General features: G+C 35.2%; 1 long non-coding RNA gene across 2 annotated transcripts; it reads left to right on the top strand.

Moving 5' to 3' along the window:
- The first annotated feature begins 13204 nt into the window (after nucleotides 1-13204).
- LOC134139882 (uncharacterized) lies at nucleotides 13205-57430 on the top strand. 2 transcript variants are annotated; one of them, XR_009958276.1, is made up of 3 exons: nucleotides 13205-13374; nucleotides 18237-18314; nucleotides 56421-57430. It is a non-coding gene; the product is annotated as an uncharacterized LOC134139882 (long non-coding RNA). The 2 variants fall into 2 exon arrangements; XR_009958277.1 differs by lacking the exon at nucleotides 56421-57430 and adding an exon at nucleotides 18634-19194.
- Nucleotides 57431-72089: the final 14659 nt, after the last annotated feature.

Genomic DNA, 72089 nt, shown 5'->3' on the forward strand with positions numbered 1-72089 from the left:
GGATCAGTTCTATTGATTCACCTACAGCATGACTTGAATAAAAGGTAATGCACATCTGTAAGCTTAATAAAACGAAAGTTCATTTACTTTGAATAGCACACAAATTACAATGAGACAGAAAAACATTCGTATGTATGACTTCTAGCAGAAACGGCTAAAACTGCTATTTAATCTCCTTGTCCGGAGTAAGTTTATTAAGCCTTAAGAAACTGTTACTAGCATTAATACTGGACATTACCTACAAAGGAGTGTCCCTCCGAGGAAGATATATAATCAGGAACTGAAATCTTGGATCCTGAGCACTCCAAAAGATCAGCTGTGCCCCTCATGCTGTTCTGAAGGCTGCTTTACATCTTTCTCAATTATCTTGTGCTGTGCTATACAAACTTAGGAAACCTTACAAATGTATTTTTATATAAAGTCAGATTTATTCTTTAAAACCAGAAGTCATTTAAGTTTTATAGCTTCTGATCAAGTTCATAAACTAAACACACATCACACAGTTTGATACTATGTCAGGCAAATCAAACGTTAAATGATGGAAGAAATTTAGCTGCCGTAGAGAGACCTTAGCAACTACTGTTTCACCTTCTGCTTTGGTTGAAACTCTTAAAAAAAAAAAAAAAAAAAAAATCAGTGTTAGACCTTACTGGAAAGCTGTCAGCTTGCTAGACAGAGCTGTTATCTGTTGAAAGAGGTCTAGGTGATCACACCAACTTTCTGTTCATCTTTTTTCAGCAATGAATTCAAGTGGAAAAAGAGGTGTTATCTGCAGGAAAGTTACAGTTTTCTGTAGCTTGCCTTGGCTTCTCTTCTGGTGGCTGCAGACCGTGGAAGAGTACTAAGGAGCTCAGAATCTCAGCAAAACAAACTGCTTTTAGACATCTTTTCCTGACAATCTGACAACAGAAATGCTTTAGAAAAATATCTTACAAGATCTATTTTAGTATTTTTTTAAACTGGACAAAATATTCAGCCTATGGACTAGAACATGATTTGCTATGATTTTGCCACTATAGTATTTCCTAATAATAACTTTTGAGGGTGCTCCCTTACTGAAGACTACATAGATGAAACATATACTTTGGCCATGTACCTGCATTAAGTATACAAATTTATGATTTTGAATGGAAAGCACAATGAATATATGAATATTTTAAATGCTCAAAGAAACCGAAAGGAAACATGTAATAGATCTTTTTCTGAATATCCATAGTTTTGCTTAAGTCCTTGCCTGTGCATCCAAATCAAACGTCCGAACGTGCAAACAGCATAGCAGTAGCATAGTTACTTCCTGATTTACTCCGTACTTATTTCTATGAAAATCTTGTCCATTAAATATTAAATATTAAATATTATTATGTAAGCCTTCCGAGGCTCCAGTTATTCTTGTTTATTCTTGATTATGATGTTAGATGAAAAGAAATAAACCTTACCTCATATTTTCCTGTTTTATAGCAATGGTTTTATTTATTGCCATGATACCCAACTGTAGCAAAAATACTTAAAAAAGAACATTGAAACATGAGCTCTCATCTTACTTTATATGGATTTGATTGCTTGTATCAAATGTACAGACCTAATATTATTATGGCTATAATATTGTATTGTACAAGTGCTTTTTACACAGGTGCAAAGAAACAACTGCATACTTAGCTGTAATAAACTGTTCTTTGCAACAATATTGAATTGAATAAAATTTATATTTTGGGGTGTTCCAAAGCTATAATTAGGAATATTTTTTTCAGTATAGAAAAAATGAGTTGCAGAATTGGTTTGTTAGTGTCAAAATTTGTATTTATCACTTCTGGCTATTTTGCTATAGTAAAAAAATAATTTTGCTTCTTTTGAAATCAATACAGATTTTTCTAGCAGTTGTAACAGGAGAAGGATAATAGCCTCAATGGTCCAGTTTCTGTTCTTAGTAGCACTGCTATAAATCAAAAATAACTCAAAACCAACGTAATTAGAATAAGCACTTGGCTCTGCATGGTTGAATATCTTTGAAACTTCAGACTATTTTTCATCTTTCTTACTGAATTATGATTTGAAGTCTGTGGGGGTTCTGTTCACTTTTAGGCCTGATATAAAAGAATAACTTTTCTTAAATGTGACTAAGTGCCATTTAAAAAAACACCTGATGCTAAGTGTCAACCTCTGTGTACTCTATTTTTTTATGATGGATTTCTTGACTATCCAGATACTCCTCTAAAATTTGTTACTCACAGGCATTTGTGCTTTTCGTGGAGTACAGAAAAAGCTAAGCAATTACAGAACCTCTTTTGCTTTACTGCCAGTGACCTTGTTCTCGTCTCTGCAAGTTCAGAGATGTACGGTTGGAGCAGGGGATTGAGTCGGTACACTAGGAGCAAAAAAGGGCTTCAGCATCAGGAGTCTGAGACATTGAGAGAGGCCTCCATTCAAAATGTTTATAACTTTTACACAGTGGTTGGTGACGACAGAAAATTGTCTACATACTAGCAGTTTTGACTCATTTTTGACTCCAAGAGCTGTCTAATGATGTTCATATGCAAGATAACTTCCACATGAAAATACTTGAGGATTTTCTTCTTTTCTTTGCTCCTAATTTTTCAGCAATGCTTTATCATAGACTTTCGAATTCCAATATAGAGCCCCTTTGATATCTTTTAATTTCCAGTTGATTAACTTTTTTTAACCTGTTTTTTTTCTAAATTCTACTGCTTTTCTTTTTAGGTTCTGACAAATTCACTGAAATAGAACATTTGCGCTTCATGCAGTTCCATCCACTATAAGCAAAAGGTCACACAAGTCTTAGATCCATGATATATAGCTGTTAGGGAAGATTTATTTATTTTTTAAATAGTGATATTATTTGGATGTTGACTTCCAAGCCAAGTTAAAAAAAAGATCATCTTGTAAAAACAATAAGCGTAGAAATGGGAGGAAGATAAAAGAGACAGGCCTTGCTGTCATTAATGATGAACATAATCTTATTTAAAAAGTAATACTGACTTTTTTTTTCAGAAGTACAACTCAAGAGTAAGAATTGCATATCTGGTTGCAAATGCTTTTTGCAAACTTCTTCCAAGAAGCTTTTTAGTATCAAAGGTAGATTTTTTTTCTTTTGCTTCACTTTATCTATTTCAGCTTCTACACCTTACCCCTTTTCTTCTTATTCTTGCCTAAGGGAAACAGTTTTTCCTCCTTTTTTCCTCCAATGTTATGCCATACTAATGCCATCTCTACCAGAAAAAGACCAGGAAAAAAGCTGCTGTTACAAATCCCTTCATAGGTTACTTCGAAGTTTTGCAATTTGTCATGCTTTCTAACTCATTTTCTGCTGATAGTCTACAAATCTCTGCCAAAAACACTCTTTGTGTGTTGGATAATGATAGATTTGGATTCCAGTCTTTCAAACTCAAAGTCATGCTAAAAAGCAGAGTGAACATCTGTGACAAGCAGGTAATTTTTAATAATATAAGACAGTTCCTTTCTGTGGAGAATTACACTCTCTCTCATCTCTAATCAACCTTCTCTGCTGTAACAGCAGCTGCCAATTAGGGATGTTGTCTCTTGGCAGAGTGCTCAGCCCACACTTAATTTGTTTTAAATGTGTTATGTTTCTCTATGGAAGGTGAAGGGTGTTTTTCAGTATTTTATGCCATCAGAGGCTCCTGTCATGTTAGACAAAGTTGCAAGATTTTCCCAAATCACAGTAGAGTACTTACAGATTCGAGCAGAGTCTCTTGGCAGACCAGTCCTCTCATCTGGGCTTCTGACAATGTTAAAGAAAGAGGAATGAATATTTAACTGTCCCTTTTTCTTTTTCTTTTCTTTTTGTTATATAATACAAAGCACATTTCATTCTGTAGAAAGAGCTTTACTGATTTCAATGAGATCTTTTTGTCTGATACCGCTAACCATATTGATCTAAAAGTTAGCAGTCTAAGCTACCCATGTTGTCTCCTTTAGTAATAGAAAAAAAGAGAGAATCCCATGGAGAGTTAATAACTGACATATCCTAGTGAAGACTGCAAGATTAGAAGGGGTGAATCTATTAATGTAAAATCACCTTATTTTGTTGTGGTTGAATTTTAACAGTAACATTTTGGAGACTATAAAAGCAAGTGTTAGAATATTTAGATGATATTATACTGAATCTCTTCCCTTTGCCTGTAACCCTTTTCTCCCACATGCATACACATATTACAAATTCATTGTAATAAATTTTAAGGAATCTTCAAAAATTTGGAGATTTGATTTGAACTAAAATAATTAAGTACTGCAGGAAATGATTATATTAGGTAATTTTAAGGCCTATCTTCCATTGATAAGATATTACAGTTGCAGCAAAGAGGGAAAATAAGCCCTTTCCTCCTTGTGATTCTTCTTCATTCAGCAGCTTTTTATTTGAGTTTTACTACAAAAAAAAAGAGCACTAAAACTGAGGAATCTTCAATAACCTGATAATCAGAATGACAGAGACAAAGTTTTTTCTTTGTTTTTTTTTTTTTCTTGTTTTTTTTTTTTTTTTAAGAAATTCATAGTTTTAGTGATACCAGAAGACGAATGATTAAATAATAGCAACTCTTGCCACCTGCAAAATAGGCCATTAAAATTGGCCTGTTAACCAGGCAGTATGTTCCTAACCTTCACAAAGTATGAAGCTTGAAAAGACCCTCAACCAGTACTTTAAAAGACTGTACAGTTCTCATGCTATTTTGAGTCTAGACTTTTGTTTGGCTTAAGAACTACATTCATGGCTGCACAAATGTCTGGATAATTAAGAGACTTGGGGGAAAAAAGTCTAATCTCTTGGGACTTTTAAACAGCATTAACTTGTCTTATTTTGTTGATGAGCAAGACTTTTTCTCAGAAGAACAAAAGACAAAAACTCATAATAACAGAACAAAACTTAGTAATTGAAACACTCCCCAAATTAACTGATGGCCTAAAAATTTGAAAAAACGTGTTTTTATTTTTTTTCATGAAGTGAAATCCAATTCATTCAATTGTTAATTGACAGATTGAAAGACTTGCCTCCTGTTCTGAGGAAGCACCAGCCTGACAAACAATATAACAATTATTTTTATAATTATTTATTTTTTTTATATGCACACTCATGCATACAGAACTACATATATAACATGTGAATTCCCCTTCCCTGCCAAAAAAAAGTATCTAAAGATTTACAGAGGTTCTGTTAACTGTACTTGTGCAGTATTGTCATTCTGGCCTATATCAGACAATGCAGTGTAATCTGCAGTGTTCATGCTACCTATTTTAAAAAAGATAAAAAATGGAAAGAACAAAAGTGAGGAGAAACAACTAGAATTAACTGCATGTGAAGAAGCAATATACAGAGGGAAACACAGAAGAGAAAGATGCGAAAGAGATAGGTGAAAAAAAAGTATATGGAAATTTTGGCTTTTAACAGAATGATGGATAAGCTTTGAAGTGGTTTCTCCTCAAGCAGTATCATTTCCTGGGAATGCCACAAGGCATAGGCATAGTTATCAAGATGACAGATCTTTTCTTCTCTTAGGCCTAAATGTTTTGTTTCACAGGACCCACTGAACTCTTGGAATTTCATTGCTGCTGGTGCTGCTGCTTTGCTTTTCATTTTAGTACAGACTTACTTACATTTTATCAGGCAGTTTTTTTCATGGAAAATATTTTCTTCTATCCATTTTTTAATTGTATCATGATAATGAATTGTTGCTTAATAATTCTAAGAATAATAGTACTGTTTTCTGAGTAATTCTGAAAAAATCAATATTTTTGATTTTCAGATCTACTTTAAAAATGGATCTCTGGGAAACTTTGACTTCATTCTATAACATATTTTCCTATACATTCCCACAATTCTATAACTTGTTATTCTGATCTTGTTGTTTCATTCTTGCCATAGTTTTTCCTGTCTATGCCACCTCTTTTTTCCAGAATATGGAGTTTATCTTGTTTGACATGCCTGGATTCTCTCTTCTGGTGGATAATCACCTAAGTACCTCTAATAGGTAATGTTAGATAAATTTGCAATAGCAAGCTCATCTGAAATATCTTCTGAAATCCTTTTAGTCCATTCTTATTTCAAATCAGCTGTTTTCAATAACAGTGTATTTAACTACCTCTTTGCCATAGTGTAATTTTAATATGGAGAACTGAGGAAAATAAGATTCTGTCTCATCAAAGATTTTTGTTTAGCATAGTACTAAGACATATGTTGTTCCTCTGATCCACAAGATCAGAGAGTCAAGATCCACAAGATCAGACAAGATCCACAAGCTTGATCCTATCATTATTCTCTCTTCCCTTGTACTGACCTACATTAGATAAAAGTTTTCCATAACAGAGTACTTAATAAGTGCAATAGAAGAATTTATTTCACTAAGGTGGTGACTATTGTATGTAGGAAGCTATGAATTAGCATGCAATGATCTGCCAGAAAATGCTCTATTAAAAAGAATCACATAGCACTACTTCCAATGCATATAAGTTTGAATGGTTTGCCAGATATCTAGTTTATATTTCCTTACACAACTTTCTCTTGCCTGCCTGAGAAAAACCTTTGTTCATTCCACATCCACTAGAGTAAGGTTTAGGGCCAGTGAAACTTTTTCAGGAAACTACATTTCAGTTTTGTGAAATGCACAGACTTCTAGAATTAATATTTCATGTTTCTTCACTACTCTGACACATCCTTCTGACTCTCAGAGTTCATATTCTCACTCAAATTTCTAACTCTGTGCCAGAGAACTTTCCTGATTATTACTTTCTCTCCTGCCATCAGCAGGTCCCACTTCTCCACCTGGTCATGTACCCAAAAAATATTGAATATGTCTTGGGGGCTGAGAATATTTAAATCTGGTCACTGCCCCAGATGATATAATCTGCCATACCATACTGTGAAGAATGCCTTCTTGTTATCCAAATATTTCATAATCACATTTAACTCAAGCCAGACTAAACCTAGGTAAAATGCAAAAGACAAAAAAATCATGATATCAGTATAGACAACAGAGTTGTAAATATTTGAAAAAAACATGGAAGGTGAAGAAGTCTGAAGGTGAAGGAAAAAGCCCATACTCGATCTACATGTATGAAGGTCTCTTTCACTCTTATCTAGCTGATTTGCTCTTAGATCCTGAACAGGTGGTAGTCAGGATTGTTTGTGATTTTTCTTCATAACTTATGCCCTCTGCATGCATTAGGAAGAGCTATTGACTCTTTATTCCACTCCCTGACAGGAAAAATCTTTAAAAATTCAAAAATGCCCCTGGGATAGAGAAAATATTTCCTGCTCAGCTCTAGGCATGCTTCTTTCTTCTTTTTCTTTTCTTTCCTTAAGTGTGGCTTCTCGTGCTCTGGCCTCACAAAAATTGCAGTGATCTGGAGTTACTGTGGGTTTGACCTTCACTTTGAACTGCTGGACAAGTGTTAGCAAATAGAAATATGGCTCAGTAGCTAGCTATGTCTCTAGCATAGAGGAATATTTGAGATTAAACCTACCATTTAAAACAAATAAGAAATACCTTCCCAGTGAACCTCAGCAGTTTGTTTTGCTGGACTCACTAACCAATTGAAATCTCCAAGTCATAACCTAATCCAGTTCAACAGTCCAACAAAACTCTTAGACAAGTTAAAGCTGGAAATAAATTATTAAAATAATTTTTTGTTTCTTTTTTTAACATATTCACATCAAATATCCTCATTCTTTTCAATTGTACACATATTCAGAAGCAGGTTAATTTTGCATATTTTTGGATGCAAATCAGAGTTTTGATTTGCTGATAGAAATGAGAAAAATCATAGCAGCTCAGCTGTTTTTTGACTGAAATGTACTGAGCATAAAGTATGTGGCCACACAGCATCCACAGACTATAAACAGACTCCATAGTCTGGGCCTAGTCGGCAGGAATGGTGTCCTTGGGCTTTAAAATAAAAATTTACAATATGAAAACTATAGTGTCTCTGAGTTCAGTAAAGTATCTGTCTCTGTCCCCATAATCACAGCCTTCTTTTTACCCTGTAGTTGTTACAATTTGTCAGAATTTGGCTGCATTTTCCAGAATCACAGAGCAAAATCACAGAGAACGAAGAAGTAGCAACACAGATGCAGCACGGATATAAAATAACTGTTCATTCCACCTTGAAAGGAAAAGACTGAGCAATGGGTAGACCCAGAAGGTGAGAATCACTGAGAGATACAGGACCATTCCCTTTTTCACAATCCAGATTCTTATGAATGCTTTCACTGGTGATTGACACTTTTCTCTATTTAAAGAAGGTGATGTTTCACGAATACTAAATCACAGCAAGGTGATTTTTCTAAAAATTTCCCATGCTGAAAAATGATTGATCTCAATTTTGTGAGACTTCAGGTTAAATAAATAAACAATAAAATGTCCAATAAAGAAAAAATATTTACTAAAGATGAGATGTTCTCAGCGCTTGATTTCATACTTCAGTTACCAGGCAACTACTTACTTCAGATATTGGGATTAGAACCTGCACAATTTGGCACCAAAGTAGAGGCTACTAACCAGAAACGGAGACATTTAACTCCATCAGCTAGACTAATCGAGAAAACTACTCTGTATGACGTGGTCTGACATGAGTCTTTAAAAGTAATGGGTCCGTATCCATCCATCACATGAAAGTCAGCTTTCAGGAGACAGGCCTAGTGATTAGAAATGGATTTATTTTATTGCCTTACACATTTTCATTCAGACTTTATAGCTTTTAATTCTCAGCATTGCTGTGGGAACTTAGCATCTCTTTCATGACAAGTAAAACACTGAAGAGCAGTGAATGAGAAGTTGCCTGCGGGTGCTCTGTGGCTCATAACCACTGAAAACATCGTGTATATAACCATCTGAAACCACTTAAAATTTTCTATCTCTAATAAACTCTTCAAAACATGTATGCTACCCTTGGTTTCAGTGATATATAAGTAAAAAAGTTTACTGATGCACTTGAAATAAGATGCTTGCAATCTGCAAGCTGCAAAAGCGAGTATCACCTACCTTGCTACTAGAGAAGTTAGAAAGGTAAAGTTTGGTGAAATAACTATTCAAATCTGAGTCATTCAAACAAATGTCCTGCAAGTAGAAGTATATTATTAAAAGTGTCCTGGAATGAATAGCTCTATCTGGTCAAAATATCATTATTCAGACTGATTGGATGTAGCCTCTGCCAGACTGAGGACACTGAAATGGAGACAGAGCAACATGAAGGTTGTAACAGTAGTATGAAGCAATTCCATTTCCCCTCTGTTCCTAGTGTAGTAACATGTTCTTTGCCTCCACAGATACATGGGCTGGGCAAGACTATTAGGTGAGAATTTAGAATTTAGGTAGCAGAATTCAGATAAGAGCCCTGCAAACTTCTCACCATTACATTTCTCATCTGAAGAGCTGTTATGTCTAGCAATTTTTACCTGAGGGTCTAGGAAGACGTGTTCCAAAACTCTCCAGGAGATTCAGCATTTGAAGTGAAAGGTTGAGGCTAAAATACAAAGCCACTTCGTGCTTTGACTGATTAAAAATGCATTTCACAATTGTAATACAATGTAAATCTGCAGATGTAAAAAGAGCTACCATTGTGCAAAGAATCCCAAATCACTCAACATGATTATTTAGTATTGTAGTTCTTGATCCAAGATAACATGGTACTGTTGAATTATTCATATTTCTCTGACAGATTTTCTTTTTAATTTCTGAGTTCTTTGAAAGAGCAAAATATGACCATCACTGAGCTATGTTTTAAACAGTAAAAGAATAAAGTTCTTGTTTTAGTCAGTGACTGTGTTTAAATGTATGCATCCATTAAAATAAAGCTGTCCTTTAAAAACAAAAAATTTGAGCTAAATTCTTAACTGAATTGAAATTGTTGAAGTAAATACTTTGTTATATCTTGGTATAAAGAATGATAAGGAGTGTCACATGGTGTTGCAGCTGCTGCATCTTTAAAAACTTCTTAAGAGTAAAATCCTGGGTTTTGGTTGGTAAAATAGCAGTGACTTCAAAATACAAATTTAAATCTGAAGCTAGAGTATGATTGTTACAGACTTAGCCCACTAGCATATTTTTATATCCACCAGGTGTTGAAATAGAGGGATGGTAAACTTTAAAATGAAATATGTGTAGGAAGTATCCTGCTTAATGATAAATGATGTCACGATGAGAGGCCATTGACCAGGGAATAACTTGTACATGCACGTGCAAGGCTGTGAAATACCACTCATACATCTCATTGGGACAAGAGAAGAAACACTGAAAGATCCAGTAGAGAAATCTTTCAATTATCTGGCTGTATCCATTTATTTTCAGCAACCACAAAGTATTGTTTAATCAAAAAGTTTTATTTTGCCCATTTAAAATATCACTGCTTTGTGACCAAAATTCAGTATGATATCAAGTGCAAGTCTGTATTTTCACAGAATACTGGGTTTAGATTGATTTCAGAAGTTACAGCTCTTACCCATGAGATATTGCCCTTTTTTCACAATACCGAGAACAAAAAGAAAACAGATTAAAAAAAGAGAAATTTTGAGTACTTTTGAAAACTTGCTTTTCAAAGTTACATTTCTGAAGTTTCTGAGTGGTCAAACTACTGTAACTTATAAGATCTAGTATCACATTTTTTTTCACTTAAATTGTGTGTGACTGTGATACAACTCTATGGGGCAAAACAGAATTTATGAGATTGGTGTTCAGAAAATGTCTGCATCCTGTATCTGCAAGCTTGGAAGGCACTTTGATGACATGATTGTTTACATATATAGTAAACAGCACGTGCAAACAGCGTTTCAATGTGGAATTCAAATTACAGTTTGACTTAGGGAAATCTTGCTCTGCAGGACGTATTGAGCACTTGGAAAGGGTGCTCATTCTTATGTTTTTCATTATTAGATATTATTAATATTTCCATTCTTCTAAATTCAGAGATAATTTTTCATTATGTTTCACAGATTATTTTTTGTTACAGTTAAGTGTGTTCTGACAGAGATCATGAAAGTTGTAATAGATAAAGAAACTTCCCCTTGCCTCTCCTTTCTAGCATCAATGAAACTGTAAATCAAGCACAACTCCCATCTTAATTCAACTAAAGGATTAAACTCAATTTTTTGAATTACTGAACTTGGCAATCGTAGTGAGATTTAACCAAGATATTTTTATCTGGATGAGGTTTACTATACATCAGGCTTATGTGCTATTTGAACCTGACCCTAAGCCTTTTTCTAAAGCATAGGCTTTGTGAAGAACTAATTTTCATCCATTTGTAAATTGTTACAAACCATTATTCATGCTGGCTCAGTGAACAATTTTATAGACATATCATATCTACAGATTTCTTATGCAAATTCCTAATATACTGTACATTTACCGAATAGTCAAAACTCAAGCTATATGCACGGCTGTCTAAGTCACCTTGCAGGATTCCCTAACCAATTCATCAAGTCTTATAAAGAACAGAAAATGCATATGAAGAAAAAAGATTATCAAATCCGTCAGGGAATAAAACAGAACACTTGGGAGGAATTGATGTAAAATAAGTAAGCATATACATTTTAACATACTTAAAATCTTTCTAGTTCCCCTTTACAATGTATTTGCCTGCACACTTAGGCCTGAGAGATAAAGTCTGAGGTCAATAAACTAGTTTTTTTGAGAAACTTGAAATTTTACCGTTTCTGTTTCTTCTGTCCCATATCCGTTGGCAAATTGAAGTTATTTAGAATTGGAGTAGTGGGGAGACAGGGGAGTGGAGCAATTTAAAGCAATTGCAGCAGGAATTTACCTATGAGTCTCTATTTACACATTAATACATACACTCTGCATGGGAAGAAGAGGCAAAGCTGTCTCCAAAATCTTTTGTTACTGTGGGTGCATAATGTCTGTAGAGAAACAAGCAGAACATAGATATGAAAGCAACTGCATTAATATTGTCCTATCATTTATCTAAGACTAAATCCACATAAGACATAAGACTAAACATAACTAACATAAGACTAAATCCACAGTTAGATAATATGTAATTATATCAAGCAAAATGCCTTTAAATGGAGGAGCTTTGTACTTTACCCTGAGGAGGAATTTCAGATTCACAATCTCTCAGTTAAAAGTGGTCTGCTCTCACTTCTTAAATGTTTAAACCTGGGAATTGTTACCTCAAACACCTCTACTGAATGAAATTGTTAAAAAGGAAATAAGGAAGGATACCTTTATACAATCCTCTAGAGATCAGCATTTGAACATGTTCTTAACCCCTAGAGCAGCCCTAGGGCAATTAAGCCATTGTGAAAGGAACCCTGATATACGTTCCTCTTGAGGAGTATATAAGGACCTTTTCAGTCACAGTGTCCTCATCTATTTGAAGATCATAAATACTAGTGGAAGCTAATATATACCTCTGAGTTCTGGAATTAGTATCAGAATATGATTCAATTATGATGTTGTAAAATGATGTATAGGTGTACAGAAATGCTATATTACCTGCAGAGAACTTTACTTCTCTGTGAATATGATACAGAGAATGTGTTCGCTTAGTGTGGAAACATACTCATGTCCTGTTCTTCCTACTCTTCATTTTCCTACTCAGCATTTACTGGAGAGACATTGTTTTCTTCTATCATGTCTTTCTTGGAAGTTACATCATTACATACTTTTAGCAAAAAAAAAAAAAAAAAAAAAAAAAAGAAAGAAAAAGAAAAAAAGAACAACAGCTATTATAATTCAGCTGGTGGTGGTTCATGGACATTAAAAATGCCAAATCAAACTTGTAGTGAGACTACTCGTTTCAAGTGCCCTTATCTTTGTTCCATTTCTGATTTTTACAGCCAAGAAATAGTGAAGCCTGGCCTTTCAAATACCTCTTGTGTATGCATCCAGCATTGCCCAGATTTAGTGAAGTGGAATCTGCTAAATTGAAGCAGATGACTGAAATTTTGTTTCAGTAGATGTATTTTACAGAGCAGCTTAATGTTGTTGATTCACCATGTTGTGCTGTCAGCTCAGTAGGTTATGAAAGCTGGAGGATGAATTTGTTCACTCAGTCCCATTGCTGTCCCATTTCTTTCATTCCTAAACTCCTTGGGGAGGGAGCTTTCTGCACTACTGTTGCTATGTTGTTTCCAGCACCACAGCTTTCCACCCATCCCTAAATGCACAGTTCTGTCCCAAATTAAAATTGTGTTATTCCTAAGCTGCAGATAGGAAGATTTTACCCTTGAACATTTGCTGTCTTTTTTTAACTACTAGGGATGCTGAAGCAGCTTTTCTAGACTGGTTACTACCAGTGGTGGCTGGAGAGCATGGACTGCCACTTGAGAGCATCCCAGACTGCAAGAAGCATGAGAAGGATGAATTGCTGGAGATAAGCTGACAGGAGGTAAGAGGCAAAAGTGATAGGACAGCAACAGGGATGCCAATCAAATGAATTGTTTTTGTGGTAAAAAGTAATGAGATTAGACATCAAAATCACATTTTATAGTAACAATATGTATTTCATTACTATAATGTACTACTCAGCTTTACTGCCTTACTCTCAATATTTTCCTCTTCCAGTCCTTAACCAGTTCCTTCCCCTATTCCAATATTTTTGCTGGCTGACTCTAACTTTCCACAGTCCTATAAAGCTCCTGGGTCTTATTCATGACTGAGTATAACTTCATGCTCTGTACAACTCTGAATACATATTTTCTCCATCTCTTCTCTTACGGTTTTCTGTTCTGAGCTGATTGGACATAGTGGTAAATAATATATACTGAACTGAACATAACTGATCAAATATTGAGGAAAAAATTATTGATCAAATACAGAAAATGTTGAAAAAATGTTTAAACAGTTTAAATAGACTGGTATGTTAATATTGTTTGGCTACTCCAGCTCTCTGCTTAGCTCCTTACTTAAATCTCTCTCTCATCCTTTCTCTATCTTCATAAGCATCCTGATGCTAGTCCTAATGTCTGAAATGACCATCAGCGGTGTATTTGCTAACTTGCTACTTAAAACTTGCTACTTCTGCAAAAAGTCATCTACCAGCAATTCTGAAATCTCTATAGGGTCAATTAGCCTGTAGTGATCTCTGCTGGGTAAATTAACCTGCAGTGAACTTCATGGCTAAACTGCCATATATAAAAGCAGGGCAATTTACAGCTAGATTAAGTATCTTAAAGTTACTGTGCAGTCACTGAGATGTGGACACATCCTCCATTTTTCTCAGTAGGAAACAAAATCATGTCAGGCCTGTCCGTCTCCTTTTGCTGACCCTTATTATCCCCACACTATCCATATCCTTAGTGCTTTTATTTTACTCTTGCATAAAGAGCCCTAGGGAAATGTTTCAGTTTTACAGAGCATTTATTTGGAGAACGTAATGCACACCTTATGCTGCTGAATTACTAAAACATAACTGATAATAGAGTAACTGAAAAGAGGATGGAGAAAGATGACTTACACTGGGGGTAGAAACAAGTTAGGCCAGATCCCCAGAGCATGTAAATCAGAATAGTTTGACAGATATCAGCAGAATTGTTCCAGTTTACACCAGCTGAGGAAATGGTTCTCTGTCTTTTAGCTCTATTACCCTTTGCATTACTCCACTGGGATCCCTGACCTTCTGTCTTAGTTTCATGGGTATCTTCATGTATTTACACTCCTCATACCATCTGTTGTTTATGGAATGACTCATTAATGAAATCCTTCTGCATGCAAAAGCAAGGAACCTTTTTTTTTCAGAAGCAAAATCACAGTATTTTCTGTGTGTTGAGCCCTCTTTGCAGAATCCTGTGCTGTTGTAATGTACCATGTTAATGTATAACTACTGACCCCCCCACACCTCCAGGCTCCTGCTCACTGACACAAGAGCTGAACTGATTACTCTGATGTTTACAGTACTCTGGATTTATGATTTCTATTACAAGGCCAAAAGAGAGTAGTTAACTTAACCTGCTCCACAGAGATCATGCAGAAACTGTGGCCTCTTTCCTGTGAAGCTAGCCACTATGAAGAAAAAAATATAACATTTCAGTAATTTTATGCAGCCATATTTGTGATATCCCAGTAATATCTTCTTAAAACTTTATTTCAGAGAGTCTTTCATTTCTGTATGTTAACTGTGAAAGTGAAAATTGGATGAATATGTTTGCTATGATAAAAATGAAAAAGAGAATTACATACAAGCCAAGAATATATTAGGTAGAATTTTGCCAGTAGTAAGCGTCTGCATGCAAACAATAAACCCTTCACCAAGGAGGTGTATAACAGATTTGCTGAAAATCCTCCATTTCTATGGGCATATTTGTAGTCCTTTTTTGAAATAAAAGTTACTCAACAAATTAAGGTACAAAAATTAAAGTATGATATACTAAAAAAACACACATGTTTGGCTGTTTGCCAAAATTAAATATGTTAGGGGAATGGAAGCTGCCTTTAATATCATATGATATGTTTAGGCTAGCAAGTATAATAAATTAGTGCATTATTAATGCATTAGTTAGTGTTAGTTGTTAGTGCATTAGCCAACTGAACATGTTTTCAGAATATGTGGTTCTCAGATACCACATATTTACACTCGGCAGGAAGAGCAATGACTTCCCTGTAGATTAAGGGCTATTGGTATGGTATGGTAAATCAATCAATGGAACTAAATTCTGTCCTGCAAAAGAGAATCTCGACTCCAGTAAAAATGATATTCAATCGCTGTTAATTTTGTGGTTACAGAAGCTGAAAGTTAATGAAGCTGATTTACTGGTCATTTCAGATAACAGTAAAATATATACAATAAAAATTGACTATGATTTATTTCTACTTGCCTAGTCATAAGTTTTTCAGGACAAGAGTCAAGTCATCCTCCGTGTTTGTGTAGTATCTAGTAGAATGTGTCTTCAGTCATGTTTGCAGCTTCTGGTGACTCTTTTGCCACAAATGTGATGATAATACTCAGCTATATTAGGAGAGAAAGTACATTTTAAATGGATTTTAGTCAGATATCTCCTATTGATTTTAAAGTGGTCTATGAAGCTAAAATTTGGACTAAAATATTGTGCAGTTTTAGTGAAAAGTAGGACCTGCTATGGATATTTAGACGTATGAAAATATCATAAATTCCTGGGGGTTTTTTACTGTTGCAGTGATTTTAAAGGGAAAGTGCTTGATATTCACCATAGTTTTAATAATCAGAAAGCCATAGCCATTTCTTTAGAAATGACTAACAACTGAGAACAGAAATCAGGAATCTATGCTTCCAATAGCAATTTGAAAATATTCCCACAAATCTTGGTGATAAATCAACAAATGACATCCGAATTGCTTTATGTGTCAGTTGACATTATAGGCCAAATCTTCTCGTATCCATAAAATATGGCTCAGCGGGGCAAGGCAGGAAGAATTTGTTGTAGAACTTAAAACTTTACTGAAGAAAATGGAAGAGAGAGTATACAAGAAGGAGAAATATGTAGTGCTGAACAACAGAGCCCATAGGCAAGGGAGATTAAGAGTATTTTAGCACCTGAAAAAGCAAAAGCCATGTTAGGCAAAATAATAATTGTCTACACTGAAATTTGAGAATGTTTAAATTATATTTATGTGTGAATGACCTTATGAATGTGTGAATGTTATCCTGAGACGTACATACACAGATGGTTAGTTGCTCATTTTGAAAAGGGGATGTTAAATCGAAAACATCTAAACTCAATGTAAGTGGGACTGTGTTTCCATCTTCTATAATTTTTTAACAGAATTATTAATTCTAAAAGAAAAATGTAATGTAAATAGGTGGGAAGCAGACACAGAGAATTTACGTTTGACCTGTTCTTTCACTGAAGATTCAAAGAGTACTGATTCTCTCCTTATATCCTGGAGAGTATTATTATTTTTCAGGACAGATTTCCCTAGCTGAAACGCCATAATACAAAAACACTACAGACGTTTTGTTCAATCTGTCTTACTGGCAGAGCCTATAATTCATCTAACTTCCTCCTATGAATTAGAATTTCCAATGTGTACACTCTCAGTTCAGAGTGAACCTGAGCAAATCCATAGATAATACATAGAGCTTAATGAAATTTGGCAGTTTCACAGAGGTTTTTTATTTTTTTTTAGCCTGTGGTATCTTAAATATAAAAGAACTAGAAACAACTTCAAGTAAAACTTAAACGCTGTGAAACTGCACATGAACTGCCTCTACAGGAAAACTTAAATGAATCTGGTAAAAAGCCAAAACTATACAATTTTTTTTTTGTGCAACTCTGTTTTGGTGGGCTAAGTTTTGAATAGGTAACTTTTGTGTTTGCTTATATGCAGCATCTTATTTCCATATGTAGTCCAGCCAATTCTGTGTTGAAATGCCTATAAGAATGTATTTCTGCAAATGTACATTACTACAAATTTCATGGGTGCAGACTTTAAATGAAACAGTATCTGTTCTCCTTGCCTGCAAATCTTGTTTTCTAGCAGTCAGGCTTCTGCTTCTGTCAGGCTGTCAGAATATTTTCCGAAGTAATTATAGAAAGAAAAATAGAAAGTTCCAGCTCTTTAGGAGAACTATAATTGGAATAAAAAAACCCAATAGGGATTAGGTAAAAACTGATAAAAGTCTTGTACACTGCCAGTTCTCTCCTGTAAATGAAACACTCAATAAGACTTGAAGGGTTAGCAATTGCCAGCAATAAGACAATTCAGTAAAAGGCAGAGGAATCTGTTGCTATTTTTATAGTTAGCATTTCTTAAGAATCATAATAAAATTCTTGAGTTTAACCTTACTTGAGATATTAGATATTAAAGGCATGCTTTGAAAGCAATACTGGAGAAAGGATTTATTTATACTGAAGACATATCTGCCTGCAGTCGTGTGCATAGCTTGCAGGATAGGTAATCTCTATTGCTGTACCTAGACTGATGCTATTAGCTGGACCAGGCTGAATGAGGCCTCTCTATACTTCAGTTTACTGCTGCAGGGCACACATTGCTGCTAGCCCAGTACAGTTCCAGTTCCAGGATGAGGGCTGAAATGGGCTTCCTCTCCCACTAACCACCAGTGCTTTTCCCATGTTGTTGTAGTCTGATGTCTCAAGCTATCCGATCTGTAGGTTTCAACAGCTGTCCTAGCTGCTCCATAGCCTGAAGCGAGAGCCAGTAAGACCATGTGCTTGGAAATAATCTTTCTCTTAGCCTCTTTAGCACGTTAAGCAAGTTAAAAATGAGCAACACATTAAGCCGCTGATGATTTTCTGAAACTTTTACACTAAACAGGTACATTCCTGTTTGGGAGCAGATGACACCTCCTCCAGTTTGTAAGAGAGTGATAAAGATATTATGAAGACAGAAGAGGTAAGAGAAGAGTGTTTATTTCAGTTCCATTCAGTTATCCGCATCGGGGACACAGTAGTAGGCATAAATTATTACCAGTGGCCAAGAGGTACATAGAGCCATATTTCCTTTCCATTTTCATTCCCATATATTTTACTAAGAACAAGGTGCTAGATCTGTGCTATTGAATAAAGAGGATCATTTTCAAGTGTCATTGGCATTGAGTGGGTCCTGTACATCACACAAGTAAAAATATCCTGAATTGCACAATCAAAGTCTTGTTAAAAGTTCAATGGTTTTCCCCAGACCACAAATAGAAGACTTGTCTTTTTGTTTCCAGAAGATGGAGCTGTGTTGTATTCTGACTTTCTGGAACAACTGATGTCAGCTCCTGCCCTCTCTGTTCTACTGTCCTGGTTAGACCTTTCAGCAGCTAGTGCGAAGGGCAGAATTGCTGTGGAAGAAAAAAAATTTTTGAAAGGTCGGCATCTTACTCTTCGCCCTTATGACAGTGAATAAGAAAAGGTTCCTTGTGTGCCAGCTTAGACCAGAGCCTTGGCTAGAATGTATGCTGGAGCTGAGAAAATAAGAATTTTCTCATTGAATTAGCTTGATTCATCTTCTTCTGTTCAAAAGAACAGACCAATAGGTCCCTTGAAATAGGGAGTATTGAGATAATATTTGGCAAAGTAAGTTTTATTACAGTGAAAATGAATATTCACAGTGGGACCTGGATTGCTGGTATTTTTAACGTGTGTTTGTGTGTGTGTATATGTAATTACATTACTATATACATACATGTATTTAAGTGACTAAAATGTGTATTGATTAAAATACTAGGAATGGATACGTATATGCATATACCTTAGGTGTGGGGGGGGGTGTCAAGAGAATGGGGCCAGACTCTTCTTAATGGTGACAGGACAAGAGGCACAATGGGCACAAACTGAAACACAGGAAGTTCCACCTGAATACAAGGAAGAACTTCCCTGTGAGAGTGACGGGGCACTGGACCAGGCTGCCCAGAGAGGTTGTGGAGTCTCCTTCTCTGGAGATCTTCAAGGCCCTCCTGGATGCAACCCTGTCTACCATGCTCTAGGTGACCCTGCTTGAGCAGCGGATTGGACTAGATGATCTTCAGAAGTCCCTTGCAACCTCAAACACTGTGTGATTCTGTGATTCTGTGGTGTGTATGCGTATATGTAAATATGTATATTGTGCACGTGAACTGCTGTATTTATGCTGTGTTCAAAACAAATAAATCTTGAATGTCAAACACATTCTAAAAATCATAGATGGCCAGAGTTGCATCATAAACAGTAAAAGTTGATGACTGATTCATCTGTGAGTTATTCCCTTGGCTTCTCTGCCAGCAACTGCATTTGTGACATATTGCTTCCATCAAGGTTGAGATATGAAGGGGAAGAGGGGCTTGAATGCTGAAAATGATATCACGAACTGGCAGCAAAATGCCCAAGAAATTAAATATATTTAGAAATGATATACATAAAAAATTCCTTTTGCTTTTTTAAACTCTTGATTTATTCAGATATATTTGAAGTAGAAATAAATGAATGATCTGCTTTCAGTTAGTTTCTTTTTCAGCTTGCCACACTTTAGATAGGCTAAATGCTTCTTTCAGGGAAGGTATTTCAACAATTTACTTAATGTGTCTAAAATATATTGAAAATGTTTTGAAAACATTTGAAAAACAACATTGAAAAAAGTTGTTACCTCTTGTCACTGCTTCTAGTACAGTCTTGTTCTTTCAGGTTTGCTTAGTCTTATCTTTCTTTTTCTTATTTGTTCACATCTGTATGTAGGAAGCAGCTTATATTTATTCATGAGTCATTTTCTAGGGGTCAGTGAAAATGCTATAGGCATCTGTATAGTGTAAACTAAACGCATTGGAAACAAATAAAATTTTACCTGCTCTATATACTATCATTAGAGATCTTTTTCTTTAGGAAACAAGCAAAGTAAATGGTGCAGAATCAGAAAATATTTATCAGTTCCTTTGTAGAGCATGACTCTAATAGGACCTTGAAGAAAAAAAAATGATAGTATACCTTATATTCACAGTCAAAACATCCAGAAACTAGTCTTTAATTGTAGATAATCCTGACAAATGGTTTAGAAAATGTTCCAGTCTCTTCTTTTGTCAGATTAGACACATACTTTAAAGTCAGAATGTGCTGTTTAAATGACTTTCTTGCACAACAAAAGGTTTCAAATCCTGAAAAATTAACCTGACTGACCAACATGCTAGATCCAGAAGATGCTATATCATTTGTTAACATGCCAGAGAAAATTTAGAAGTTTAACACAAACCAAAAGAAGTGTTCAGTGATAAGAATGACTCAGTGTTCTGTGCTGAGGTACAGCTTACCTAGAAAATTTAAATTAACACTGTTCTAGTGACCAATTCTACTGCAGAATAAAGTTTACGTTATTTTTGTTATCAAATAATTTTAAGGCTTACCTCATTCGATTGGCCATTAATTGTTTGTCAGTTTCTCCAGTTTTCCTGACACTGCTAGACATGGTTAGATTCTATGTAGATACTTACTAAACTGGATACGTATTTTAGTATAGGGAGCATCTATTATGTAGGAAGTTTGAGGTTTTTGAAAAAAATCTCTAGCTTTCCAACAAATTTTTAGGATGCAGAAAGAGTCTGAAAATGGTCATGTGTTAATCCTGGCTGTTATTCAGTAATTAACATGGAATTCAATCCATCCATCCATCAGGTGATACTAACATTTCAGTGGCAATTCAGGCCCGTATAACAAAGATGGTCATGTTGTGATATGGATGCTTCTGAATTGATGGTCTGACATCATCATTACACTTTACATTATGAAACTCTTTTGTAGAGAGAGCAAATTCTTATACTTTCCAGTAACTTTAAACAAAATTGTTTAACAATTGTTAATATACACTTTATATATTCTCTTTGAATGCTGTATTGCAAAAGGTGAATCAGTTAAAATATGTTCTTAAAAACAGATGATTCATTCAATGAAAATATTACACACATTTGGGGCTATCAGAAATAGCCTACAAGGACAAAATGATAAATAAGCGATACATTTTTTTGGATCTTGTCAATGACAAGGCACTTTTTTAGGCAGAAGTAATGTTTTATAATACAACAAGCAAAGTTGGAAAAAAATCAGGCAAACTGTTGGGCAGTTCTTGTATATGTACTCAGACTATATTATATTAGGACTGTTAACTATATTATGTTAGCACTGTTAACTTTTGCCTTTTAAGCAGTTGGGCAAATTTAGTACTGAGACTGTCTTTAAAAATGCCTAAAGCAAAACTGCAGTTAGACGCACAAGTATAAGAAGCATACCAGGTACCACTCATTGTTTTCTTTCGATAAAATATCTACACTCTTCTTCTTTTTCTGTATACTTCTTTTCAGATATTTCTTTTAAAAACCTGGCTTTGTACTGTTTTACTTGATGATAAGACCTAGATTGGGGGGAGGGGGGGTTTGCGGCATATAATCTTATTCTTGAGCCCTCATTCTGGAATTAACTAATTTTATCAGTTTACATACTGTTAAGTTTGTTGGCTGTGTTCCTGGTTATTCTGTTCTAAATTAATTCCATAACCTATCACACAGTTTAGAGAAAAGGTTTGCATCTTTTGCAACTTTTTCTTTTATAAATTGTTCAGATTTTTAAAAGTACCTAGAAAAGCTATGAAAAAAGCTTTTTGAAAGAAGATTTTGTGAACATTTTGTAGCAAGAAGGAATCCCTCCAAATTATTGTATATTACTTGTTTAATTCTATTTCCACCTTAAATGATTTGTTTCTTTATAGATTTCTGAACAGTAAAATAATTAGCTTGCTTTTTTTTCCTACATAAAGTCAGAGCTGGTTATTAGCTCTATGATGAATTGAAAAAAGTACAAGATAGTCTGTATGCTACTCCACAAATTAGTGAACTATATGTTATGTGATCTTTAAGGTGGTAATAATAATAAAGATTACTTATATGAACTCTATCGTTATTCTAGACACAATACATGAAATCTATGTATTAAAAACACAGTGAAGATAATATGCTGTATAAGCAGATCACTGTGCAATATTCCTTGGACAAAAGGTTGCTGATTGATTTTTTCCATACCCACTGAGGAAATAAAAAACAAAATGATGAATCTTAAATTATCTTTAGGCACTTTAGGCTTGAAGTAGTACACAAAACTGAGAAACTCCCAGTATAGGTCAAAACAATTGTTCAATATAATAATAATAGGATGACGTTATTCAGGAAATATGGGATTTTTTGAAATCTGTTTATACAGAGTTCAGCATTTATGGATTAAAAAAAACAGGAAAAGGCAATACTGTAACAGTTGAAGCTCTTCAAGTGCTGTAATGTGCTTTGTGGAGAAAGATTCAGAGAAATCCAGTTTGGGAACTGGATGCAGCACAACAGCATCAACTTCTAAGTTCCCCTAATAAACCTGCAGGGACAAGGATACTATTTTTCCAGGACCAAAGCAGAATCTTTGCTTTCAGCCATATAGACAAACCAGCTTGTCTGGGTCTGATGAAGGCACATCATTGTGGTAGAGCAGGAAACACTGTGGACGTACCCTGATGTTTCCGCTGGGTTGAGCAGAGATTGTACAGCAACATCCCCCTGGTAGGCGTTCTCTCTGCGCCCCTTTGCGCTGGAGGATCTCCCCTGCGGGACCTCTGGGCAAGGAAGGAAGAAGCTGGTGCATGCCTGGGTCAGAATGTAGCTGTGTAGATTTTAAGGTGGGGTTAATACATAGATTAACCCACCCAGTGGACAGGATAAAGAGAACCCCTGATATATATATTTTTTTAATTTCCAAGAAGAAACATCGTTACATGTCTTGGTTCAATTTCCATGACTGTAAAACTTAATAATTAACAGATGGGGGATGGAGGAGGAGAAAGAAAAGGGGCAGACTTTGTCTTCTGACAAATCTGCAGACCTTTCTGTTTCAGGGAATGAAATATTTCTTTATGTTTATAAGCCATGCTATAAGGATGGCTGGGTCTCTGCTTATCCTTCCAACACATTTTCTCCTGAAAATGTTATTTCAGCTTGCTGTTACTGGCTATACTCCTTCCTCCTTCCTCTCAGATAGCCAGTGATGTGAGGGACTCAGAGTGATTAATAGCTAGATTTTTGTGGCTGTAACTAGTAATGGAGTTCAATATAATAAGCTGGAGCTCAAATATCAGTGATTCACAGTGTGTCACTTCTCCGGTTTCATTGTCTCCTGAAATCCCCACACCACTCCAACAAGGGCCAGTAACAGTAGATCAAGGAGTCGCGTGGATGCATAACATCTTCCACAGCTTCACCTGGAACAGTTCTGCCTCTGGTCATACAGCGACAGAGCTGCTGAAGAGTTCACTTTGTTGCTTGTTGTCGTCAGACGGGGCTGAAGCAGTCCGTAAACCTCGCTTGCAGTCCTCAGACAACGGCAACGTGGCGATAGCTTCGGAGTATTTTTACTATTGTGTTTGCTCTGTCATTTCTCAAAATCCTCAACAATGGGTCAGATTTGCTAACAACAAAGTAACGTGTGCATTTTTGCCATTTAATATCACTGATCCCCTTGTGAGACTGGCTGTGCTTCAGTTAAGGAGAACATGAAGGGATTAGGGATACTGCACTACTGAGAAGACATTAATACGTCAAATACGAAGAGTGATCCATAATGATGGTGATTTGACTCCATTTCTTTCTCAAAGCGCAATAGCACAACAGAACCACCTTGGAGAGGAAAACTAAGATTTTTAATCTCTTAGAATCAGATAACAGTCACGTCTTGGGCTAAACTGTTGAGTGCGACTATGGTCCATTCTGAAAAAGGAAATGGAAAAGCATCCTCTTTTCATGAGTTTTGTTCAGATTTCACAGCTTGCAAAGCTTGAAACTTTGCCTTACTATGTAGTGTGTTGAAAACTGCAATAAAATGATAAATTATAATTGCCATGAGCTGGGGGTTAAAGGCAAGTTTGAAAGCATAGAAGCTCTAGGTCTGTTCACTAAATATTTCAAACATGAACTTATGCTAAATAACTATTGTCAGTAGAAAGAACATGTGTAAAGAAAGATTGGACAACGAAACCTGTATCTTCAATGTTATGTCAAAGTGGATTAAAGGTATGAATGTATGATACATTGTGTTCAAAAATTCTACTTATCAGCTGAGAAATCATCCAAAGACTTTTAAGTAGGCAAGGAGCCCATCTCTGTATAAATTTGATACGATTTACTGTGTAAATAGGCCCCATTGTCTGTTTTTCTGTAGCTCTACTCAGGATTTTTATTTGAGTTAGTAAAGTATAAATAGAGTGTTATGTACTGGCATAGTAATGACGTTGTTTGCAAAATTTAATATTTGGGAGGAGGGAGAGGGAGGAAGGTTTTAAATCACCAGGGTATGTGTCAGACACAGAGGTACCAAAATGGCAGTGCTCTGCCTTTCAGAGCAGGGTGACATGTCACTGATTATCCTTAGGTCACAATGTCCGTAGAAGCTGGAATATTTGGATGATAGCTTGCTGAAAATACTTACATCACCTGTTTTATTAAGGACATGCAACAGATGTTGATTCCACTCTGGAATCATTTCTAGAGAAGCAGGACTTCTTATAACTCTATTTACAGTTTTTTTTTTTTTTGTTTTTTTTTTTTGTTTTTTTTAAGGCTTAAGCTAATGGTCTCCTTTCCCCTTGTCCATTTACTTTTTCTTTTTCACTTTTCACAGTTTCTTTCCTCTGCTTGCTTGTTTGTTTTCTACCCAATATTTCCCTGGTATTTCCTTTTGTCCTATGGGTCATTAAGTTTCCCTCTTTGCTTTATGAGCTAGAATAGCGGCTAACAAGTATACAGCACATTATCAAAGACTGCAATCAACAACAGACTTCCTAAATTTACAAAAGTTGCTACAACTTTTTCCATGGCCATATAGTACAAAAAAGGAATGAGGATGGTATCTTGGCTTCGTGCCAGTGGCTGGCTTCCCTGAATTTTAATTAAAGGGCAATTCATCTCTTTGTTTAGTGGGGCACAATGATTTGCATAGTGTCTGACATGAACTGTACCTGAAAAATGGTGAGTTAAGTACATTGGAATTTGGACCTCTAGTAGTGGAGGAATTTTAGTAGAATTTCCTTAGACCACAGCTGAAATTTGTGGGTATTTTAACATAATTTAGAAAGGTAAAACCAAAACAAAATTATCAGATCTTACATCCTTCATATATTTTGTCAGTTTGGATCCAGTTGTTCCATAGTATATATCCTCAAAAGATACAAAAAAAAAAAAAAAAAAAAAAAAAAAAAAAAAAAAGGCAAAACTGAGTAACCTAAGAAGATTGGAAGATTGGAAAGTTAGGAAAAAATATAGGTAATAGAATAATTTGTTAGCATGCCTCTAGTCTCTACTTAAGATTTTATACATTCTTTTTAGGTCATTTTAAGTAATAGGGGAAAATAGCTATAAATGTTAACAATCTAATTTAGTTTTACTAGAGAAAAAATGAATGCAATGAAATTTCTTAAAATAGGTTTAAGCTGAAGACTGTATAAATGTTCCTATTAAAGAATGTTCTTATTTGAAACCTGATTTGAGTGCAATATGGTTCTTAAAGTGGCCAAGATTTAGGGTAGGTTTTAGGTAACAGTAGTAACGACATCAAAATACAGAACACACATTGTTAAGTTCAAAAAGAGTAGGTGTACTAAATGGAGACTGTTAGTGATCTGGGTGGAGTTTAGATAACTCTCTCAATATATCTCTGAGTTAGAGAGACAGGAACCTAGCTGAACTTCTCACAAGCCTAAACACTGTGGCTTAAAGGACTCTAGAATCTAAAATAAGTACTGAATGAATATAAGCACCTTCACTGTTAGGTAGCTTCTGTTGTTTGAGATTTCTTTCTTCTAACTTATATTTAAATATTTGACTTCTGACTGTTTCCAATTTTATGCTCTGTAGTAAGGGTACCCTACCTTCCTCTATTTTAATGGAACAGTGTGGTTAGGTGCTTTTCCAAAATACCTCTAAGTTCATATTTTTAAGTGTCCATCTGTAATGTCCTCTAAAATGTACTTCACTAGATTACAGACATTTCAGTGGAAATGTCACTGAACAGGTATTAGTGGAAGTAGTTCTCACTGAGAAGTATTACTGTGAGTTGAAGTTATTCAGTCAAAGGTAGCATAATCTTATGATTTCACTGCTGAAATATGAAATAAGTTAGTCACACAGATTGCACGTACACTGCCTAGACTGCCTTTATATTGGCATATGCCACCAGAGCTCTTCTTTTCTCAATCATCCGGATCAGGAACCTGACCAAAATGGGTCTGCTGTTCCTTTTTGTCTGCTTATATGATTTATTTCTCACAGAAATCAGTGCAGGGAAAGTCAAATATTTTGTACTTGGGTCTTTTCTCAAGAAGTTGAAATGCTATCTTGATGTACTCTTGAATAATGCAGTCGAGATATGGCCCTATCAACACAGATGCCACTGTCACTGAGAATTTGATTACAGTAGCCAAATTTTTCAGCCTCTTGGGCTCAGCTCTTCCAAAATGTTCAAAGACTCAATTCTATTTCATTTCAGATCGAGAGATTCAAAAATTAATGATCCTAAATATATGTATGTATATATATACATAGATTTAAATAAGCTTTAAGAACTTCTGCTTATTTCTTATTTCTGCTTTCATATTCAATACTGAAACCTTAGAGGAACAAAGCTATTGTCATAACAGAAAGCTAATCACAGTTTTATGCAGTGACCATTCATTTATTCATGGCATTAGTTAGCAAAATAAGATTTTGCGTCTGATTGTTTCGTTTAAGACATGAGGCATGAGTATAGGGACACTCACTATTCATTCTGATTTTGGAGTTCATTTTAAATTTTTTTACCTTGTTTTGTACTGCACTAGTGAAGTACAAGTCAGCACTATATCTACTCTTGCTTCACTGTAAATGTTATATGTTAAGAAAGTAAAAATACTTTCAGCATTTTCCTTTCATTTGTTTCTATCAAGGCAGCACAAACTTCACATGTGGGTAGATAATTAACAAAATACATGCACAGCCCACAAGCCTCTGAATCATGTCCCTTTTCTCAGATAACATTCTTTTTTTTTCTGATCTTGCACATTTCAACTCTATTTTGCACTAATAAGTTATTATATAACAATAATCAACAAGTTTATTATAATAGTAATTGTTGAAATACTTCTTTGCAGGAAACTAGCTTTACATAAATTTTAAATTGTGTTGTATGTGTGCCTGCTTTTAGAACTATGACAATTCTATAATTTAAAATGATTAACTATTTATCTGTTTAACATTTTTTTTTAAACGGGAATGCTACTTCTTCATTAAAAATAGAAAAACAAGAAAAAAAATCTTTTATGCCTTTTCGCTTTTGATCAGTCTGAACTATTCTGTTAAATATCTGTGAGGTATACCTGGATAACCTGAACTGTCACAGGACATACTGACCTCGAAGGGTACTGCTTGAAAGCATTTATTAAAATGTACCATTTATCTGGGCTATTTTTATTCATTTGTTCCTACTTTTTTCACCCTTTCTTCTCTTTCAATGACTAGCTTCTTACATTTTCCTGACAAGGAAATCTTGAAGGTGCAAGATGAGAAAAATAAAAATAGAAAAACGTTCCCTCAGCAGATAAGCTCACTACCACCTCTTCATTGAGGAATTGTAGTTCTCTTACCATGTAAACCATTTTAATGCATAGCACTCCCCACCCACTGCCACGGCTCCCTGCTTTTCAGTCACTTTCATATAGGTCTGTACGCATCTATATTGTCATCTCAGTTATGTGAATCATCTCACCAGTTTGATATCATGACTCTTAATCACCATCCTTCATAGAAATAATTCTTGTTATCCTTTGCCTCAGTGTACTTTAGCTTTGTGAGCAATTTGGAACATTCTGATGATCAGTCTTGTATTTTTAAGGGGGGGGGGGAAAGAACATATTTAAATGTAAATTCTGGTCATGTTTTTTTATATCATAATTACAAAATACTAAGTTTTGAATCAGAGGCAACTTTGAATCTAAGTATTACACATATGTAACAAGTATTATTGCAAGTTTACTAGTATTATATTATGAAGACAAACACTAGGATATATTTTAACAGATCAGTGAACATATTCTTTTTTTATATTATATCCTCTCCCTTTCTTTCATCACTATTTGTCTTTAGTTTTGTGCTTTCCAGTGTAGTTTATCCCAAACTTAGACAAGCTGTTATTTTAATTATATAGGCTGATATTTATTTGTCTTCAGTTTGCCTTTCTTAGATATGAGAAATAGAATTCATAGATCACTACTTTTCTCTCATCTCTCTGCTTGCCAGCCCACTAGCACTAATGGTGAAAGAATTAGAAAATGCTCAAATGTGAGAAATTGCTACAGGAAAAAAAAAATCATATTTTTTCGGTAGAGCTGTCCTTTGCTTCCTTGTAGTCCCCAAAGAGCTTTGACACTGTTTCAATGGTTGTCTGCTGAAACAACTGAATTCAAACACAGTGAAACTTTCTTAATCTACAGCTCTCTAACCAGAGTGAATGATCAGCCAGCTGCTAGGCTCCTGGGTTCTGTGCTGCTCCTGAAGCTGCTATCGAGAGAAAATGTTTTTCAATAACCACACACACTTTACCTCTGGACTAGCTTTGGCTTCTTGTCATTGTTGCTGAGGTGTAAAGTTCCTTTCAGGCCAAGCTTAAATGGTCCCTCACCTGTTTTTCTTCTGCTCTGACTGCAGGTTTCTGGCCTTCCTTGGTGCTATACTATTCAGCCCCTTTAATTATCAATTTCCGTGGCCAAGAAGTGGTTTCAAATTAAAGTGTTCCCCTGGGAATCATTTCAGTTGGCTGGACAGTCTTGCATGGCTGTAAGAGTTTTCTCTATACCTTTTGTCTTCCTTAATCTTTTTCTGCATCCTTCACTGTTTTGAAGTTTCATCTCCAATTCTTACCAGAACACAGCGTTTTGGTCTATCAGTTGGAACAGTGCACATGATGCAGATCACAGTGCTTTAGATCCTGACTATTCTTTCTTCCTTCTTTTCTCTTTTTTTTTCTCTCAGTTCTCTTCTAAATAAAAAGATTCTGTACCAAGAAAGGCCTGTTATACTGTGCAGTTTCCAGTTCACTGCCAGACTAGACTTTTGGGGGATTGTTGCAGTTTGCTGGAAGAGTTTCCAGTAGGAAGAAAGCATGAGTTCCCTCTTTCTTTTCCATGTTTATTGTCACTCTATTTCCATTTGTCTTCTCTCTGAGCTCTGGACTTTCCGAGTTTGAAAGAAACTTCTATGTTAAGACCCAGTGGTGACATAAAAGACAGTATGGAAACCAAAACCAAGGTTACGGGAAACTATGTTTTCTTTCTAGAGGCAGAAGCGCTGCTTCTTCTAACTTTCAGTAACACAAATCAAAGTCTCTGAAAAGTTCAGGGATCCTGTAACTGACAGTAGTTAAAGCCTCATTTACTTGCGACTTTTCTCTGCATCCGAAGTCTTCAGTGGGGCTGAAATATAAAATTATGTTTGGGAAAGTACAATATCTCAACACTGTTATCGGTCTGCGTATCCCAATCCAACTCTGCCTCACATCTTAATGATGTGAGGGTTTATCTCCTAAAAGAAAAGCTATGTTCTTTTAAAAATACAAGAAACAAAATATAAGAAAGAAATGCATTAAAGTATCCAGATTAAAGATGGAAAACAGTTTTGACAGTACGTTGCACTGATTTCCTGGGTTTTGATATTGGATGATTGCTACATTGCTGTCCTAGGGCTCAGATAAAAAACAAACAAATGAAAAAATAAAACACACAGAAGTCTTGTATTTATGTTCTACTTATTAGAAACAAAGCATTCAGGATAGAAAGGGTGAAATTTCTGCTACAACAAAGAGCCTAAGCACCAATATTTTCCTTTAAATTTTATTTTTCCTCAGGCAACCAAGCAATCCTGGCAGGCTTGGTGGTCTTTCTCACCAATTAAACTAGACTGTTAAGAACTATTGTAGTTCAGTATCCTCAGCTAACAATGACCTACTTCAAGCTACAGATTTCTGTTAAGTAAAAACCCATGAAAAAAAAATCCCTCAAGGCCATCTGTTGTTTATTTTTGCTATTAGCAGCAAACTGTTCTCTTGGAGAACACAGGTCAGTCAGTTCCACAGGAAATAGGAACATTCTGCCCTTTTACTTGCTGCTTTGTAAATAGTAGCAGGTATTACTTTTCCCTCGTAATGTTTAAACAGGTAGAAGTGGGTAATGTGATAATGCAATCTGTTCAGCCATTGCTATCTGAATTCACTGTAATAGATTGGCTGAATGTGGATTTATGAACTCGTACAGTGAAATAATCCGAGGATCTTAATATCTGGGATGTTAGTGCCGTTTGATTTCAGTTATCTGTTCTACTCCATGAAATTTCTTTTGCGTATCATGCTATGTCCTGTCTACTTTCCTGTTTCCAATTTCATTACGTTTGTTATCTTTAAATTTCTTGTGAGATATGATACATATGACACATGATATATGTTCTTGCACCAACATTTCTACCATTTGTATTCGTCCTTTACTTTAACTGCATTTTGTTTAATTAGGAACTTTAAAAATAAAATAAAAATATTACATAAAATAAAAATATTGCATAAAATAAAAATATTACAATCCAATTTACATCAAAATGTGGAGTTTCAGTACTTTTTTTCTGAATAATCACAGTTATTAGTCAGATGTGGAAAAAAGTAAGGAGGAAGGAATCTTATTGATGTGTTTTCTGTAGCAATGAGAACAGGGTAAGAAGTAGAAGTGTACAGAAAGATTATGATAATATGCACTTCAGGTTTAAACTGACTTACTTCTTAACTAGTTGCTTTAGAAGAAATATGTGCACATCCAGCTATCTCTGCCTAATCATCTCTTGCAACAGCTAAAGCCAAGGAAGGCCAAAAGAGTGGGTGGTACTTGAAGATAAGAGTGAATCATACAGTTACTGTGAGTAAAAGTCCTGAGCTTTTAATGAGGCATATAAAAATTAGTAACACAGGCAATACGGGTTTTTCCTTCTTTTTAGAATGAAAATTAGAGATGTGTAATTAGCAGGAAATTATTCTTTTCATTTATTGCTCACGCAGTATAGTAAATTATCTTTATAGCATTCCTCAATCTTTTCAGAAGCTAAAGATTAGTAATAATTCTGGAGGCAAGGAAGGAATATAGACCAACTCTGAATTCTTTCTTTTGGTTGCCTTGCTCACAATAGTGTTTACCACTTCACATTACCATATTAAAAATAAGACCAGATCTGTTTCATTTCATTTCACACTATATAGATAAAGCAGAGCAGCACAGAATGTGAAAATAAATTTTTAGAAATAAAATATCACAATCTGATAGTGGTTGCAAGGGTATTGATTTCTCTGAGCATTTTGTGACTTATGCTTAAAAATAAATTTGGGGGGTGGGGATTTTGGTGATTAACTTGATTCTGGGAGTCAGTCTATACTAGTACTGATTAGGCAAAACACATATAGCCTCTAAGGAGCAGGCATTATTCTGAAAGAATTATGGGATCATTTTTAGTTAAACTTTAGTGTTTTACTATCTATAATACTAGCTGATATGCTGTGTAAATGAAGTATTCAAAAAATCATTTTCATATACTGAATTACTGTTCCAATAAGAGTTGGCTGATTCTGTCTATTTTTATCACTTTTTACTTTTTGGGATAAGCTGAAACCATTATTGTGACAGTTTCAGATGATTATACTACGCTGGATGCAAGCACAATTTATTTAAGCTACTTTTTTGCATCTGTTTCATAACATATGCTTCCACGTTTCTCACACTGCAATATGGAAAGCAGAAAGGTCATTGCTTCTGTTTTGATTTCCTTAGATGTCCCCAGATATGTAAAGTCAAAACAAATAGACTCTAGTTAGAAACACACAAACCTATTCTATAGATTTCTATATAGGGCAATAGTTTTTGTTACAGTGAACAGATTAAAATAAAGGAACATTATGGTAGGAAGGAAATGATGATAGGCTGAACAGAATAAAGCCATCCTGTAAGAATATGTGCTATCAATATCCTGATTCAATCAGAATATTACTGGCGCTTATGTCTGGTTTTGTAAAGTCAATCATAAACAACATATTTTATTGTTTTGAATTTTAAGATTGTGAAAAATAATGGCATAAATAGAAAAATAAGTCACCTTTCTATTGTTTTTCATTCATTTTCCTCAAATTTGATCAATATTCTTCCCAAATATTAATGCACCACTGACATGGCAAGAAGGAAAAAATCTCCTCTGTTGGACACTCCTATATGGAGCCCTCTCCAGATCAAGTCTTTCCCGCGTTGGAATTGGGAGGAATGTCTGCACTGATTTCACTGGGGCCAGACTGAAAACAGCATTGTGGGTGAAAGTTTACAATCTATTTATGAAATGGCATGGTAATGGTTTCGTTATTATCACAAAACCATTCCTTATTCATGCTATCATTCTGTTTGCTTTGACTACCACTGCATATCAAGCATAGCTTTTCACTGAGCTCTCCTAATGGCACCCAAGTCTCTTTTTTTTTCCACTTGAGTTCATTTACAGCCTACCAATGAGCATATGTAAATTAAAGGGAATTATCAAAGAAAGGGAAATGTGAGACATTTTAAAGGGAAGACAGTATAAGTGAGAAGAAAAACATTTCTGCTTTTAGTAATGATATTGGAAAGAACATGAAATAATAAGTGGCTATATCATTGACCAAAAGTAGATGTATTTTCTTCCATGAGATCAGTGTTCTGTAGATGTTATTAGATAAAAGACAAACAGAAAATCATAAATAGTTTATCTGTGACAGCAGTTCAAGTTATTTTCCGAAAAAAAAAAAAAAAAAAACACTTAAAATATTTAAAGCATCTTTATAACCATAAAGATGCCCTCTTCTATCAGAAAAGGTGAAGAGATTAAGTTTCTTCAAAATCATGGTCATGTATGTTTTACATTAGAAAATTTGGATTTTTTTAAAAAATGATTTTCCCCATAACTTTACAATAATGCCTGCCATTTTCATTGTGGGATGTTTCTAAGGTCAAAGATAGAAAAAACAGGGGGAAAGTAGATAGTCCACCATTCAAAACAGATACTAGGAAACTAAAGACACCAGCTTGAGTTATTTAGATTGACAGTTGGTACCCCTTCCTTTCCTGGCTATCCTAACCCTAACCGTAAACCCTAACCTAACCTTGTGTATTCTAGAAGTACATCTAGGATGTGCATCTTTTCATATCTTTAAAATCCACAAAAGATTTTGACTTTTCATAAAAACAACAGAAGAAGTTATAGCAGCTCTGAAGCATTTGTGGGGTGAGTTTATTTCAATCAATTGTATTCAATAACTTTTGTAGCAGGTAATATATGAATGAATGTGTGCAGCCCATTTTTTGTTCAAAACACTGAAATAAATGAGTCAAGGTAGAAAGCTGGATAATGTACAATGCTGTTCAAATACTTTGCTTGGGATGAGAAATTTTATTTTAAATCTTCCAAATTCCTTTGGACTCCATCATGTTCATGGTAAATAACAAATAAATATTCTAGATACATATCCAAGTTTGTGTGAACAGTTATATTACTCCTCAAGTCAGTCTGAGTCACCATGTTCCACGAGTACACACAAAACTGCTTCAGATTTATATAACTCCTCCTTGGAGGGCATAAGCAATATTTCAGTCCTTGTACAAGTCTACATTATCTTTTTATGGATTTCCTCAAAGGTGTGTGTTTTCTTTCTGTGTGAATACCACAAATTCTGATACAACTAACTTGTATGGTCAGGATTACCTTTAAGCAAAGTCATACGTGTGGGTAACTGTACACTAAGTTTCTGATTCAAGTGGCATACGGTTTGGCATGGATTGGTTCGGTGGATGGAATTTTCCTTCAGGGTATGTTTTCTTCCGTACTCATTCTTTGCCTTATTAATGTGCTATGTTATTTTAAACATACTTTAAATTATGATTTTAAATATTTCCAGCAAGAAATAATGCTCCCGCTCTGCAAATGGAGTCAGTGGCGCTGGCATTCTGTCTCCTTGCTGAACATTTCTTTTTGTAGTATAAGCTCTCTGTCATAAAAAATGCCCCAGCTCTTCTGAATATAAACATTACAGTGTTTCCCATGGAGGTGGAGGCTTTGTACTGGCTTCTCCTACTGAAAGGCAAACAGAGAAACAGAGAAGGAAATGCACCATAAAAACTGACACAAAGAGATGATGAAGCTTGGTGATGCTGAGGAGATGTTCGGGCTGCTGACCTCGAGGGATTTCTCTTTCTGAACGTCAGGCCTGTTCTAGGACATCTTGTGCCTCAGCCCAAGTGACAAGAATTGATGAACTTCCATCCTAAACAGCAGCATGATCAGAAACATATCCGTAGATCCAAAGGTAGCCTCAGGGAAGTTCAGTTCGGTTTAGCTCTGTATGCCATTGACCGTTCTAATGCGGAACCATAACTATATCTCGCCTTTGTGGACAGTGAACATTGATTTGTGCAGTGAGGCTGGTTTCCAAAGACTGGTCAAGTCTGATAATAGGTAAAATACTTCAAAAATACACATGCACTTTTAGATTTAGATATGATATTATTACTGTTTTTTAAAATTTGAAAGGTAGTGGGATTAGTTCCTGAGCTCCGGTAGTGCTAATATCTGTTTAAATGGGAGAATGAGCTTTACCAAGATGGAAAGGCTGTGGGATAGAATAAGAAAAGAAGTCATGTATCAAAAAAAACCCAATAATCTACTTTTGAACTCTGGCGAGGAGGTGACAGGACAGCAAAAGTGGCTGAGGTATTTGGACAACTGCTATGTCCTCCTCTCCACAGTTTCATTGATGACTGAAGCTACTTTGTTAAGAGCTATTAGAGTGATACAACAGGAATAGATCTGTAAAGCAGGTCTGTTGGTGCTAAGTGGCTAATATCCACTCTGCAGACATTTGGGATGTTTTTTCTCATAAACAAGTACTAGTCTGATTCCATGGCTTGAGTGCCTATTGGCAATCAGAGAATATCGGTGGAGCATATTAATTACAGAATATTAAATGCATCTTCTGATTTAGTTTCACTGTTAGAAACCCAATTCGTTAGATGGATTCACAATACAAAGAAATTGTGATAGGAGAGAACATGCAGTATCCATTTCAAAAGTGTACTTCTTATCTGAAATAAAATACTAATGCAGACGCATCCCAAGATTCTCTTAGCCTCTGAGTGACTTAGTTCTTTTGCTTTATTTCAGAATAAAAAAGGACTAAATCAAGCAATAATTCCAACATTTGTATCTCTTTCTCTCAGCCATAATTCATTACTGCATATTTGACAAAGTTTGTGCATATGTTCAGAAAACAAAAAAATAGTTTTTACAAATGGAAGATTTCTCTTTCACAAAAGGTTCTGCTATGCAGCAATAGATGCCGATTATACAATATGTGCCCTTGAGATAAACTTAAATAAAACATGCACACATACACTCTAGTTTTTTACTCTTTTCACTACAGATATTTTTTTTTCAAAAAAAAAAAAAAAAAAAAACCCACCAAACTTACTGATTAGCTGGCTAAGTGTTTTATTCCTCTAGTTGCCTAATGTGAAGTGATAAATGAAAATGTCACTTTTTTGCATGACATAAAACACAGAATAGGTCAATTTCACTTAAGTCACAAGCCTGTGATTCTTTTACTCATATTGAGTATTGTATATTCTTTGGACCTAGCATTAAGCTCTTTGTATCTAAAAAAATACTTAGATAGTTTAGAGCAGGTCTTCATAATATTTTGAACAGCAGAAACACTCAGGAGGCTCTTTAACTGCAGGTCAGTCTCTAAATTTAGTTCAGAAGCCATTGCTACTTCACGAGATTACCTTGCGTGAAGAGGCATGGGATTCCTGGAGATGCCCCACATCATTGCCCTGGATGTCTCTTGTCTAGCTTGGCCTACGTGTAACGACAAAGTTGTCATTTGACTAGCCTCAAAGCTTAGTTTTGTCCAGCTGTGCAGTTATTAGCCTAAAGAATTATACTATGTACAGTAACCATTGCTAATGATATTAGCAAAAATTGGATAATGCGTATTACAAGTGTTAGTGTCACTTTTAACAGTGATAGCTGCTTGTTGTATTTTGATTAGACAGATAAAATATTAATTAGACTAACAGTAACTTTGTGGTTCTGCATAAAAGGTGTGGCCCCCTTTTGTCCATAATAAAATTTATAATGTAACACAATATTTATAGGAAAAAATAACAACAAATATATATTTCAACAAAATTGAAAACATCCTCTTTTTCTGGAGGCAATTTTAGGATAAAAATTCATGATGCTTCCAATTTAAAGAACTATAAGGCCTAATATTGTAAGTTTTTTCACATTAGCAGACTAGATGAAATGAATGGATGAGTATGGACTATATATTTAAGTAAGGTCACAGATTTATGCCTGTAATGATATTTTAGCTTGCAGAAAATTCAAATTGGCTTCTTTATTTAAATTCAGCCTGTTAGTGATGGATCATATGACACCGCTACATCACTTCTGCTTAAAATATCACAAGAAATATTAAATATTCTGTTTGTAAATATTAATAATTAACCAGCATAAAAGAGAACTGATTTATTTATGTTAGTTTTTAACTTAGGAAGTGATTCATAAAAATACATCTGCAAAAAAAAATCAACAAAAGTTCTTATTAAAAAAACTCATTTATCATGAGTAGCTTAAAAATCCCTTGTAAAGTTGTTAGGAAGAGGTAGGAGATGAAATATTTATGAATTACTTTTATTCAAATAAAGCCAACAGTTAAACCTGTATCTTATGTATACACATGCATATATCTGTATATACGTACACATGCATACATCTGTATCTTGGAAAGAGTAAGAGTTAGACATTTTCCAGTTATTCTTTGCTCAAGAGACTCTTTACTGAAGCTAGAAGGAAGCTACATGTCTAGCAAAATAACATGGCATTACATTAGCATATCAAAAAAATCATATGTAGCTTTTCAACTAAAGGTCAGACAGAACTATTAAAAAATTACAGCTAAATGGTAGTGGAATTAATTGATAATTCTGTCAGGATGCTAACAATTTAAACTAGAATCTGTTTAACATATGGTATCCAGTGACTGAGTGAAAAGATCTAATAGAATTTCTTCTTTCAACTCAGAAATGTGCAACAAATTTAAATCTGCCTTGGGATTATTTACATGTAATATAAAATTACAGAAGGGTTACTTACTGCATTTCTGTTAATATAAGCTTATTTGTTTATTTGTTGTATAAATCTAATGAATGAATGAACTGGAAATCAAAAAAAAAAAAAAAAAAAAAAAAAAAAAAGAACTGCAGATTTGTTCCCTATCTCTCAATGAGCACCCACATTATTTTGGTGCAAGAAATATCGACTTTGGATCCTTTGGATCACAAGTTATTCTTGGAGAAGAGTTATCCTCTCCGATCTTTTTGTACTACTTAGGAGGTGTCAAAATTAGCCCGATGGTAAATTTCTTCAGTCAGAAGAAGTCTGCAGGAATGGGCATGCCGTCTTGGTTGCTCTTCTGCTCCTCTTTCCTGGCACAGTAACATGCCAGGAAAGGCACAGAGCAGAGTGGAAGTGTGGTTAAAAAGAACATGGTCATCTCAGACTTGTCCTGTAAGGAATCCAAAGCAGTTGTACATCTTTGAACCACCCTTTTAAGTCTTTAAAGGTCAGAAATCTCTTCAAGAACCACAAACCTGGAACTGACCTGGGTTTGCACCTGTTAATCTTGGCCAATAATGTTTATGTATATAAAAGAGAAAGTGTGATTAATGTCATAGTGTTTAAGACCAAATGAGGCCAGGTTATCTAGTCATCTGAACTGTGAAATAAGACTGTGTTAAGTCCCAAGGCTATAATTAGACAAAAACATCTCTGTCTCTAGAATAAACTGATATGGTGTTATTTCTGCAATCCTTATCAAAAGCTCCAAAGTGAAGAAAAACTTTGGCGGAGTCTCTACCAGTTTAAGAAGGAAAAAAATCTTCTGAACATCTTGAGAATATGCTGATCCTGCTATGATATAAGAAAAGTGTCTAATAAAAAGATTTAGAATGATTTTATATTTTACATCAAAGCTTGTTCTGCTCTGTCCATTATTCTCTCTCTATCCAAGGGGGGCTTTTGAGGAAGTTAGGAGAAGGCCAAGAGAGAAAGAGAAAATAAGGTAGAAAACATTCAACTACCTTCGTTCCAGGAGTAAGACCCCCAAAATTCTTTCCTGAAAACTTTAGGAGAGCTGGCTAATGCTCCCACATTTTAAATTCAAAAGTAGCTATTGTAAAACTTCCTGCATGGTGCAGATAATTCCCCTTTTCTCTTGGTCTCAGAAAGTTGCACTGAATTGGACTGAGAGTTTAAAGCTTTAAGAGGTTTTCACAGAATATGTATAGTCCTGTACTGCTCCCTAATAATAACGGCCATCCTAGTTTTCCCTAGTAGATAACATACCTCCAGAGTGGGCCACCACCAGTTATGAAGTCTCTTGGAGGCAGACTGTGAACCATGTCAGTTCATAGGTTTTTAGCAACTTGCATTGATATTTTATTTCTAGGCTGCATTAAATTGAATATAACAAACAAACACTGCGTTTTATGTTATCTTCACAAATTTGGAAATCACTGCCTTATTGGGTACCTTTTAAACATCTGTAGAGTAGATATATGAACTTGTGCTTGACTATAGTTCTTTTGGATTTGTATTTATTTATTAAGATTTTTTGAATCTTCTGAAATTCCTGGAGAATAATAATGTATCTATTCTAGAATGGCTTCAACAGGATAAAACATTGGATCTATTTTATTAAATGCACCTGATGTGCTGAATATTTAGACTTCATAAATCTAGATATTCCTCTTTTTAACAAGTTAGTGTAAAAAATTTTTCTTAATATTATACATTAGGTTACAACAATACAATGTACTGAATAAGACTATGAAAATTGGAGATAATTACATTGATTTCAACACAGTTAAACAAATGAAAACAAATGAGAATAATGTTAAGAAAAAACTGTGCGACCTTTGACTTATGTTTTAAACACTTTCTATTTATGATTTCCCTTAATGTTATCAGCGTTATATACCAGTACAACTCAGATTCCCGTAGGCAGGGGAGGATCTGTTTAATAGAAAAATGCTTATTTTTGAAAGTAATAACAGAATAGATCTGGAGTTAAAGGTAGTTCCATACCACAACTATTTGATTGGAACTTCAAGCATAAGTTTTGAGGATGACCCATTTGATAATCTGTTCTGTTATTAAGGGTAGGCAGATGGATAAAAAATTCAGAGTTGGATCTGGGAAATGAGCTATTAACACAAGGTTTAGGAGCATACATGCATAAATTGCATTAAACATACAGACTGCTTCCAGTAAACTAAAGAGAAAACAAAACTTAATGTTCTTTTCATCTTCCTTCTTTTGCTTCTTCATTTTTTTGAGGAAAACTCTAAATAAAAAGTATGCTACTCTGTCTCACTGCTGTCCCCAAGTAATCTTTATGTTTGTATCATTTTTCATTATGTTGGACTACAAAATAAAAGTCACATAGTGACTTTAGAATTTCCAACATGTGGAGAAATAATTCTACATGTTTAGAGTTGCATGAATTTTCGTCATGTGGATTCACTGGTCTAGATATGAACACTGGATGAGTTTCATGACCTCATTGTCAATTATGCTCCTGAAGTTTAGTAGGGAATGTCTATGAAATGAGCAATATGGAAGAAGAACAACATCATCCTACTGAAAATGTTGCAAATTTACATTTCAGATGATTCAGTAAAACGTTAAATGGCATTTCATTTGCTCTTGTTGTAACTTGGCTCAATAAACATTCAGTTATATGGCGTGGTAACTGAAAAGTAAAATCACAGAACTAACTACTACATCAGAGGACCAGAAAGGCCCTTATGTTTATGAACAAAAAAGGTTGAATTACAAAACGGGGCAAGAGGGAATGGATAGCGTTTTAGGTTTGAGGAATAAATGCTGCTTTAAGTTTATAAAAATTTTTGGAATTATGAGTACAGAACTCATACTGGATGAAGAACTCCATCTTCTCAGCTCCTTTCCATCTTTTTGGAAAAACAGTAGAAATATGATTTTATTTTTAAAAATATTTTTTCAGATGACATATGTTCTAGCCATCATTTTGAAATATCTTTCATGTTGCAGATCTCATCAGTCTCTTCTGTTCCCTTTCAGTTTTTACTGCCGTTGGCCTTCTGTTCTAATCGTCTTAAGCTTGTCATGGGGCATGGGAGACTTTTCTGAAAAAAAAGTGGAAATGAATGGTCTCTAAACTATCGTAAAATAAACATGACTGTGATAACAGTGATTGGACTTGATCATAAGCCTGTAAGAATCTCCACGTTAAGTTAAAAAAAAAAAAAAAAAAAAAAAAAAAAAAAAAAAAGAATCAGGAAATTGATGTCCGGAATTACTCCTTATAATGCTCTATTTGTCTAGATACAAGAAAATGAGTATTGGCTTCTTCTTTCTCATATACTATTATTTTGACTCTGTTTTCTCTCCTAAAAAATGTTCTCTGAAACCTTGTCCTTCCAATTCTTCACACTGGTTGTTTCAGACACCTCAGATACAAAACAAGATGGCAAAATTCATAAAAAATACAGAATTCCAACTTGTCAGACTCTGTTCTCGAATACCTGACAAATTTTTGTCCTTTTTGTATATATTGGCAGATCTTCTTGATAGTTAAGGTTGATTGTACTGGCATCATGTCATTTGGTAAAAAGAATGTCCATATATGCTTCATATCAGTACAAATTTCAGATAATATAAGGATAAGAAATAAATACAGAAATACTATGAAAATTCACAGTACTGGATAGTTAGTACTTTGTTTGTACGTCTGTTACGTAAGTTATATGTAAAAAAAAAATTTTTTTAACACCTAATTTAAAAATAATCAAATATTTATCTCAGGATTTCCCCACACTTTCCCAAAGCTTCCCTCCTTCTGCTGCAACTATTTTTTTGAATTCTTTGATACTTCCTACCACATCAGCCAGTTTAGTGGGAAACATCATATGTACTTTCCCATTTAGTTTTCTGTTGTCAGACAGTAAAGGAAAAACACAGCAAGTGCAAACTTATTAATAATGCTTTCAATATTTCAACTATTTCAATTAAATAACTTCAATTAAATAATTTCAATGTAACATCAGTATATTTTTGCTAATCAAAGCAGCTGAAATTACTATTCACATTTTAATACATAACTTTTGCACTGAAATATTTTCTTTCATAAAATATCATATGATTACTGATAAATATATGAAAAAGTATAAAGCCAGCTGATGACACAGATGTGAAATAATTAGCAAGAGAATAAAAAGGATCGATGAAAAAAAATAAAATAATAGAAAGTGCCCTGAAGAAGAAAAAAATCTTTACTCTTTTTCCATCTTTTTTCCGTGTTCTTTCACTGCCTATGGAAGTTTATGCAGCTGGAAAATATTTGTTTAAGCAATTTTGTAAGTAAAAGAACTGATACAGGTGAAGAAAGGGTTAAAGAGGTAGGGAACTGGAAAGGATAAGAGACCACTGAAAAAATACAGGTTTCACAAGGTTTAAATAACTACTGACAGCATCAGCAATAGTTTGATTTTTAGCCTCCCTCATGTGTGAATGGCAAAATTATATACTTTGGAAAAAAAAATGTGGATATTTGTTATGGGCAATAAACTATTTAGAACTATACATTGTAGTTTTACATGAGTTTTATATCAGGTTCACTATATTTTAAACTTCTTTTTCTTTCTTTTCCCACGCCTTCCTTCTTTTCATTGCTTTCTTTGCAGTACAAGAAATACATTAAAATAGTAAATCAGTGCTCCTGAGAGAACCCTGTGGCTGAAATTTTGCTAAATCATTCAGTGAGAATTTTGTCTAAGTAACTCCTCCAACACCTTGCTAAAGCACCTGCTAAAAATTTTACAAATTACTTGTACAGCAAAATCACTGGGATACTCATATGCTTAGAATCAGGTATATTTAGCCATATACTTTGTTCAACAGGCAATTTTTAATTGATATTATTTCTAAAATCTTATTTTATTGGTATTTCAAGTAGTCATTCTTCTGGACTCATCTGTTAAATTGAATTGTGTCTTCAGTCATACTGGTTGGTTCATAATATATCTACAGCTTATGATTTTAAGTATTTTAGCAGCTAAAAATAGTTGTGTGCATTTAATAAATTTATCACTGCTTTTCAGAGCCATAAGTGAATTTCAATTAGCTTTCTATGAAAGTGCTGAATTGCAAATCTTTTCAAATTAAAGGGAGTGTTCTATTATTTCAGTTCATTCTACGGTGATAATTTCATCGATTTGACTTAATACACATGTAAGCTCAAGTGTATTTGCATATAAAATGCCACAGGGCCTAGAGGCACTAATACAGTCAATTAGTTCAGTGTTTTTATCTTCTGGTAGCACAGAGTTTCTGCATAACAAGCTATTTTGGCAACCGCATAGTTCAGTATGCATTGTACAAGGAGGAAAGCTGTATTTTCTCTGTGGTTAAGCACTGAAAAAAATGCTTTTGGATTTTGTTCACATCCTCAGTGTTGCTGCCCAGTTATTGAGATTGCACATGATGGGATAACCGACAACAGCATGTCATTGACACTGTGGATGGCTTCCATTTAAATCCCTTCATTTGGATTTTATTAGAACGATATTGAGAATGGGAGAGCGGTTTACTCCTAGGAGCATTAGTGCCTGGATTTTTAGCCACAGAACTGATATTAACTCTAATGGGAACTGTAAATCTCTTGCATTTTGTTACAAACTCTCTTTAGCTATTTCCAGTGACGGTTAGGTTACTCACGTCCCATACCCATTCATTCTGTTTTATTTTCACATTAGACTAGCTGGAGGTCTGATGCAGAGACCTCAACGATGAGGACACTCTACAGCAGTGAGCACGGTCAGCTTCATCAGCGCTTCTCTGTGAAGGTCAGCCCTGCTCTCAGAGTGCTGAGAATATACTCAGCAGATCCGTTACCTGACGGTAACATTTTAGCAGGTTGGGAAAGGCAAATCACAGAATCACAGAACGGTGGAGGTTGGAAGGGACCTCTGGAGGTCATCTAGTCCAACTGCTCAGCTCAGGCAGGGTCACCTAGAGCATGTTGCACAGGATTGCACCAAATCATTTGATTGGTGCCTTAAAGAAGTCCTGGGATCACAACAGGGAAGAGAAAGCTTGAGCTGACAACAGGAGTGAGGAGTACCAAATACCTACCAAGTGCCATGCTGGTAGGAACAGTATCTACAGAAACAGCATGTTTATGCTAATTATATTCAGCTGACATCTCAATTCTATTTTTAGCACAAGACGAGTTTCTTGTATGACCTTGGGAAATGTCTTAGGAAAGACATTTAAGATGAAACTGTTGCCACACCGAAGCTGACTGTACAACATTGTTGGTTTCAGTGCATTACACTGTGAATGTGGAGTGCTATAACCTTCCTTGCTTAGCTGAGGTGCAGTTCAAGTATAACTGCAGTGGGCAAGACAGTGTTACTATTGCATGAATATAGCCTATGAATGTTGACAAATAAAATAACTTCAGTGGATGAGCGGAAGCTCAGAATGACTTCAGTGCTTTTGTTCATTCCTTTATAGCTCACATTCCTCCAATACTGCTTCCTCAGCAGCCCCTGTATGAATCCATTGTTACTACATTAAAATAATTGTTCATAACTGAACCATTCTGGCGTGTGGAATAAGGCAATCTGTTTGTAAAATGCAGAATAATTACAAGCCGTTTTGTACCTGTAACATTTGCTGAGTGGCGTTTGCAGAATGGATTTCTCTGTGGTGTTGTGTTCACAAATCATTATCACTACAACTCCAGAGAGAGAATCAGCTGGCTGAGAAAGCACATAGAGCTACAAAGTGAAAAAATGACTTGCCAAACTGCACGAAATCCTAGGTAGAGAGCAGAGATGGCAAGAAGAGAAATGAATAGAAAGTTAAAAGTGATGGGCAACATTAAAAGAGATGGATAACCTTGATGGTGTCAGTGAGGCACACCAGCTATGCCTTTAACACAAGCTTGAAAAACAGGGAATGTCCACCTCACAGCATCTCTGTAGAGGGCTTGGTGTTGTGCCCCTGCAGTCGTACTTCCTGATTGTTGCCTTCATCTCATGCCAGTTCAGGCAGTCCACAAAAAAAAAAAAAAAAAAAAAAAAAAAAAAAAAAAAAAAAAAAAAGTAGTTCCTTGGTGTATTAGTTCAAAGGACTGTTTAGGCCATAGATAAGGTATGATGTTGAAAAGAGTCTTTTAGAATTATAAAAACAAATATAATTTATAATTTTTTACTTATTTTTTCCCATTTGTATCTCATTTCCCTACCAAAATCAGCCTTGATTGTCAGCAAAAAAATTTGTCAACAAAATCTCCTAACATCTTTTCTTTCTCTCGGTTTGGAAAAATTGATTCATTCTGTGAAAACCCACTGAAAACCCACTGGAGAAAGCAGGTTCTTGTACAATCAGAACTGCTCAGCTTGACTGTGATTTGCGGCAGATATAATATTATCTCAAGAAAAAAAGTGTACAGTTCCCCAATTTGAGTAAGATATTCATAGATACATATGTATATATAGGCTTCAATGAACATTTTGATCCTCCAGAACTGAGATACAGCTATGAGATAATTTCTGTCTGAACTTAGGAATTTGAACCCATTTCTGTTTCTGAAACATCATTTCTGACATTTTTGACAGTGGTAGTAAGTCTGGCCTCTTCTGTTTCCATATACTTGATTTCTGCTTCTATGAAGTCTAATGCGTTTTTCATTAAGTACACTGCTCAAAAATAATCACCTAATTAAGCATTTCAGCTTTTTCCCTACAGATGAAACTTGTGTTTTAGGGTGATAAATAGCAATGACTAATCAGTTTTCTATTCTTTTAATCTGTTTCCACAAATAAGCATGCAGTGTGTTACCAAAAAATAGTTGTAAACTAGAATTAAGTAAGTAATAAATTTAAAACAAAAGAATGGGAATATTATTTTACCCATCAAATACAGCATGGTGATAGATCTTCTCTGGAAGGTCAAATGCTAAGTTAAATGCTGTGAAGAACTGCTTATATCATGCAAGCTAGTCACAAGAATAATCAAATCTCATGCTTTAACAAGCAGATTGCGTATCTGGTTGGGAAATAATTTTATAGGGAAAATATTTCATTTTACAATACTAGGTATAATCCAAACCATAATGACTAATAATATTAATGTACTATTATAACCTCTGAATTCTCTTCCTGGCCTTCATGGATTGTTAATGCATGTATTTGTTGCAAATCCCACTAAAGTTTATGAGCAAGCTGTTATGTTTTCCTTGTTAAAAGAGAACAACTCCATCATTAGCTTAATTAAATGTAAGTTTATTGCTGTTTCTCTACAGCTGACTTAATGAAATGTTTGGCAATGGAAATTTTGTGATGACATTGAAATGATTACTTGTTCCTGGGTAATTTTAAGAACAAATTGAAAATGACAATGGCATGCTATCAAACAAATACAGTTGCTATTGCCAAAATGCCAACATACATGGATGGATCAAATGGGGGAAAAAATGGAAATAATAAAATAATAATGAAAAACTAAACAAATCTGTTCAGTGGTTGTTACTCATTCTTGTCTTTATCCTACCACTTTTAAAACACTGATATAAATTTCACTTACAGTCAGCTGTTAGAATTTCAAGTAAACATTTCTGTACTTACCTCAGGATTCTTCACATACTGAAGGATAACATTAGAGAAGAGTCATTTTTAAAAAAAAGTATGTTGACATCTCTTGTCAACCATGATAAAATCTCAGTTTATTCTCTGGAATATAAATAATGTCTGATTGTGTTTTACACAGAAAGCTCAGGCAACCAATGCAGAGCTGGTTTTCTTTTTTCATCAATACACCCGTTTTCAGCTTTGCCTGTTTGCAGTCAATAGCTTGGTCAGTATTAATAATTGTTTAAATTCACCAGCTGTATCTTATTACTTCTACATTCAGAATAGAGGTAAAATTCGTCATTTTAATTTTAAACATATGCATTTATTCCAGTCTCTCGGCAGTCATCTCCTTGGGTATCAAACTGGAGAGTACAAGGAGTACACAGATATTGGGGAGCAGAGCTAGGATGGGTTTGGCAGCTGAGCCTGTCGTATGTTCTCTGCAGCACTCGCTGCATTTTGCTGAGATGATGAATTACGGGCATCTGAGGAAGCGCTGACACCAGCCCCGGCACTGCGAGGCGCCGGCAGCTGGGCAGAGCGATGGGGTGAGCGCAGAGCCCCGTGCGGGGATGCTGGAGCACCCTCCTCGCGCGGGCGCCGCTTGCTTGCTCCGGGCAGCAGAGTGCTGGCTATCGGCTGCACAGCAATCTGTCTTCACACCCCTGCAACTACTGGATCTAACTGCAGCCACAAGAATTTCCAAGAGCAGGCTATGCTATAACAGTATCTTCCTTTTTTTTTTTCCTTTTAATTTCCTCCAAAGTAGCTTTTTCAAATGCATTAGTAGCAGTGAATATTTACTAAGTGATTTTTTTTTTTTTGAGTGTAAGGCTTGCTTTAGTTTATATCATTGAGCACTGTATCTTCAAAATTATCTAGTAAAAATGAAAGGGAGGAATTTGGAAGAAATCTATTTTCTTGATTGTTTTGTCATAACAATTTTCAGTGATTTTGAGCTCTACAACAGTTAGAAGTGTAGTTTACCATATCTTTGTAAAAGAAAGTAGTTCAAATATATGCAATGCTTTCTGATTATTACGGTGATACTGTCTGAATTTTAGAGGCACTTGTGCATTATTCAGGCAGAAAAGAGAGCTCTAGAAGGCTATCCATCTATATGGTCAAATGATTTCACTGAGGAATATGAAGTATGTGATGTGTACATCTCTGTGCCCAAAGAGGGAAGCAGGCCAGTGAGAAACTGGGAGGCTTTTGGTCTCCTGGTCTTCCAGACGTCTTTCTGCAGATCCTTTTGTAGAAACTCCACAAACATGAATATTAGAAAAATGATCATAACCAGCCTGGCGTTCTCTATTCAGCTGGCTATCATTTTCTTGAGAGCAGTCTATTAGTGTGATAGCCCCCTGAAAGAACATGACATTATAAAATTTAAAGCAAGTTAAATGGCAGCTTTAAGAATTTGAGGGTAAATTATTGCATGCTGTGATACAAGACTTCCACTGAAATGACTCATACGTTGTTGAAATAAGATTCATATGTTGTTACTTGAGATATAATTTAATCAATTTATTTACTGATTATTAACGTATAATGCATGCTATTGTCTATTAAAGCATTATCAATGGAACATCTATGTGTTTTGATATACTTATGCATAAATATATCTAGATAATTCTCCTTCCAGTAAAAGTGTGTGACTGGTGTAATTACCATTTGCCACCGCTGCAGTTAAAGCCAGTTATTTCCTTATTTATTTGCCTATTATGTCTCCATCTATTGTTCATCCAACAGCGTATTTCATTGCTGTTTGAATCTCTTGCTAATGTCAGTTTTAGCTGCTTGCTTTTGGCTGCCTGTTCCAACATATTTTATTTTCCGTTAAATGCGGTTAAGTGACTCTTTTCTCAAGATGCGATACAATATGCAGTATGATGATGTGGAAGTTAAGCAATGCATTGAAATTCATAATGCTCTTGCTGAAAGTTTTTGAATAGCTTGTTTTATGGAGTAAAAACTATCCTAGTCAAATTTCCAAAAGCCATAGAGAAAAGAATTTTACTGTTGTTTAGAAGTTTGACAGGGGTTTGGGGATTTTTAACTTTAATTTTTATTCCTTTTCTAAAGCCTTAAATACCTAGTTGAGTTTTTTTTATGTTTTTTAATTTTAAACCTGAAAAGTATAGTTACATTTTGCTCCATAGAAAAATGGAAATAGTAGTGCATACATTGCTTTTTAAAAAAATCATTAATTTACATGACCATTAAAGTATAAAATTAAAGATACAAAGCACAGCTTATGAAGGGTCACACTGCTTGGCTTAAATACAGCACTCTTAAATCTTCCCAAAACTCTCCTTAAAGATTTGAGTTTAATCTCAGCTTTTCCCAGGCTTATACTTGAATCGATTTTCTACATAGATCAGCTTCTTCAAAATGTCTCCTGCTCCTAAATCAAGCACCATATATTTTGTATTAAGTACTGCAGAACTGTAATAATTCTTAATTGTATCAGAGTCTTTACTAATCTATTAAAAAGTCTTTAAAGACCAGTAGGCATTCTGTGTCCCGTTATCACCGCTTAAAGGTTGATTCAAATGGTGTGATCTCTGCCCATTTGAGAAGGATCTCTCTGCTGGACACAAGGACCAGCCCAGCAAAAAGTGTATCCAATCTGCTATATAGTCTGCTGGGTTAATACATAGCAGGGAGAGAGCATACCTTAGTTGCCATATAATAAAGCTGAGCTCGAAAAGGATTAGATAAACCAAAACAGAAGACTTGTTGAAATCAGTAACACCAATTACATTCCTGCCACTGCCAATTTTGTGGAATGTTACTGTAACTTATTTCATAAAAACAATGTAGGATGCAATTAGGGCAGTACATCAGCAACACAATTTTCCCCTTATTGTGCACTTAACTTCAAAATCTTATGTACCATGCACAGGTGGAAAGTTGAAAAGTTAGGAAATACTTCTTGCTGAAGACTGTCATTGAGCAGTATTCCCCTTTATAAGGATGTTGATATATTGAAAGTGGTACAGTGGTCATAGTCTAATTGCAACTTTATTCTATGTGACGTAATCACAGGACACACAGTGATGGGATTTGATTTTATTTCAGTGTGCTATGATTACTGTGCTATGTTTTCAAATTATATATATGTATACATTATATTCTCTTTACATGTCACATTATATACGTGTATGTCTTTGCATCCCTGTATATCTATGAATATATCTAGTTCTAGATCAACATTTTTTTTTGTTTCTTTAAAAATCTTGGAAATGTAACTCGAGTCTGGAGAAATAGAACGATTTATTTCATTTTTACACAATTATCACAGGTTCAGTAGTACTATATTGGCCTTTAGCAACACAGCAGCACCCACATATTTAGAGTATGATTAAAAATTAGTAAATAGATGTTTTTATAAAATGAAAGGAAACCCAGGTGCTCAGTCTTAGTTCTTTTTTACCAAGTCAGAGGGGAAAAAACCCAATAACATAAAAATCTGGTTATTTTGATCAACAAAGTAATTGAAATGGATTCTGAATATTTAATGGTACCAAACTTCTTCATTCTCTTGAATAAGATGGTGACATTTTTTGGATTGTGTTTTTCCGTCGTGTAAAGTCTTCCATAGAAAACAGTCATTTTCTATACTTTATTTCTGTACCTTCTCAAACTTTCTTTTCTGTAGATGACTTTCTTTGGCTTGGATTCTCCTTTTTTTTTTTTTTTTTTTTTTTTTTTTGGAGGGGAAAAAAGTGTTCTTATTTATGAGCATGAGACAAATGAATAGGCATTTTAACTTTTTCCTTTTCTTAAAGTATTCTCATGAAAATGAACCACAGGAAGTTCCGCCTGACTGTGAGGGGGAATTTCTTCCCTGTGAGAGTGACGGAGCACTGGACCAGGTTGCCCAGAGAGGTTGTGGAGTCTCCTTCTCTGGAGATCTTCAAGGCCCGCCTGGATGCAACCCTGTCTACCATGCTCTAGGTGATCCTGCTGAGCAGGGAGGTTGGACTAGATGATCTCCAGAGGTCCCTTCCAACCTTACTGATTCTGTGATTCTGTGATTCTGTAACCACTTGAGAACTCTAGTTCTCTAGTAATACCATTCTAGTAATACCACAAGTTACTACAGAAAATTACAATTGTCCATGGAAATAGGCTTCCTTAGGAGAAAAAAAAGCAGGTTTTTAAAACATTTGAAAACAAACCTGTATTGATTTGAAAGGTTGAAAATCCTTAGCAATGAGATAATATGTTTGTTCAGCAAGTTATGAAATGCTTTTGTTTGTTTAATTTGTTTTGCTTTTGAATGTGCATCACTCAGCTAAAGAAACTTGCATGTGTGCCTGACTCCAACTGTATATTGAAATTCTACAAGGCTGCACACAGGTGCTCTGCAGAAACCATTTGGTATGAGCCATTGGTATCAGACTGTTATTAAGAGATACAATTCCTCAAGATATTTTGAAGCATTTGGTTTCGAGAAAGGCCCTAAAGCCAATTAGAGTATTTTTCTCAGCATGGAGTCCCCAGTAAATGGAATCCAGGAAACTTACTGAGATCAAAATTTCGTATTTTCTGTACACTGTATGAGACATTCAAAAGACTTCTTTTTTCTGAGCTTGAACAACTACAGATAAAGATGAAGAACTCTGAACTGCTTAGACAGTGCTGACTGAATGGAAATTGCTTTAAAGGAACATTTTGCCAAGCAGAAGTCAGCTTTGTCATTTAAACATAACTGCCTTTAAGGAAGTCATCAGTGCAGATGTAGTAAGGCTTGTTCAATGAGACCCCAGGCGTCTAATAGGGATCTGAAAAAACTAGAGATACACCAGAGTCTTGGATGAGCAGGAAGAAAAATACCTGATTTATGAACAGAAGAGATCATTGTTATATCTTGAGACAAGCTGGAGAATCCAGGATAACTCATGACGTTTGGTTGTTGTTCTGTGTCATCTTTCTTTCACTGAAGAGCTAGCTCCTCTCCCTGCCAAAAACCTGAGAAACCATTAAAGATAATGTAACATTGTTCAGTTTGCAATACTCCAATGAGTGTGCAAGAGCTAGATAAATGATATGTTGCAAAGTACTTTTGTCTAACCGTATATCATATCATCCATTTAACATATCAGTTACATTTTTTATCTAATCATAGCAAAAACTGAAGACACTGGCAGAATTCCTTTCGTTTTGCCATATTTCCTTGATGATTCTTGCTACCAGTCTGTTCAATTAAATACTCAATAATGAAAGTTCTGTTTCTGTTTCTCTTTACTATGGCCTGTACATAGAATGTGCCCTTTTTGGCAACTTCTATTTCATTGTATTTAATCTTAAAAAAAATAATAAATTGCATAGATTAGAAAAAAATGACTTTCGTAGTTGAGAATAGAAAATGAATAGTTAGGGTTTCAAAACCTGTCTTCTATAATGATGTGAGATAGATACTCAGAGCAGACAAGCAGTGCCTAGTTAAATCATCTGTATGATAATTAAAATTCCAAGAAAAGTAGTCTCCACTATCATTCCTTCTCAAAAGATTAGTCTTTTCTTAAAAAAAAAATGTTCTTCTAAAAATGTACCTACTTCCTTTTGCTGTGAGACATGCCTCCATGAGAAAATAAAAGCACATTCCACTTACTGTACCAGGAGTTTAAAAAACATGACATTTTTCTGTGCTCATATTTTTGAGTACTAGATAGGATTTGAAAGCATCACATTCAGATTTTATTTTTTTAAGGATTCAATTCTACATGGAAGTCACCCACTGAAGTTGAAAGTCTTTATTCTAACATTTTAACTCTCTCCCTTGAAAACTGTACTGCTTTGTTAGGTCCAGTTTTCAGCTTTAAACATCTACAGAAGAATGTTTGTATTTATTGTGTACTGTTCACTGAAGAAACATTTTTATTTCAGTGAAACTGTTCATGGTGTATAATTGTAAGCACAAGCATAAGAAGTCTTATCAGAATCAAGGCTTTGGTCATCACAAAGTGATATCACAGAAATTGGAATAGAGTTCTGTAATGCCAAATAAGATCTGTCTTACTTTTTTAATTTTGGAGCTAACATAGAGGCTGAATTAAACATATCAGCTAAGGAATGTAATTAATATACTAATAGCAAAAGAACAAAATTTACCTGTGGGAGAAATTGACCTGAAATTCAGAGGTGGATATTAGGGGTACTAGCTATGATGCTCAGTCAGATAAGGTTTACACTTTATTTTTTTCCTTTTAGATGCTGAGAAAGAATTAGGCCTAGATAATCGCAAGGTTAATAAATGTGTTTCAGATATCATAGTTTCAGTGAGTGAATATGTTTCTACAGGTATATGTTAGATATAAAATTTCTTTTACCAGTTATTTTCAGGAAAAGATATGATTTATTTGTATTTGAATATACTTTTGCCCTGCCAGTCTCAGATTTGGCATAGAAGATAATCCAATATGTAGAAATCAGTAGCATGCTACAGGAAAGACTGATAATAACAGTGTTCTCACTTGCTGAATCCCTAATATTGTTTAGATTGATGACTACATTGAAGCATGAGGTTAGGACACTACGTTGTTAGAACATAAATTCTCCTAGTGCTCTAACGGAGTAAGATCAAGAGATTGCTGAGCTTTGTCTTCCCATTTAAATAGGTAGTGAAAAACCTCCAAGAGTTTGCAAGTTTATAGTTACTGAGCTACACTCTGAGTTTTTGTGAAGGCCCTAAATAATTCTCTAGGGTAAATCTCCAAGATTATGTTTATGCTACAAGCAGGAGTCTTGACTTCTCCTCCACTGAGCATAAAAATATGATGTCTTGGGAGAGAGCCTGGTGAAGAAGAATGGGGAAAATAGTGTTCATTCTTTTCATGAGTTTCCCATGAGTCCTGCTTGCATTTGCAGGCAAGTTCAACCAAGAAATCTTAGATGCTTATAAATTTTCTCTTAGGATCAGTAGCTAATTATCTTTCTCTGACCAGTGTCTTGAACAAAAAAAGCTTAGAGCCACTGGTAGCCATCACTGAAGGCTGAGGTCACCAAGCAGTTGGTGTTTTGTATCTGCCAGTATTAGCTGACATAAATGTATTATGTGTATATATCCAAAAATAGCTGGTTGGGATTTATATTTAAACCCAGTTTCCTTAAGTCCTTGGCTGGGCTGGAATTTTGAAAGCAAGCTTTATCCTGCAAGAGACTGATTACTTAACAAGGCAAAGCTAGTCTTTCATATGTATGTGCATATGTACTGTGTATGTCTTAAGGCATTCAGCAGTCGCAGTCTTTTCCCCCATATTTCTATGGAAAATGAAAAATGATGTAAGCCTGGACCAACAGTGCCATATATCTGTCTAGAAAGTTTGTATTCTTTCCCTATTTGGTATGAATTTCATTAGTCTATGCAGGATGGTGCCAAATAACTGCTATGATTACACTAACAACGGCCTTATTACTTCTTATTTATAATGCAGCAGTGCACAAAATGTAAAGACTGAGGCCACCTGTCACCATCTGATGATGAGGATTGAATTTCTGAGCAATGGCAAAGGGACACAGCAAACAAGTAGTGTTGTATGAGCTACGTGGGCTCCTGAATCTCAGGAGAAATGCATGAGAAGAATAATGATTCCTTCAGGTGCTGTAGAATGAATTTATGAGGCAACTAATGTGGGATCTGGATGTGAAAGGGCCATGCTTTGGAAAACCATGCTCAGCTAAACTGCCAAGGAAGAATGCCAACCTCAGGTGATGTGGAAAAACTTAGAAAAACATCTTGGAGGTGTTTTCCACCTTATGAGCCTGGCATCAGAGAATGATGAATCTCATGATGGTAGGAGTAGTTTACTTACACGGAAAAAAGTGGAATTATGCAGAGTTTTGGAGAACAATGAAGCTCTTAAATTTGAATAGATGTGCAATTAGCAGAACTGAGAGGCAAAGATGATATTGTGATGATATTATGATGATATATGAATGACTGCAGTTGTGTGGACTGAAGAAATTGAAAATAGGTGCAATGCTTTGGGTACATGTTGCAGGAATGTCTGAATGCTGGGTGCCTCCTGTAAAAAGTCTATGAATTTGTGGGGAACTGTATCTTTAACCTTGCTTCCACAGGAAGGACTTGCCTCCCTGAATTGTTTGCTTTTGCTTTGCTTTTGCATCTGCAGGAGGACCTGCTTTGCACTTTCTTTGAATCTCTCTGCAGCATTTAAAGTAAAAGCTGCTCAGGTGCTGATACAACATAGAGCTTAAGGAGGAAAAATTCAGCCTGCCGAGGGGCTGAGATTTCAAAATGACAAAGCAAAGGTTATATATGTGTGTAATCATATTGATGTTAATTGTGGAAACCTTTTCTCTTTTCTCCAGGTGGTATTCATTCTAATATTTATTTTTGGTTTATGCCACTCTATATTTTCAACTTTTAAGTTCAAATATTAGCCTTTCACTGTTACTAGGTTTTGATGTGGTTATTTCTAAGCATATCTGAGTGATTATTTGTATCCTTTAGTAAAGCCTAAATCTTTGGAGGCATACTTAAAAATGGGAACATATCTTTGATATGTCCCTTGTGACCAGAACTCTTGAAAATAATGTTTGAGCTATAAAAACTCATTTCAAGTCTTGCAATTTTGCAGAATTATCTTATCTGAAGTTTGGAAAGTTCTGTGCTCTGGTACAAAACTGTAAAATTTCCCAAGCAGACTTTCGAGAATTAATAGTGAAAGTGCGACCAAACAGCTTTAAGTAATTTATCTGTAGCAATTCCTGTACATATAAAGATGACCACAGAACAGGTACTTTCCTATCAGGCATTTACTTTGTTGATAAATCCAGCCTCCAAGCAGCAGCTGGAGAAACTTGAGAAGAGTATATTAAAATTATAGCATTGTTACTTCATTTTTCTTGAGAAGCATATTTGCATACACACAACTTATGTGGGTTTGTTATCAATAATTTTAATATTAATTTGAAATATGCAAAAGGAAGTCTTTAGTACTTGTGCTTCTTGGTATCTTTTTGGCCTTTACAGCTTGTAAAGTGAAAGATAGATTCCTCTGCTTTCATAAAACAGTATTTGTAGTGAGTTTGTTTTACAGGTTCTTTTTGCCTACTAGTTCAGTGCTATAGTTTCTAAAATGCACGTATTTGTGAATACGAAGTGTATTATTAAGGCATAGAACAATTAAGATATTGATTCTCGTTTTCCTAAAACTTAAAATTTGAAACAAAATTGTACTAGTTTAATACTATCTAATGTTTATCATTCACCCGTAGTATTTATTCATCAGATAAACTTTTCCAACAGCATTTAAAAAGTTTGAAATGCCCTAAGAGACATATTAGAGCAAACTGAGTGTCATGCAGGATGCAGAAACATCTTTTCCACAATCTATACTTACACAAGTAACATGACTTGAGTATTCAGGTGAAATTAATCACTTTATGTGAAAAATGTGTTCGTACAATAGCGTAGCACTCCTTGAGGAGAGCATGCCTAGTTCTTAGAATTCAAAAGTTGGAAAATGACTAAAAAGAAGATGAATTAGAGCTTTTATAACAGCATATTAGAGAATATGTTTTTGCACATTCTTTATGAAGCCAGTGCAACCTTGTAAGGTTGCATGCGGGGATTGCGTTCTAGCAACTTGGTAAGAGGGTCTTATCTTAACAGTTCACAGCAACTGGAAAGCATGTCCTTCATCATTTTCTTTTCTTGTGATATTTGAATGAGGGTATCCTAAAGAAGTCACTAGAGTGACTCCTGCAAAGAACAATTTTCCATCTCTATCCTGTTATTTCTGCTGTATGACCTTGACATCTAAACGCAGCCAGACAAGACAGCCTTTGGAAAAATGCGGTTGCTAGGGGGAATGGAGCAACAGGGTTGCACAAGACGCTTCAGACAACGGGATCAGGCTCACCAAGTGGAAGAATTTCAAAATATTTTTCAGTTGGCGAGAACATACAAAGCACACAGTCAAAACCCTCTCCAGGAAAGCTGAGCGGCTCTTTGAACTCTCGTGTTCAACCCTCAGTGCGTATGGTTGGGGGAACGGGGATACTCTAAGATTAAGGTGAAGAGACACTTAAGAGACAAGCTGGATTTAATGCTGGGTCGTGTCCACTTTATTGTGCTTTGCTTATAAGCACGCATGCCTCTCTCCGGTTTAGCTGCCTTGGCTGTCCTTGGATCTCTCTCAGCGAGTTTCCGTGGAGTATGGGAGGAGGCCCACGGGGCTGCCCCAGCCTGGGAAGAGAAAGCGGGGAAGCGCGAGGAGCAGCACTGCGGAGTTCACAGCAAAGGCGGACGGCGCGAAGATCACTAACCAACTCCACAGGCAGGGCTGCTGTGGCAAGTGAAATCCTTTTCATAGTATCAGCTCGACTCTAACACACAGAAGTATTAAGTAGGGCTATCCGGGAAGCAAAAATCAAATTTCAGGAAAACAAATCATCTTTCTGTTATTTAGGGTTACATTAGATTACAAGGTCAGAATAGACCACTGTGCTCATTGAACAAATCTCTTGTATAATGCTGTCCAAAAACCACTTATAAAAACATTTGTGTTTGAGTAGGAAGGTATATTTTAGGAAAATCACCAAGTCTTCATTTCCAAGATGCATGTGATGTAAAACTACCACGGCTTTCACTTGTTCAACTCAGTTAAATCATCCCCATTGCTAAATCTTTGGAATATCTGACTGCCATTTTTTCCAGCTGTAATAGTCTGCACTGGGACCAAATTCAAATCCTTTGAATTTTCCCAAGAAAAAAACAAGAAGCAATAGACAGACATCTTCAAAAATCAAGTAGTTTGGTAGACCAAAGCTCTTTTATGTGAAAATGATCCATTCACTATGTTTTGGTAAGCTGGAAAGAAACATGCAAAGTCTCTGTGCTGTCATTGCTTGTCAGCATTGTAAGGGACCTGTAATTCTTTCTTGTAAACTATTGCTGTGAAAAAGAGGCATTCCCTTGATTAGTTCCCTTTCTAAGTATTCCTTGCACTAAGCAAGAATCCAGAAATTTCCAATAATATAAAGAAGATGAATGCCAAATATTAGATATATGTGGTAAAAAATTAATCTGTTAAAAATTATCGTGATCTGGTAATTAGCCATTCACAAATCTTTACCGCTGAGGGAGATATTTTTTCCTTCCTTATTAATGGGTTATATAAATATTTAAATACATCCATTTTTAGCAAGAATTGTACCTAATCTGCTAAAATAATGTCATCCTGTATGAATAAAATATGTAGTTCTTCTTTTGAAATATTTTATAGCATTTCTGACTTGGGTGATTATTCTGGGTTTTACTATATAAAGTGCTGCAATATTTTGTAGGTCTTAGTTTGCAAAAATGCATTGCAGTCTTGTTTTTCCTTTTGCACCTCACCAGGACAGCATAATTTAATCACTCAAATGTCAACATTCTTCCAGTTTTTGAATGACATCTTTATTTTCCTTGAATAGCAAACATGACCAGCATTTCAGCCAGAACAGCCTTCTGACCAAACTGTCAGTCATGTATTTAACATTTCAGGGCAGGGTCCTGAGGGGCATTGATCCCAGTGATGGGGGCAGGGGAGGGGATCAAACAATCTTCGCTCCTCACTTGGCTGCCAGTTTTCAGAGCCTCTTGGGAAAGCTAAAAGGAGCCTTATTTTCCGAGAAGAGTGTTTTGATGCTCAGAGGACGGAACCGTGCTATGCCACATGCCAGTGATCTGTGACTGCATGCCGAGCACCGCCCATACTAGCATGCCAGGTGGAGCTCAGTAGGAAACACCTACAACCAGAAAAGACACCCTGCATCAGATAATGATCAAATGGGATCTCCCCATTAAATTTATTATTGCTTAATAAAAGACAATCTAACTGAATTTTGGAATACATGAATGTTTTCTAAATTGTTTTAAGTTCCCTTCCCAATCCGCCAGAAGGCCTTGTTTTCTGGTGCCACCAATCTGCAGAGAGGCCCAACCTGACTGGCATGGGCGCCTGGCCTGTCCACCCCGGGCTTCCCCTCCAGGTCACGTTGGAGGCATATGGTTGAAAAAAATCGTTCAGAAAAACATACTCTTTTTGTGTGCATATGAGGGAGTTGATTTTTTTTTTTTTGACATGTCAGTCAAGCTTCTTTTCCTTGAGTAATAACTTTTTAAAAAGGAATTCAGTTTTTAAAAAAGATAGAAAGTTATATGGAAATTTGAAAGGGAATATTATTTTGTGGTTAAATCCTAGTCCTTGTGAAGTAAAGGCTGAGTAAGTAAATTAGCTTACTCTAAAACGATTTGCCATTCACATTATAGTAAATGTGTTTAAAGTAGGTAGAACAGACTATAGTTACTATGTTTTTTCTATAAATAAAGCTAAAGTGAATCATTTTAGCAAAAGCAAAGGCTGTTTTTGACATTTAGTGCAAGTGTTTAAATCCTTCTTTTCAGAATATATTGTAGCTAAAACGAGATAATTTGGCACTAACAAAGATCACTTTTAACTTAAAGTGTAGTATTAGGAATTTTAAGAGTAGACTCTTCTCTCTCTAATAATATATTTAGGAAAATCAAATATGATTTAAACCTATATTTTTAACTGCTAAAATGACCACTTATAGAAATTAGGCAACTTAAATCTGTAATAAACTGCTAAACTTCATGTAGTATAGGAGTGACAAATAGGGAAATTGAGCATTTGTTTTCTACTGTGGGTAGATTTAGAATTTTTTTGTGGATAACATGGCTTCCTGTGATCCATCATAAAACCCTGAGCCTTACTGGTTCATTAGAAAGGTAAATGTGTCATTTGCCCTTCTGCTTATGCATAGATATTTGAGAATAAGAACTGATACAATTTCAACTACACAGAAATATTTTCTGATTTGCTGCTTTGGTGTACTGTGTTTCTTTTTACAAACTGTACTGGAAAAAAAAAAAAAAAAAAAACAGTAACAGGCCCTAATATAGCTTTTGCATTCTTGTATCAGCAGAAGAAGTGGTAGAAGACTCAGCAGCCCTTGCTGAGACAGAGGGTGGGATCTCCTCCGTTACTGGACATATACAGAAGTAAAGTGGTCCAGGTTACTGCCTGCTCAGTGCCATATACCATCTGAAGTGAGATAACGAACACAGCCATCATTAAGCATATTAAAATGGGTGTACCTATCATATCTTTCTGCATTTCTGTAACACCAGGTCTTCTTATCAGGTTGCTTTTCATGCAGGGAGATCTCTGTTTCAGGCACACATAAGTACCTTACTGTCGTGACAGAGCACTGGACCAGGCTGCCCAGAGAGGTTGTGGAGTCTCCTTCTCTGGAGATATTCAAGGCCCGCCTGGATGCAACCCTGTCTACCATGCTCTAGGTGACCCTGCTTGAGCGGGGAGGTTGGACTAGATGATCTCCAGAGGTCCCTTCCAACCTTACTGAGTCTATGATTCTATCCTAAGTACTGAAATTAAAATATATATTTTGACAAATTGAAGCCAGGAATAAATAATGGAGAATTCTAGATATGAAAGTGAAAAAAAAAAATCAGAGTCAATGTTTGTTCCTTTGAATCAGAAAATATTTTACAGGGAGCAGAGCTGACCTTTCTAATCACCACTTCTGACTGCTCATTTGCCTTTAGGAAGCTCAGCTCCACATTTTAAGAAGACCAGAGTCAGAATCTGATAGCATAATAAATTGTTGCAAATATTATAGCTGCAGGAAATTTTGTTACTCTGATACACTTGAAACAGTTTAATCTGTGAGGACTGGCAATCTTGGCCTGTGATCGTTTCACATTGTTTCTCTTAAAACCATTGCTGTATTTTGTCTGTCCTGCCCCCAAAACTTGCTGAATTGGCTCACAGGGTGTGAAGGGGGATCTAGGCTGCTCCTTCACGCAGCTCTGCGCATGTCCCAGTAAAGCAGTACAGTTGTGACCTACTATAATTCTTCTCCTCACAGGAGATATCTAGAAATGAATGAGTATGGTGCTGCAGCCAAAGGACACAAATGACATCTTAGCAGCAGCAGGCGGCCATATGTTTTCATCTAAGTTTTTGAAAGCACAAAGGTGACATGAAGCTAAATTTGTCCACCTAAATTACCTAGTCTTTATTTTAGTATTATTCTCCCTGGAACTGTAAGCTGACTCAAAATGCTCTATTCTGGTCTGCAAAACTGTTTTATCAATGTTGAAGAGCCAGATTTCTGGAGCAGAAAATATCTATACAGCAAACACTGTACTACAACTGGACAAAAATAACTGATATATTACTCACATGTAAGTATTTGCACAATATTTACATATACCGTGCATGTGTACAATTACAAAAATCTGGCCCTGTAACCATCCATACCTTAAGGAAACTTCTCTCAAATGTTCTAATGCAGTTTCCAGGCAATATAAATGCTAACTATACTGGGCAGCTTTCCCAGTCCTGGAGAAGAACGAAGTATTTCTCCAGTGAGCCTTTGTGATTCCTTAACGTTGACTCCCTTCTCTCTGCAAGCCTACCGTTCCCTACTCTGCTCGCCCCAGCTCCTGACCTTCTTATTGTCCACCTCAGTCCTGGCAGGGGAAGCTGTTCCGAGAGTGTATACACTTTGAAGGCAGCATCATTTTCCTTTAACCTACAGGTTGGATTAAACTTATCTATCTTTCCTTGACTTTGGAGGCTTCTGCACCCTTAAAGACCCAAACGTACAACTATATATCTTTGTCCTTTCTTAAGACAGCCATGTGAAGAAAACTGAAGTGAGCAGACAGGATGGGAGGGAGAGGAAAGAAGTGCCTAGGAGTGAAGAGTTTGGACTATGAATCTATGAGTGTGTGCACATAGTTCAAATGCTAGTTGCAGCTGTTTTCTGGAATAGAAAAAACACTTTAGTTTTACTGGAAGAGAGTCATTTTGGAGAATTATTGGATGTTAACACAAACATCATGAGCATTGTTTTTGTTATCTTGTTTTTCCCTGCATCCTATCTGCTGCTGAGTTCAACAGAGATATTCAGGGTAGCACAGTAAAATCTGCTTTGCGGTACAAATTGCACAATATCAGAAGACACATATAAACACCATCTACTGCTGTTGTTATTCTTTGAACTTGGGTAGTGTCTAAAGGCTTCTAATATTTCTACTGTCCTTGTTGTATATTTTGCTGCACAAACATCCTGACAGGAACTGTAATCTATGTAAGGATCACAGATAGCTGCATAGGAATAGAAGATAAAACAAGCATAGAAAGAAAAACAAACACAAGGACACAAATGTTATCAAATATATATTCTGATGGTAGCATAAGGTTGTCTTTTTGCCACAGTTTCCTCCTCTCTCATACGTGAGTAAACAAAAAATTGTTCTGAGTTGGTAATCTGACTACCTTCATTAATACAACATTCATGGTTATATAGTGGTGGATAGCAGCTGCTGGAGAAAGAAAACTGCAACCTACTGCAGAATCAAAAGAAACAAGGAAGTGAACAAAAGCTTAATGAAGAATCTTGTAGAAGAAGCAAAGTTGTTACATTAAGAGTTTAATTAACACCAGAATTCACAAAAGTCTTACCTCATCAGCAAAACAGGAAGAACAGCTTTAAGAGATGAAGTTGCTTATTTTGTTATTTTTCTTCTATTATTTTTTGCACTGTTATTTTCCTTCTTGTCCTAGTTGTGTGTGAGAATCATCAAAATAGGCTAGAAACTTTTAAACACTATGGGAGTATCAGCATAGCTGCTTACTACTCAAAGAAAGCTCCAGACATGGCTCTTTTTCACTGTTCATACCCCAGAATCATCTAAATGGATACGTATTTTGCAATGCTAGTGCTAGCATGTTCTTCTGATAAGCTTGGCTATTAGGATCCTTGATCTTATTTAAAATTTTTGGGGGACATTGTACTGTGGGAAACTGTCATTTTTCTATTGTGAAACAGCCTCAGCAAAATTGAAAAGAATAGCCTATAAAGTTTTTAAAATAGCTTCTACGTGCTCATTTTCATTCAGGTTTTGGGATGAGTTTCGTAATTACCTCGTGAATACTGCAGACTGAACTCCCCCTGAGTTGGCATAACCCTGTAACTGGCCATCTAAAACCTAACTTTGAAAATCTTGCTCTTCATCATTGCCATTGTGTTTCGGCATCTGTATTTAAAGTGACATTGTTTTACACGGTAAAAGGTATTGTAATATCCCTAACTGAGTATAATATTAAGCAACATAATAGACATGATAGACAGTTTATGATATGCTTTTAATGGTCCTCTCTGTGATTCAGAACCGAATCTTCTTTTTCAGTCCTGAGATGTGCAAAGAGAAGAGCCTGACCTATAGACATTACCCTGTGATGTTCTGGGTTGGGTCATTTTTAAAAGCGTGCCCTATACTATGCAAATAGCTGTTCAAATCAAAGTTAGAATGATGTCTAACTAGCTGGAAAACTCCAAGGGAGTAGAGAAAGGGAATCAGGGGACAGAAGACAGGAACATGGATAGAAGTGAGTGAAGAATAGAAAGGAAAAAGTTATTAAAGTAGATATAAATGAAGAAGTATAAGCTTAGGAGGAGACAAGGTACAAAATATAGTAAAAAAGATAAGTCTATTGTAGTATCCTATAGTAGTTTAGTAGAAGAGTAAAGACAAAAAGGTCAGAGAAGTTGAAGGAAATCTAACTGAAAAGAAAACAGAAAATATCAAGAAGGGAATAAAAGAAAAAAAGGAAAAAAAGAAAAAACTCCATACAAACACGAGAACAAAATTTTTATCTTCATTAAAGAGTAGCAAAGCTTACTTAAATCAGCTATTTATTACTGTAACTTGTATGGGGAGATTCTTTGAATTTGAATTCATACTAGTTATGTAGATACACTTTACAACTGCAATTTTACTAAAGGAAACTTAATCCCTATAATCCCAATCTAAATCGATACGGGATTCATATGTATGTTTCATAGAACTAATTAAATATAAAATCACACTTTCTGTTTAAACAAGGAACTCTGTATACTCAGCATAAAGACTGAACATTGAAATAACTGAAAAGATAGATAAAGGAATTGAACGAATTGGAGCGAAAGAATAGAATATGAATAAAATAATAATAGAAGTGAACAATAAACAAAGACTATTTTGGGGTTAAATATATTGAGATAGTATTTCTCCAAGCAGCTGAGATACTTAAGCCTAAATTGGCAGAACTGTTGTGAAATAAATATGTACTGTATATATTTAAACTTAATAAACAGACAGTAAGTAAATATATTGCTTTTAAATAATTTAAATAATACAGAATAATGTACAAAGGCTGATGTTTTTAATCAAAATTCTAGAAAAGTGATTAATTAAGCTAATTAAATAGGTTTTAAGGCATAAGACTATGTCCAAATTGTAGTAACACTAAATCTTCCAAGTTAGTCTTGAAACACATTTATGAACAGTATCGTAAAACACAGGATGTCTATGGGGCTGGACTTTAGGTTTAATATGACAATAGAGTTCTGATTGGAAGGAAATAAATTTCCTTTTTTAGAAGTTATTTATATCTTTTCTGGTCCAAAATACAAAATAATATTGAAATAGCTTCCACCAAATGAAGAAAATGAAGGAAAGTCTAGGCCTTTGCCAAAAATTCACAGTGTCTGGATCTCACCTCTCATGTAGCAAGAGAATACTTATCTTAAGGAAGCTAGTTTTCCCTTGTAAAATTGGGCTATAAGTGTGAGAGCCAACATGTAAAATAAGTGAGACAATTCTCACTAACTGTGGGAATCACAGAAAACAACACTGCCAGGATCTATCAGACATGGAGGCTGCAAGAGTTTTTTTCTCCCTTCTTTTTTATAGCTAGGAACGTAAGTAAAATATTACCATTGATTCAGTAACCCTAAATAACAGATTCTTCAAATGGATTCTGCTAATGTAGAATGAACATCTTGATAATGAGTATTAAACTCAGTGACTGAGAGGCACAGAAGAGGTACACCAGATAAACTGCCCTAAATACACTATCGAAAGAAAACCAAATTTCTTTTGTTCTCTTTTAGCATAGGATTCATTCTGTTACAGGTAAATAGTCTTGCATAATTTTCTCCAGCTCACAATATATTTTCTACAATTTGGTGGGCTATTTTTCACAAGGCTATTAGACAGAAAAACTCAACAGATAGGCTGAAAATATATGATAACCTCTATTAAAAATGTTGGAGTGAAATAGGTAGAGTTTTATTGAAAGACATTTTTGGATGACACTGAAAATTACAGTGTTCTTGTGTATAGGGATTCTAATATATAAATCAAAACCATAATTACAAGCTCTGTAATTAGGTGAATCATAAAAATAAAGCCTGCTTGATCTTTCTTTTTACCTGACTTGTTCCGTTGCCCCAGGATATTTCACCCTTCACCAAATACCTTATGAAAAGTGCAGGTGTGTAGAATAATTAAAATGTGATACTAAATGGTCTTAAGTGATTGAACCATGACAGAACACTTGTGTACATACATGAATAGTTAGTATAAGGAGAGGTTTGTGAAACATCTTTTCTTTCAAACAGCAAGTGGACTGTATGATCATGATGACATGACTAGCTTGCTGGAAAATAGGAAAGCTGAAACATCTTCACCTCTTGAAATGTTAATTTTTCAGAAAGCCAGGCTGCTGAAGAGGACTTGTATTCGGGGAAGGGAGGAATTCAGTGGTAAATTCAGTTAGCCTTTCCAAAAGAAAACTTATGACCTGCAAATTGTATCATTAATAAATAAAGATGCTGTCTGTCTTTCAAAAGATTTAAAAATTCTACATTCCCGTCATAGTTCCAAATTAGTATTTAAACACACATCACATACACTCATTCTTCTATGACAGACATAACTTAAAGCACGTTATGGAACTCATCTTGTAGGATGTTACCTCATACCAGCAAAGCAGAAATCTCTTTAAGTAAATCTCAGCTTGGGAGAAAAATACTAAAACCTGTAAAGGATTGCTATTCGCATAGACATAAGAATTAAAAATTATTCCCTTTTCATTTAAGTACTTTTGCTATTATTCTGCTAGACTTTCTGTGCTTTCCTACAATCTCAAGATCATAGCTAGAAAAGATAGTTTGTAAGCCTTGATTGTCAGACTTGCTTTCTAAGATTTCATGGCATTATGTGGAGTTTTAACAATATTCCTGAGAGCTGTGCTCTCAGAAGCTAGTGCTTAGCTGGACTTTAGTTTCAAATTAGCTAGGGGCCTTTCGGCACAAATCTAACTATTTTAATGATCTTTTGGAAGATCAAGAGTAAATTAAACTTTTCATACGGACAGACTCTCACTAGTGACCAAACTTAACTTTAAAGCATTAGAAAAGACACTCTAAATTCATTTATTACACTTATAGTTTCTCTTGTCAAGTATCTTTAGCAAATAGTAGCTCTAAGCAAAGAGCTCATACAAAATGAACTGATGTAAAGGAGGAGATATTTTTGCTACTAATGAGAACCCAAGGCACCAGTTAAGTCTAGGAAACCATCACATGATGTGAAACCGTCATTTTAATCAGAAATCAAAAAGTGTTTTGTATCATTCTCTTACATTATAATATCATATTTTCCTGTCCTCCTGATAATATTTTCATTAAATTTAAGCTCTACTTTCTCCTACATTTTACACAAGGCAGAAGTGTATTACATTGACAATGTCAATTGTCTGGAATTTGCGTGGCTGCCTACGTTACCTTTTCCTTCTCCCACCCAGGTAAACTTTAAAAAGGAATAAAATTGCCAGCCTACTAAAACACAGAAGATCTGAAAGGTTAATGCGGTACAGCAAGTGCATAATATATTGTACATGAAAAGTTTAATGTCTTATTCTCAGAACAAGGATTGTAACAAGGACAGGCAACGACAGAAAATTAATCAATCCTCATGATAATGCTTGTAATAAGAACAGGAATGGTTACTGGAAACATAATACTTCTGAAGACTTAGTTTAAAATTGCAATCCTGAGTTCCTCCTTGAAATGTGAAAGAGTAGAGAATGGTCATTAACAAATGAAAAACAGCAGGTGCAGAAGAAGCCAAAACCAAGGAAAAACTATGTTCTATGATAAATATCCATTATAAGCTATGAATCTTTCCAAGGTTTTGGCTTATGTGGCTAAGTTATGTATTTTATAGATACTTATCATCTAGGTATATTATACTGCAACTAACCATCGGTGGAATTTTTGCATCTTTATCTGAGGAACAAGATAATATCCATTTTCAAACAGAAAAGTAGAATAAATGGTAGAATTTCATTTCATTGTTTTTAAATTTGAATATATGATATTGGCATGAAGCTTACATATAAAAGGTGGTATGAACATTATGTTCTATGTTTTTTTTGCTCTTCAAAATGAACAAAATTTGCACAGTATGAAATTCAGGATGTATTTGAAAAAACATCAGTGGTTTAAATGCAGGAAATAGTAAAAAAGGCATAAATGCAATGATTCAGGAGAATAACAGTATTTTATACCCAAATCTGACTCAATAACAGAAATATTCCATTAGAACTTTTAGAGTTGTTTCAGAAGGATATTTTATTCCTATTCAAATTATTTAGTAGGATGTTAATTTCAGAAACTAGTCTTTCTTCCCAAACCTGAAGGCTGAAGACACTATCAAAACTTAACCATCTCATTCTTTTTTCATCAATTTTAGTTCCTAAATTGTTCCTAAATAAGTCTAAATCTGGAAACTAGTGACAACAGTAAGAGAAAAAGGTTGTCACCTTTTACAATTCATTAGCTGAACAGAACTTTCTGTGAAAAGAAGCAATTTAACTTTTAAAACTGCCTCTATTTAGAAGCAAATCACAATGCATATGAAAAATTTAGCCACTGCTTTGGTTCAGCCATTAAAATCCTGTCAAATACTTCCATGATAACTGCTTATAGCACTCCACTCTCAACAGCGAAGAAAGTAAAATTGATACTCAGGTGAATATTCAGTTCAGCTTTTGGCTTTTGGTCATCAGTCAGTCCCAGCTAGTTGAGGTGTGGGTTTTGAGGCTCTCATGCTAAAGGACTGAGAGTAGAAGTACGTTACTTGGTACTCTCCTGTAAAAGACAAATCAGCAAAAGCTATCAAAGTTTGTGTTACTGGATTATTTGGCTACATTTGCATTAGCAAATAGTGGTGAGGTGAACTACGTATTTCAACTTTGTTTTTGTTTTTTAACTTCAGGTGACGTCTAGCTGGGTCTCATGGACTGAATGCTCATTTGCAACTGGAGCGCATTAGTTAGACACCACAAACACAACTCCCAGTTTAGTTTTGTTGAAAAGATTCCTGTTCATGCACTCCAAGACGACTCTATGATGTAAAATGTTAAGATTTTCCCAATTAGAGCAAAAAAAAAAAAGTCAAGAAAAGTTTTATGTAAAAGACAGACTGAAGATGGCGTATATATGACTGTTATTAAACATAGAACATGTTTTATATAGACAATACAAACATAGGAAAAAGCTGAGAATTGCATGAAGATTATTTTTCTGGTTTTGGTACTGAACTACACAGTGCATTGTAGACATGCACTCTAAAGTACCAGAGAGTTAAAATAATGAGATGAAATTTCTCCATACATTTTCAAAAATTAATGCATCTCTCCATTACAGTCAACATAAGTTTCAATTCAGAGCTCTGAAACTTCTGCAAGATCTTTATTGCTGATAACAAAAGATAAAAGTACATAGGGGATACAAACCCCACATACCAATTCCACTGTCAGAACAAAACTCACAGTTAAACTAAATGGAAAGGTCATCTTGTTATTTACCAAGTGGTGGAAGTTGCTGGAAATTCAGTTTCCATATATCAGTTAATCTGATAAGGGATATAGATGGGCTGTATCAATTTTGAGGACTCAAATGTTAAAAGGAAAGTAATGACTGGTCTTTGCATTTTAGCATCTTAAAAAAATCAGACTGAGGCAATTTTGAAATGAAGCCAATTCAAACAACCCCAAAAAATATCATTATAATTTAATGTATAAAATGACATACATTTGAACAGTCACTGAGGGGATATTTTTCTGATGAAGATTATGTGAAGCCAGCATGAAAGTAATGCCAGATTAATTGTAATGTAAGAATAATTTTATTTGTCTTATGTATTTATTAATTATTTAAATAATACAATACAAAATGTCAAGAATTTCTCTACCTTTTGTCGAAAAATAATCTTTATCAATATTGTCCACCTCTCCCCTGCATATAATGAAGAAAGGATCAAAACAGAATTTTGGGTGTCCAGATTTCTGTTTCAACTTTCTATCAACCTGCTAGTCAGAGTTAAACCAAATCCTTGAAAAGGATTGAAGAAGAATGATAGATTTTTCACAGCTCTGGCCTTGAGAGGGAAGAGGATAGAATTATCAAAGTGGAAATAAGAAATTGGAACAAATGTAATTTCCCTGTCTTGCCTCCCAACTCCTATTGCAAAACCACTTTAGCTGCCTTGAAGCAAGTGAAAAGATCCAAGAAATTAACTGTCTCTGTAAGACATAAGAAGGCAGAACATCTTGTTGTTGAGTAAAACTGCAGAAGTTCCTCTAGATTTAGTTTTAAGCAGCAATAGTTTACACCTGTAAATAAGGATGAGTATTGCCCTTGTCATATGTAGTTATTAGTAGTATTTAGCAAAGCCAGATCTGATCTCTGGATTTAAGAGTACAAGGCTCTGCTGAAATTAGCCAAATTAGAAATTTTCTGGTAAAAAATAGCATGTACAAAAGCCTTGTAAATGAGATTAATAAATATCCTGCTTTTCAATTTCATGGAACTTCATATGCTTGCATGTATATCTTCTTCATATATTTCATATGGCTGAAAAATCTAGATAGATGATTTTTAGAGTCCTTTTTGTGCTCTGTAAGAGTCAGCTCAAAAATTTTTTGTAGCTCAGCATGTCATTTTAGCCAGAAAAGGGCCTGAGACATGCTGGGGACATTTAAAGCACACCAGTAGGAACAAAGCAAAACATTTTGAGGTTCACAGATCTTTGAGGTTCAGAGGACACTCGTTTTGAATCTCTAACAACTAGTGATGTAGCTGGAACAAATCAAAAAGAAATAGAGGTTGATGAGTCAGATATGAAGATAGTATAATTAATGAGATTTGAGGATAATAGTTGTGCCTAGCTTAGAAATGCACATTTTTAATTTTAATCAGTATGATATAACTTTAAATCATAATTATAGAGATATTCTCATCAAAAGAAATGTTCTATCTATAAATAATTGAATTATGCTGGACTGATCTGATCTTGTCTTAAACTTTCTAATTATTTCATTCTCAATTTCTCTCCTTTTAGATTGCAACTATAACCAAAACTTTGTTAACACAGTTAATTTCTGTATCCCTTGTAAGACTTAATGTGATCAGAGTTTTGAGTTGCGGAGGCAAAGAGAGTTCGTATAACAAAGCACAACCTCCAGCAGCCCCCAGGCTATGTGCTTCCCATTGCCAACTTCTCTTTTGTTCAAGCCCTAAACCAAAATGTGAACTACTGGAATTTGGAATTATGACTTTACTTTGATTGACTTCAACAACTTTTCTACAGTGAGTGTGAAGTAGACACACTGAAAAAAAAAAATCGTTGTGACTCTGAAGTTTCCCACTCAGACACTCTCCTTTGCTTTCATACAAACACATTATGCCTTCCTAACCACGAGCAGGACGTTGCTTTTTTAACACTGATATCTAATTACAGAGATTCTGTCAATCTTTGAGTGAAACACCAATATTTAATGGCGATATCCCAGGGTTCTATATTATCAGCACACTTACACAATTAGACTATCTTTTTTTTTTTTTTTTTTTTTTTTTTTTGGACAGGAATAATTTACTGATCTTATGACCAATTTAAAAATTATATCTTCTTATTTCCTTAGTATGATTTACGGCTTTTGAGTCACAATTTTGTATTGCAAAAAAGAGCAAATTTTACTGAGTTACAGTACCTTTATCTGTAATGGGAAAGCTTACGTTCTGACAAAACTGGACAGGTACTGGAGTGAAGAATGCCACCGTTCAATTGTAATTCATGCACTAAGCCAGGCATTTACAGTGTGTATATTAATGACATAGTCTTAGTGAAAGCTCTTTTGCTTCTGAATTGAAAAAAAGTAACACTAAAAAGTAGGGGTTTGTTTGAAAAAGAACTTTTGCAAGGAAAGGAAGGCTCCAAAGGCAACTGTGATACATAAGTTCCAAAAACTGTGAGGGATAAAGAAAAGGGTTTGGACAAAGGGTCAAGGATAACAAAATATTTTTCTAGTTAAAAATCTTCAGAAACCATGAATCATTGAGAGACCTCTGGAGATAATCTGATCCAACTCCATGCTCATCACAGGGCTAACTGTAAAGTTAGATGAGGTTGCTCAGAGCCTTGCCTAGTTCAGTGCTGAGTATCTCAAAGGAGGGAAATCATGCAACCTCTCCAGGCACTCTTTCCAGGGGTTGATGATACTTATGATGCAATGTTTTTTGTTTTTTTTTTTTTGGGGGGGGGGGAGGAGGGTTATGTCTAATCACATGCCTCCCTGTTGCAGGTTTTGGCTGTTGCCTCTTATTCTGTCATTGTGGATCTCTGAGAAGGGTCTGTCTCTGTCTTCTCTGAAACCTCTTCAGATGGTTTGGGACAGCAGGTCCCTCCAAAGCCATTCCTTCTGCAGGCTAAATGAACCCTGTTTCTGAGCATCTCCTCACAACGCTCAAAGCATCCAGCCTGCAAGCATCTTGGTGGCCCTTCATTAGACTACCCATTTTGCTGATGACTTCCATGTACTGGGGATCCCAGTAAGAAATCCCCCAAGTCCATCTGATAGCTCTCACATACTGTTTGGGCCACAATCCAAGCCAAGATTTACCAGTGATGTTTAGGAGACTCAGACCCCTTTGTGAACTTAAAAATCAATACTTGAGCACAGCTGGTAATTACAGGCTCTTCGATTAAGCTTCTAGGTACCTCTGTTTTAGGACCAAAGACAGGAACATGCTGAGCTCTAGCTTACAAAACAGTCCTTCACCTCCCTGCTGCACTTGTGCCAAGGGATTGGCTCTCAACTGATTTAACGTTTTACAATAAATGGTGTTTTCTGTCATACTGCTTGGTGCAGCTCAGTACTGTCACAGCATCATGGAAATTTAAGCAATCCATTTCGGTGTGAAAGTAGGACAAAAATTCCAAAAGAGTAGAGATTGTCACCTGTCCTGACAAGAAATAGAAAATACTCTTTTAGCACTACTTCAACAAAATATAGTGACTTTCTATACACTATTTTTAGTTTATGAAACCAATAATACGTTTTAAAAATCAATTTAATAGAATTACTTTTTTTGTTCTGCTGTTTAGCAAAATGGTATGAAACAATAGAAGATTCCAAATTTATTTTTTATATTTGTCTATTGTAGATGTCAAGTAATCAGCTTCTTTAAAAGAACATAGGCAGTAATCCTAAGAAACCTTTTGCTTTATGAATCTAGAATGAAATCCTGATATGGCTACATGGCTCTATCAAACTTCAATCTTTTTTTTTCAACTTTTTTTTTTCTCTTAGTCTCCTAGCTATACTTACATAGTCATTCCAGAGAACTAACAGTTTAGGTCAAAGGTATGGAAATTTCGTATTGGAAATGGCAGTCTTAGACTGGACTAGACTGTAATTGTTTATCAGTGTCTTTAATGATCTCCCATAGATTTCACCTAGAGCTTTACTGCAAGATTAAAGGCAGAACTTTCAGTGCTTATTGCTGCATTCAGCAGCATTCAACTACTCTTCACCTTATGACTATTACTATGTTTACCTTTCATTTATC

This window comes from Rhea pennata, chromosome 4 (assembly GCF_028389875.1).
Source record: "Rhea pennata isolate bPtePen1 chromosome 4, bPtePen1.pri, whole genome shotgun sequence".
Classification (NCBI taxonomy): Eukaryota; Metazoa; Chordata; class Aves; order Rheiformes; family Rheidae; genus Rhea; species Rhea pennata.